The sequence below is a fragment of the Dasypus novemcinctus genome, chromosome 24, assembly GCF_030445035.2.
Source record: "Dasypus novemcinctus isolate mDasNov1 chromosome 24, mDasNov1.1.hap2, whole genome shotgun sequence".
Lineage (NCBI taxonomy): Eukaryota > Metazoa > Chordata > Mammalia > Cingulata > Dasypodidae > Dasypus > Dasypus novemcinctus.
The window spans coordinates 16,542,587-16,603,534 of record NC_080696.1 but is presented as its reverse complement, the minus strand read 5'-3'; the positions used below and the strand labels follow the sequence as shown (position 1 = coordinate 16,603,534).

Below are 60,948 nucleotides of genomic sequence, written 5' to 3'. Positions count from 1 at the left end.
TATGGCCTGGCTGACAACGTCTGTCGGTTTTCTGTGCTGTGAAGTTACCCTTTTGTTTTCCTTTTCCCTGACGTACCTTCTGGAGGAAGTCGCGATTGGCAGCCCGCGCTTAAGGAGTGGGGAGTTATGCTTCGCCTCCTTGACAACAGTGGGGCAGGCAGAATTTTGGCCTCCCAAAGAGGTCCACATCCTAATTCCCAGAGCCTGTGTCTATGTTATGTTACAAGACAAAGGGACATTAAGGTGGCAGATAGAATTAAGTTTTCTAATTGGAGGAACTTAAAATAGAAAGATTACCTTGGATTATCCAGGTGGGCCCACTGAATTCACAAGGGTCCTTAAAGTGGGAAAGGGAGGCAGGAGAAGAGGTCGGTGATGGAGAGCGAGAAGACTTCAACTTGCCCTTGTTGGCTTTGCAGATGGAGGCAGAGGGCCACAAGCCAAGCAATGTGGGCAGAGTCTAGCAGCTGGGAAGAGACAAGTGAATGGATTCTTCCCTGGAGCCTGACGAAATGACACAGCCCTTCCAACGCTTTGATTTTTTTTTTTTTATAGGCGGTATCAGGGATTGAACTCAGGGCTCATACATGGAAAGAAGGCACTCAACCACTGAGCTATAGCCACTCCCCAATGAGAGTTGGTTTTTGTTTGTTTGTTTTTAAAGATATATTTTTATTTATTTCTCTCCTCCCCCTTGTTGTTTTACTCACTATCTCTTCTCCTTCTTTTTTCTCAGGGGGCACCAGGAACCGAACCAGGGCCTTCTGGTATGGTAGGCGGGTGCCCAACTGCTTGAGCCACATCCACTTCTCATGGTGTTTTTTGTTTTGTTTTGTTTTCAGATTTCTCTCCCCTCCCCCCGCCCCCGGTTGTCTGCTCTCTGTGTCCATTCACTGTGTGTTCTTCTGTGTCCATTTCTATTCTTGTCAATGGCACCGGGAATCTGTGTCTCTTTTTGTTGTGTTATCTTGCTCTGTCAGCTCTCTGTGTGTGGTGCCACTCCTGGGTGGGCTGTGCTTTTTTCATATGGGGTGGCTCTCCTCACAGGGCGCACTCCTTGTGCGTGGGGAACCCCTATGCAAGGAACACCCCTGCATGGCACGGCACTCCTTGTGCACAGCAGCACTACGCGTGGGCCAGCTCCACACAGGTCAGGAGGCCCTGGGTTTGAACCCTGGGACTCCCATGTGGTAGGCGGATGCTCTATTGGTTGAGCCAAATCCGCTTCCCCCCACGTTTTTTTGTTTTTGTTTTTAGGAGGTACCTGGGACCTCACACATGGGATTCAGACTCTCAACCACTTGAGCTGCATCTGCTCCCTCAGCACTTTGATTTTAGACCAGTGAGACCCATGACAGACTTCTGACCTCCAGAATTGTAAGATAATAAATTTATGTTGTTTTGAGTCACTAAGTTAGTGGTAATTTGACAAAACAGCAATAAGAATCCAACATAGGTAGAGTATCTACAGAAATTATTTGGAATTCTTCTGCAAGGGAGATCAGTCTCTCTCCGTCCCCCCTACCCCCATTTCTTTTGATTTTTTAAGGAAAGTTAATATTTTTGTTCTAGTGAATAGATAGAACTATATAACATGCTTAGGCTCAATTCTCAATTCCTTTAGACATTAGATTAAATAGTAACTTTTATTTTGACAATGATAAAATCAGCTGCTTTTCTTCCTTTGCTCTACTGCCTAATGTTAGTAGAAAGAACAAATACAAAACTATCTTTCCGAAAAGAGGTGCAAAGTCAAGATGTCGGCAAGTCTTGCTTTCTTCCAGGGTCTGCGGGTCCCGGTGTCTCAGTCCCTCGGGCTCCCTGCTGCCTGGCGCGGGGCGCTCTCCCTCCCCTGGGTCTGCTGACCTCCAGCTTCTGGCTCCTTCCTGAGGCTTTCTTTTGCTTCCAGGTTCCCTTTCTTCTCTTCTTAAGGCCTCCAGAAATAGGCTTAATCCCACCTCTTCACGAAAACTCGCATCTTTGAGCAGTCCCTTCACCCTGGGTCCACACCCCCAGAAGGAGATGAAGGCGAAGACCTTCTCCCAGGCACGGAGCCCAAATCCAGACACACCTTCTCCACCCGGCGACCGTGTCCTCTTCTCTGGGGGACGGAGAAAGAATCACCCGATAACATCTGGGCTCCGTCTCTCCTTGGGCCCATTCCAACGTCCAGAGGGCCGAGAGAGCTGGGGTCCCGCGTCAGGCAGGGCCTCCAGAGCCGCTGGCTCCTCGGCCTCCGTTTCCCTTCCCCAGCAGGGCTTGTGGCCTGCCCCTGCCCCGGCATCCCTCCGAGAAGACAGAAGGACTCACTGACGCAGGGACGCCTGAGCTAAGCCCAGGAGGAGGCCAAAGGAGCAGCAGGAGGAGCACTTGTGCCAGGCCCCGAGGTGCGAAGGAACCCGGGGGGCTGGGGGAGTGGAAGGAGGTGACCTTGAAGGGCTGTGCTGGCCCCTGGGCAGGGAGGAACGAGATGGGCTCGGGGAGGCAAGTAGGAGCCTGTGCTCGCAGGACCTTGGGAGTCGGCGTAAGAAGTCTGGATGTTTTTCTACACGTGATAGAAAGTCATCGAAGGATCTAAGCAAGAGATCGCCTTAAATCCATCCCCATGGGTGAGAACCCATTGAAAGCAGGGTTTGGCTTGTAAGTAGGTCCGCCTTCCTACTATGGAGCAGATAGAGTAGAAGGTGCAAGTCCGGGAATTCAGAGACAGGCTGGGAGGCAAAAAATAATAATGCTGGAGGCTGTGACTAGGGTGATGGCCGCGGACGGGGAGCCGGCGGGCTAGTTCAGGGTGTGCTGGAAGGGGCTGGACGGGTCAGGGTGACGCGGGAAAGCGGGAGTCGAGGTGGCCTTCTACGTTTCTGACGTATGCTGCAGCCTTAGCTTCCTGGGCTGCTCAAGCGAATACCGCGAAGTGGGTTGGCTTACACAAGAGGAATTTATTTGCTCACGGTTTGAGGCTGGGAAAAAGAAAGTCCACCTCAAGGCCTCGTCAAGGCAGTGCTTTCTTCCGGAAGACTGGTGGTCCGGGGCCGGCTGCCAGGGATCCTCGAGCACCTCAGGCCCAGCACGTGGCCGCCTCTCCCGGCCTCCCCCTTCTCCTCTGGGTGTCCTGATCCCAGCCTCTCGCCTCTTGTGGCTTTCTCTTTCTCATGTCTGAGTTCTTTCCACTTATAATGGTCTCCAGTAGTAGGATTAAGACCCTAACTGAAGTCTCCTCATCCAGAGGTCCTTCTTTCAATGGGTTCTCACGCACAGGAATGGATTAAGGCTAAGAACAGGTTTTGCTGTGGTACCTACAGCTTTGAATGACCGCAGCTGCGGAATGATGCCACTTACTGAAATGGGGAAGACTGGACCAGTGGCATGGGAAAGGGGAGATTTTGGGAGGTGGGAATCCAGATTTTTCAGACTTACCAGGGTGTTCATGAGACATTCGATGGAGGTTCCATGAAGAACTGGTTTCAGGGGAATCTGGAACTCCTTTAGAAAGGAGTGGGCCGCGGAGATGAATTTGAAGGTCATGGAATTTAAATCTAAGGGAATGGATGCAATCCCCTTGGGAGATAAAGATAGAGATGCTGAAAGGGGCCAGGGGCCAGCCCTGAGGAAGAGTTGAGAAGGAAAGCCAGGCTGGAGGGGGTTCCATGGGAGCAGGAAGGAATGGAAAATGAAAAAGTGGAACTGTGGTTCTCACACTGCAAACATCATCAGAATCTCCTGGAGGTCTTGTAAACCCAGGTTATTGGGCTTTACCCCTGTATGAGTCAGCCACAGGGGTACTGATGCAAAATACCAGAAATCTTTTATAACGGGTATTTATTTGGGGTAGGAGCTTACAGTCACAAGGCCATAAAGAGTAAGTTACTTCCCTCACCCAAGTCTGTTGCCACGTGTTGGAGCAAGATGGCCGCCAGTCTCTGCAAGAGTTCAGCCTCCCTCTTCCTCCTAAGGCTCCGGGGTCCCAGCTTCTTCCAATCTCAGCTGTAGGCTGGTGTAAGCTTCGTCTTTCTTCCCAGGGCTCTACTTTTTCTGGGCTCAGCGGCTCTGCTCTCTCCACAAGGCCAGCTATAAACTATCAGGCGAACAGCTCAGCTCCCTCCCTTGGGTTCCAGCATCACACACTAAGCTCTCTCTGCTCTCTGTGTGAGTGTCCGCCCACCAAGGGAGCAGGAACACAATGCCCTACTGATGTGCCTAAAGCAAAGCTCTAATCTTAATTTAATCAAGTAAAAGTGAAACTTTTGAATTTAATACCATCAGAGGGTATCACACCCAGAGGAAGAGTCCAGTTGGCAAACATAATCAATACTTCTTTTTGGAATTCATAAATAATGTCAAACTGCTACAACTCCCAAAGTTTTAGACTCAGCAGGTCTGGGGTGGGGCCCAAGAATTTGCGTTTCTAACCAATTTCCAGGTGATGCTGATGCTGCTAGCCTGAGGACCACACTTTGAGAACCACTGTTGGAGTGAAAACTTTCAAGATGCTTGACTATGAATGGGAGGAAATCAGAACTAGAGAAGTGGTCATGGAGGAGGATTTTTAAAGACAAAGACAACAGAGTATGCTGGCTGATGGCACCGAGCCAGGAAAGTGGGAAAGACTGGGGGAGCAGGGGAGAAAATAGTAAGTGAAGGGGCTGATTTGGAGCACCATGGAGGCTTTGGCCTCTGAAAGGGGAATGGACGTTTCCTCCATGGTGGCGACGGGGCATAGGGTGAGAAGATTAGAGATGGGAGATTGAGCAAGTCTGCATCAGGGAACTTCTGTGTTCTCAATAAAGAATGGGAACGTTATCTGGAAGCTGCCACATTCTGTACTCTCAAAGAAGAACCAAGACATTAATGCCTAATGGATACAGAGTTTCAATTTATGGCGATGGAAAAGTTTGGAAATGAATGGTTGTGATGGTAGCACAACGTTGTGAATGCGATTAATACCACTGAATGGCATAGTGAAAGTGGCTAAAATGGGAAATCTGGTATGATATATATATATCTTACCATAATAAATTTTTTTAAAAAAGAAAAGCACGTGAAGAAAATTATGAGGGATGTCTGAAGCAGTTGTCTTGAGGAGTAAGAGGGGAAATGTTGTAGAGCAACCTAACAGAACTTTCCATACTTGTGGAAATATTCTATAATATGCACCGTGAAATTAAATAAAAGTTTGGTTTGGCTCTGTGATCTCACTGGTTGCATCTCAGGTACTCGGGAGAGCATTCTTGGGGAAGCATCGCTGGGCTGTGGAGCTGTGTCCAGGACGTGTTTGCGGTTCCTGCAACCAGGGGACCCTCATTTGTAGTTTTTCTCCAGCAACACTTGCCTGCTCAGTGATGGGTCCAGAGAAGGTGAGTGACACAGACGATTCAGGGTGGGGTTTGCTGGGCAAGTAGGACAAGGGAGGAGAAGCCCAGAGCATTCCAGGTGTGGGGGACGAGGAGGGAACAGTGGCCATGCTGTGGGGCGTAAGCTGGCCCACAGGAGCGGTGGAACCAAGAGGGGTCTCAAGTGTCTCAGGGTGAAGATGACCTTCCCAGAATAAAGCACTGATCTTACCTTTCCTATAAGCCCTATCACAGGGATTAAATATCAATGAGGGAAGTTTCTCTTTCTACAAATATTCCAGCTAATGAAGAAGGAAGGATAAAATTGGAGCATCAACCACCTGTAAAATGATAGATATAGGGAATAGTCATCAGTAGCTGCTAAAGTCACAAAAAGGATGTTTTGTGCCTCTTGACCGAAGAACTCAGTACCACCTGATTTCAAACCTGAGTCTCATCAAGCTTCTAGATCTAACAACCAATTTACAGAAAGTCCAAGGGAGAAAGGAGCATGTTAGCACCAAGGGGATAGAATCAGTAAAATCTAGACTGTGGGAAATTCTACCAGATAAACAATCTGGTTTCTTCAACAGATAAATTGCAAGGGAAAGAAAGAGATGGAGGGAGAACCTAAAAGTTTTATGAGACATATGGACAAAAATGTTGTTGAGGGTACATAGTTTTAGGACCTCATATTTTGGTACTGCATGCTGAAATGTTAACAGATGACATTAAGTATCTGGGACGTATTTCAAAATAACCCAGTGGTGGAGCGTAAATGAAAGAGGAGGGGCCAGTTGATGATCACTGGAGCAGGTCATGGGTAGCTGGGGCTTCACTGTACTATTCTCTCCCCTTTTTGCATATTCAAAATTTCCCATAATAAAACAGTTAAATAAAAATAAGTCTTCCTGATGGGAATGGTAGTACATTTCCAGCCACTGCACAGGCTGCTGCCTGCACTCCTTCCCAGATTGTCTCAGGCTGAGGTCCCCAGGACCACCCCAGATGGGGCCCCTCTTCTGCTCTCACCTTTGATTTTGTTGCCCACACCCTCCTTTCCAAGCTCTCTCCAAACCAGGACAACCGGAGTCAGATGACGTAGGCACGCATGTGGGCTAGCCCTGTCCTGGTTTGATGGCCTTACAGGGGAGCCTCTCTAAGGCTCCCTCTCCCCATCTCAACCTTGATAAATGAGTCTACCTGTTCTGGTTACCTGTTCCTGGGCAACTGTCCAAAGTTTGAAACATTTCGTTAGTTCCTCATGGGGCTCTGGAGGCTGATGGTCCCAGCTAGTGGTTGTCACTTGGGGTCCCACATATGGTTGCAGTTAGATGGTACCTGAGGCTCGGGTCCCCTTCACTTACCTGCCTGGTCCTAGACGGGGGTGGCTCAGCAGCTTGAGTTGGTCACCATCTCTCTCTCCATGTAGCTTTTCCCATAGCTGGCTTGGGCTTCCTCTCAGGGTACTCAGGCATCTGACATGGCAACTGGCTTCCCCCAGAATGAGCATTCCAAGAGACAGAAGTGGACACTTCTCATCTCTTATATCCTAGAACCTAGCACAGCATTGCTTCTGCCACATTCTGTTGATCAAAGCTGTCACAGAGCCTGCCAAGAATCAAAAAAGGGGACATAGAGTCCCATCTCTCACTCATTGAGTAAAGTACGAGGGTGAAAGTCTCAAAGTCATTCAGCTGTGAAATAAACCCTACCCTCTAATTAAAAGTGCCGTCTCATTCATTCTTCTCTCTAACTTCCTCTAGATCAGGGTTTATCAAAATGTAATATGTTAGGTATTCAGAAACAACAACAGAAACAGCAAGTGACTTAAACAATAGAGGTTAATTTTTCTCTCATTATGAGGAGTATGCAAATGGACAGTTACAGTGTTGCTTCTACCACTCCAGGATTCCTTCAAAGACCCAAATACTTTCTCTTTCTGAATCTGCCCATTTTGGTATCTTGGTTTTCATCATCATTCTTAGATCCTCATGTCACAAGATGGCTGCCACACCTCCAGACATTACATTCAAGCAGAGTTTTGCTTATAACTCATTGGATCAAACTGTGTCACATGACCATTACTAGCTGTAAAGAAGGCTGGGAAAGAAGGAATTGAGCTGAGGTTTTGTATTCAAGGAAAAAATAGGGACTGGATATTTAAAAGGCAGAAAACTATTTGTCACATTATGCCAGCCCATATTTGTGTGTGTAGTTCATTGCTCAGTACTTGGTACATAGTAGATATGGAATACATATCTCACAGATGGCAACCATTGCCCACTGGGGGCTCAGGACTCAAAGGTTACCTCCTCTAAGGAAGACAGGTGATAACCTGCAACAGAATTAACAACTCTCTCCTCTGCCCAACAGTTCACAGTACAGACTTTTATCAAAGTACTTGGAAGACTCGAGAGCTCGTTTTAATTTGCATTCTGCCTCCTTCTAGACTGTGACCCTTTGAGGTCAGGGAACAAGTTTCGTTTGCCTTTGGGTTCCCATCAGCTAACACGGGTTGGGAGAGTGAATGTTGTGTTGAGTTTTCAGCTTAGGGAAGAGCTACGTAGGAAAAGTGAGGGAAGTCAGAAACAGAACAGTCCAGAAGACACATTCAGGACAAGTCACAGCGTTCTCTTGAAAAATAGGAATGTGAGGGGTCCTGCTTAGTAAGTAAAGTTATTTTTGCTGATTCAGGAAGGAGGAGAGTGAGGAAAAAATACAGAAGATGATTAAGAGAATGGAAAAGGGAGGGAAGCACAAAAGGAAGGGAGAGAAAGAAGAGAGGGGAAAAGGAAGGGAAAGTGAAGATAGTCATTTCTTGTGGCTGCTGTAACAAATCCCCACAAACCAGGTGGCTTAAAACGACAGAAATTTACTCTCTCACAGATCCGGAGGCCGGAAGTCTGAAATCTGTCTCCCTGGACCAATCCTAGGGTGTTGGCAGGGACTCCCCAGGGGCCCGAGGGGAGCTTCCGGTCCTCGCCTCCTCCGGCTCTGGGGGCTGCCGGCAGTCTTCGGCTTGTGGACCTCACTCCCGGCTCTGCCTCGGGGGCGTCACAGCCCCTCCTCTTCTGACTGTCATCTCCTTCCGGCTCTCCCTTCTAATGATGCTGCTGATGGCGTTGAGGGCTGTGGCAGTCTGAAGATATTTTATGAATCCCCAAAAGGAGAAAGACAGTGTTTTTAAGCGAATCTCTTCCTGTGGGTGTAATACCCTTGGATTGCATTACCTGGCTGAGGGTTCTTGGATTAGGTTACTTGGCAGGATCACTTCCGGGCTTTTGATTGGACCATGCCAGCGAAGGGGCACTCAGGTTGAGTCTCCGCCCCCTTGCTGGGTCTGGTAAAAATGGAGACACGGAAAGACACGCTCAGACACAGGAAGAGGAAGCTGCCCTATGTGATCCTGTCACGGAGGGAGGACGAGAGGACGGCTTCAGCACAGAGCCCCCAAGAGGCCGGGCGGCGGAGCAGCTCCAGGGCGGCCGGCGAGGCTGAGCGGAGGCTGAGGCCTGGGCAGGGCGGCGGCCACCTTGCTTTGCCAGGCGCCGGGCGAGAGCAGCCGGCCCTGGTGAGGCGGCACCCCTTCTGCTGCCTTGGTTTGCACTCTTCACAGCCTCGGGCCTGTGTGCTTGCATCCCGAATAAATCCCCTTTATAAAAGCCAGCCCATTTCTGGTACTTTGCATCGGCAGCCCTTTGGCAAACTAAGACAAGCGCCCGCCCCCTTCTTCCAGGGTGAGCTTCTCATCGCAGAAGCCCTAACTTCATCTGCAAAGACCCCTTTTCCAAATAAGGAGCATTTACAGCATCTAGGCTTTAGGATGGGGTGTCTTTGGGGTGGCACTTTTAACCTGCTGTAATGGGAGAGAGGAAGGAGATAATGGCTCTGCCGGCCTCCCCTACTTGAAATTCACCTCCCTCTATAGCTGCGTCACCCCAGATCCTTAAGACCGGCCTGTGGGACTTCAGCCCTATCTGGGCACCATCCACTTGACCACCTGGCGGCCGGGAGACGGTGCCACTCAGCCTTCAGACGCAGGGAGTGTGTTGGCCGTGGGCCTCGGCCGCTGTGCTGGGTCCACCATGGCCTTGGCCCCGAGGCTGCACGGCCCATCACTGGGGGACCAAGGCAGGCCAGGCGCTGGGAGAAGCGGGACTGGCTGGAAGACCCCCCAAGACCTGGCCCTGCCTTCCTCGGAAGCACCCACAGTCTGCCCAAACTCCAACCCCTCCTTCCCGCCGCCTTCCCTGCGCTCAGGCGCCTGGCTGATTTGACAGCTCCCCCCAGCCACCCCGGGCAGCCACCCCATTTTCTCTCGCAGGCATTTCCCCTGATAAGTTCCTCGCACGTTTAATCCCTTCTTGGCATCTGCTTCTCAGACAACCTAGACTAACACATATCATCTACTTAAGTCAGCCTATTATTAAATGATTGTATTTTAGGAGGAAATTTTATATTGCTACTGGAAATGGAAAGCCAGTATTGCTTGCCATAAACAGAGAACAATCCAAAGAAATACATATGTGTATAAAATCACAAAGCACTGTTATTATATTCTAGCCAGATACAGTTGCTTACCTGCCAGAGGCTCCATGTCTGAGTTGGCTTGCAATAAGGGAGTTTAGCTAGTGTGAGAAAGGTGTTAAAAACCTATTAGCAAAAAAAGTCCGAAAAACAACCTATTAGCAGCTTATTTATTTATTTTTAAAGATTTATTTCTTTCTCTCCCCTCCCCCCCCACCCCAGTTGTCTGTTTTCTGTATCTCTTTGCTGTGTCTTCTTGTCCGCTTCTGTTGTCAGCGGCATGGGAATCTGTGTCTCTTTTTGTTGCCTCATCTTGCTGTGTCAGCTCTCCATGTGGGCGGCGCCATTCCTGGGCAGGCTGCACTTTCTTTCGTGCTGGGCGGCTCTCCTTACGGGTGCACTCCTTGCGCGTGGGGCTCCCCTACGCGGGGGACACCCCTGCGTGGCAGGGCACTCCTTGCGCGCATCAGCACTGCGCATGGCCAGCTCCACACGGGTCAAGGGGGCCCGGGGTTTGAACCGCGGACCTCCCATGTGGTAGACGGACGCCCTGGGCCAAGTCTGCCACCGAGATTTATTGATATGGTTGTTGTCTTGTGTTAACTGAGTAACATGTAGCATAGATATTTTTAAAAATTAAGGTGACTGCTAAGGAGTGCGGAGCTCTTTTTAGTTTTTGGGGGTGTTGAACCCTGGGCTTTGTACCTGTGAAGCAGGTGCTCAACCACTGAGCTATACCTGCTCCCCGATATTTTCCTTTGTGGAGTAATGAAATTGTTCTAAAATTCTTTGTGGTGATGAATGCACAACACTGTGATTATACGAACACCCATTGATTGTATATTTTGGACAGATTGCATGGTATGTGAACGTATCTCAATAAAACTGCTTTTAAAGAAATGGAACAAAAACCCAAAACTATGAACACCAAGCTAAGAGTTTCTCCTGACTCTAATCAGAGGGATCAAAAGATCACTGAAAAGAGAATCCCTTTCTCACGCTGGGCTCCACTGTGAACGTTTCCCACCCACCAGTGAACGGCCCTCCCACGGGACGTCGTCGAGCGCCTGGTGGACAGGCAACAAGGTGAGCGAGATGTCGGGGGAGCCCTGGGGGAGGAAGCCACTGAGATGTTAATGTGTATTTTGCTTTAGTGGGAGTCCTCCTTCCTCAGGGCCAGTGAGCTGGGTGTCCCTTCATGCGTCCTTGTCTTGGGGAGGTCCCTGTTGAGAGAGCAAAGTCTTTGGAAGGCGCCCTCTCCTGCTTACTGTGAAGGAAGCCTAAATCCATGGGTGGGCAAGAGAGGTGCAGCTGTAGGGGCGTGAAAGGAGAAAAGAGAGGTGACGAGCTGGGGAGCGGCCTGAGGCCCGGGGGCCAGTGCCAGGTGGAGCCCCTGCCTCTCTCTGGGGTGGAGGTGGCGGCGTGGAAACCCACCGCCTTGGGAGGGACACTCGGAGTCAGATGAAAAATAAAATAAGATCGTGTGGTGTTATCTTCCCACCCGAGTTTGTGAATTTGGATTCATACTTCTCTATAAGCATCTTAAAAATATTAGGGCACCAGTAATTCTTTAAAAAAAAAAAAAAAAAGAAGTTTCAGATTTAAAGAATAATTACACTGAAAGTATAGGGAATTCTCATATGTAACCACCACTCCCCCCCACACACACATAGTTCCCCTATTGTTATTTTTTAAAGATTTATTTTATTTATTTCTCCCTACTCTCTTGTTTAATTTGCTGGGTCTGTTTGTTGTATGCTGGTCTTCTTTTTAGAAGGCACCAGGAATGAGACCAAAGCCTAATCACTTGAGCCACCTCCACACCCTGCTTTGTTGTGTCTCTCTTATGTTTTCCCTCATGTCTCTTGTTGTGTCATCTTGCCATGCCTGCCCATTGTGTCAGCTTGCTGTCTTCCTTGTCTTCTTTAGGAGGGACCAGTAACTGAACCCGGGACATCCCTCATGGTAGGCGGGAGCTCAGTGGTTTGAGCCACATCCGTTTCCCTCCCCTATTATTATTACTTTTTAAAAGATTTATTTATTTATTTATTTTCGCCCCTTCCTCACCTCCTGCCCTACTGTTTTTGCTGTCTGTGTTGTCTTATCTTCTCATTTTCTCTCCTCTAGGATTTGCCAGGATTCAATCCTGGAGACTCTTAATGGGGAGAGGGGTTCTTGTCAATTGTGCCACCTCAGTTCCTGGTTTCCGCTGCACTTCACCTTGACTCTCCCCTTGTCTCTCTTTTGATGCATCATCATCTTGCTGCATGACTCACTTGTGCGGGGCACTGGCTCACCACCCAGGCACTTGTGTGGGAAGAGGCTTGCCACGCGGGCACGCTTTCTCTTCTTCTTTTTCACCAGGAGGCCCCAGGGATTGAACCCAGGTCCTCCCATATGGTAGGCCACATTTGCCTACCCCCTTCCCTATTGTTAACATCTTACATTATTGTGGTACATTTGTTACGATTGATAAATCAATATTGAAGCACTGCTACTAACCATGGATACAGTTTACATTTTGGTTCACACTTTGTGCTATACAGTTTTATAGGCTTTAACAAATGTAGAATGTCATGATTCCATCATTGCAGTGTCACACAGAACAGTTTCACTGCCCGAGAAATGCCCAGTGTTCCACCTGTTCATCCCTCCCTCTCCCCTCTGAACCCCCGGCAACCACTATCTTTATATCCATGTTGCAAGGCACTCCCTTAACACAAGATATTAACTACAATAACAATAAACCTACATGGGGAGGGGACAGTCATTCTTTTTTCTTTTTAAGATTTATTTTTGCCCTGTTCACATCCCAGCCCTGCTGTTTTTTGCTGTCTGTGTCCATTCGCTGTGTGATCTTCTGTATCTGTTTCTCTTTTTTTGTCTTCTCGTCTCGTCTTTCTCCTCTAGGATTCATCAGGATTCGATCCTGGGAAACTCTGACGTGGAGAGAGGTTCCCTGTCAATTGCGCCACCTCAGTTCCTGGTCTCTGCTGTGCTTCGCTTTGACTCTCCCCTATGTCTCTTTTGTTGCATCATCATCTTGCTGCATGATGCACTTGTGCGGGCACTGGATCACTGTGTGGGCACTTGCCTCACCACGTGGGCACTTGTGCGGGCACTCGGCTCACTGCGTGGGCACTGGCTCACTGCAAGGGCACGCTTTCTCTTCTTCTTTTTCACCAGGAGGCCCCAGGGATGAACCGGGTCCTCCCATATGGTAGCAGAGGCCTGATCACTTGAGCCACATCCGCTTTCCAGGCAGCAGTAATTCTTGTAATGATGGTCAACCCATTCCCAAGCTATCTATCTGTCTAATCATCTATCATCTTTATATTTATATTTATGGTACCCAAAATGTTGAAAATCTATTGTTTCTCGTGTATGCCCTTGATTTGCAGAACCAAGCCCTCTGCCTCATGGGAGTGAGTGAAAACATTACTGTGGTCTGGTGGCCTTTGTAAAACCAGGTTTTAGTTCATTGAAAGGACACACTATCTTTTCCATCGAGACACTGGGAGAACAGGAAAGTGAGCAAGTGCCATTTTAATAGGTATTTCGTTGAAACTCTTGATAGCAAGGGCTAAAGCACAACTCCAACTAGGCTAAGCAAAAAAAGGGAGCAGGGCTCATTCAACCACTCCTGGGGTCGATTTGTTTCAGGCATGGCTGGATCCAGGACAATCATGAGGACTGGTTCTTGCTCTCTCCTCCTCTTGGCCCTGCTTTCCTGTGTTGGTGTCATTCTCAGGCAGCTTCTGGTGCCAGCAGTGGCTGCCTGCCCCAGGCTCGGGGGACATCTGCTCCTGAACCTCAGGACAAAGGGGAGTCTCAGCTGCAGCTCCTCCAAGGAGCTGGTTCTGTGTGGGTCTCTTGTCTGTCCTTGAATGAAGCACGGTGGCTGAGATGCTAGCTCTGATAAGCCAGGCCTGAGTTCCTGGCCACCTCGGCTGGAAGAGAGCAGAGTCAGCCCGTCCCAAATTACACGAGCGAGCGAGCGGGAGAGGAGCAGTTTCCCAAGGAAAACGAGTGTTCAGTTGCTGGAAGATAGAGGAGTGGCTGCCGGAGGGCAGGTGGAAGCAGGTGTCCTCTCCTCGGTGGTGGACGCCCCGCCCTCCCCTCCCGCCAAGCGGGGCCTGGGAGAGAGCCGAGCTGGCCGGTATTGGAGGAGACAATGGAATCTTGTTCTTGGAAAATTCTGAGCCTGTTTTCAGACTGAGTAAAGCCCAGACGGAGGGGATCCTCCACTTGGCACTTCGCAGGCAGCTCGGTGTCCCTGAGAAATAAACACTAAACATGCTCCAGAGGTGCTTTCGTCGAGGGTTTAAGAGCAGGGCGTCTGCCCCTTTCCAAGCCTCTGTTTCCTCGCTGGTGAGGAGGATCTAGAAAGAGCTTTTATCTTCCCAGCAAGGGCTGCTGAGTGAGAGGCTGTGTCCAGCCACTGCGAAGAGCCCTCCGAAGGCTCTCAGCCTCGGGCCCTGTCGTCTGCACGTGAAGACGAGGCTTTCTACAAACACATTCACAAATAGGACCCATTTAATTCTCGGGGTCACCCTGTAAGGGACGGGAGGCACGTTATTGTCCCATTCAAGGGATGGAGAAACGGAGGCTCAGAGTTGCAATTATTTCTCTTTGATCACTAGAGCTTGCCAGTGACAGGTTTTGAAGCCAAGTCACTGGCCTCTCACTGCCATGGCTCTGCCACCCCCAGAACATGGGGCTGACTGGGGAGAATCTGAGAATGCCTGAGGGCAGCCTTCCGGAACAACGCGGAATCTTCAAGCCTGGCATCAGCAGTCTAGAACAACACAGTGCAGTAGAACTACAACACAAACCGCATATGTAAGGTTAAACGTTGAAGTAGCCACATTAAAAAAGTAAAACAAGAAAACAAATGAAAGTGATTCTTTTAAATTGTGGGGAAAAATACATAAGATTTGCCATTTTAACTGCACAATTCAGTGGTGTTAATTGTATTCACAGTATCTTGCTATTTCTAAACTTTCCTTTCACCCCAACAAGAAACTCTCTACCATTTAAAGAGTATCTCCCCATTCTCCTCCTCGCCCCCATGCCTGGTAAACTCTAACCTACTTTCTGTCCTATGAAGTTGTCTACTCTAGGTATTTCATGTAAACGCAATCATACAGTATTTGTCCTTTTGTGTCTGTTTCACTCAGCATAACGTTTCCACAATTCATCCATGTTGCAGCATGTATCAGAACTTCATTTCTTTAAAGGGTGAATAACACTCCATTGTGAGTATATACCACATTTTCTTTATTGATTCATCTGTTAATGGACACTTGGGTTGTATTCATTGTGAGTAATGCTGTGAACATTGTTGTACAAATATCTGTTTAAATCCATGCTTTTAATTCTTTTGGGTTTATACACCTTGGAGTGGAATTGCAGGTTTAAGTGGCAATCCTATGTTTAACTTTTTGAAGAACTGCCAAACTGTTTTCCGCAGTGGCTAAAACCAGTTTTCTCACCAGCAGTGTATGAGAGTTCCACATTGTCTCCAACACTTGCTATTTTTCTTTTTAAAATTATTATTGGGAAACGGGTGTCACTCAAGTGATAGGGCCTCTGCCTACCGTATGGGAGGACCCGGGTTTGATCTCTGGGGCCTCCTGGTGAAAAAGAAGAAGAGAAAGCATGCCTGTGCGGTGAGCCAAGTGCCCGCATGGCAAGTCGAGTCCCATGTAGTGAGCTGAGTGCCTACATGAGTGCCCATGTGGCAAGCCAAGTGCCTGTGTGGTGAGCTGAGTGTCTGCATGGCAAGCTGAGCCCCCGTGCAACGAGCTGAGGGCCCGCGTGGTGAGCCAGTGTCCGCGTGGCGAGCCAGTGCCCGTGCGGTGAGCCGAGGGCTCGCACAACAAGCCAAATGCCTGCGTGGTGAGCCAGTGCCAGCTCAAGCGAGTCACGCAGCAATACGATGATGCAACAAAAGAGAGACGAAGGGGAGAGTCAAGGTGAAGCGCAGCACAGACCAGGAACTGAGGTGACACAGCTAATAGGGAACCTCTTTCCACATCAGAGGTCCCCAAGATTGAATCCTGGTGAATCCTAGAGGAGAAAGAGAAGAGGAGACAAAAAGAAAAATAGATACAGAAGATCACATAGCGAATGGACATAGACAGCAAAAACAGCAGGGCCAGGGGTAAGGAGGGGGGAGAAGGGAGGGAAGAAAAAAATAAATAAATGAAGGGTGTTAGGGAGCTCATAGAATCTCCAGAAGACCAGAGAACCCAGTCTCAGCAGGACACAGCCCAAACCGATGCGCCAATGCCAGTGCCAGGCCGCTCAGTGGGGCCTCCAGGGTTACCCTCTGTAGCAGTTTGACATAGTTATAAATTCTAAAAGTAGAGTTTGGATTATGTTTGTAAAGTGGTCTGAACCTGGGCGTGATTAAATTCCTATTAGGGCTTTGATTGGGCCACGTAATGAGGGCATTGAGTCCCTGCCCCTTGGTGGGTGGGGACTCACAGATAAAAGGCATGGCAAAGGACAGAGTTGCAGGTTCTTAAAGTTGGAGTTTTGATGTTGGAGTTTGATGCTGAAGTCTTACGTTGGCGCTCTGAGAAGTAAGTTCACAGAGAAGCCAGCCCTGGAAAGGAAGGAACCTTGAACCCAGAGAGAAGCAAGACCCTGGACGGGAGCAACCTGGGAAACCTGAACTCTTATAGACGTTGGCAGCCATCTTGCTCCAACACGTGAAAATAGACTTTGGCGAGGGAAGGAACTTATGCTTTATGGCCTGGTATCTGTAAGCTCCTACCCTAAATAAAGACCCTTTATAGAAACCAACCGATTTCTGGTATTTTGCATCAGCACCCCTTTGGGTGACTAATACAGCATCTCTGGGCCAGGGCCATCACCTCGGACCACTCTGGCCGAGCCTGGGGGGGGGGGGGGGGAAGCGGGGTGACCAGCAGCATCCTGGGGACCTTGGGTGTCTCTGCATCACCCTAACCAAAGTCACCCCGAGGGGCTCTGCCTGCTTCGTGTCATTCTTTGATTTTTTAAAATAACAAATCAATGTTTTTTACCCATATTAATAAAGCATACAATTCATCCAAAGTTGTTCATTTTGGAATGGAAGTCTGGGGGAATATCCCAGGAGTAGAACCTGGGTGGGGAGGATTGGCTCCAGCTGCAAGGAAGGGACAGGATTTTCTAGCTAGTTTTGAAGAAGTGAGACTGCTAAGTGGGAAACAGCTTTACATATGAGTGTGCAAAAGATAGTGGGTTTCCTCAAGCACGACACGTGGCCACTGCACACTGGTACGGTTTCTGTTTGGGGTGATGGAAAAGTTTTGTTAATGATGTGGTGGTGGTAGTATAACATTGTGGACATACATAACATTACTGAGTTGTACATTTGAATATGGTTAAAGGGGGTAACTTCAGGTCATATGTATGTTACCAGAATTAAAATATAAAAGAACACCACATACTACTGTATAACACAGTAAACCCTAAAGTAGACTAGAGACTATACTAAGGAATATAGTATTATTTTATTCATATTATTTCATCAACTGGTAACAATTTCATCAACTGGTATCACACTAATACAATGTGTTAATAAAGGAAACTGGGGGTGGTAAATGTGAATTCTACTTTTTGCATGATTTTTCTGTATTCCTACAACTTCTCTAATAGAAAAAAAAATACTGTGAAACATATTCTACAGACAAGAGTGTATATCATATGTGTATATGGTTAAATAATAACAAATTGTTCCTAATCTCCAGGTTAAGAAATACAGCATTATCAGTATGTTGACTCCCCTGCCCCAGTTGTCCCTGCCTAATTTTATACCCTTCCTTCCCACCAATAACCTAACTTTTGTATTGTTTGTTTCCTTGTTTTGCGTAATGGTTTTAAGACATGTGTTTGCATTCCTAAACAGTATATTGCTTATTTCTATGTGTTTTTTAAAATAGAATTTTAATCTAATGGTACAACTCTTCTGCGGCTTTCTAGCAATAAAGCAGCCATGGACAATACATATACAGAAGGCACCTTGCTTTTGTTGATCCAACAACAGGTTTTTGAGATTTGCTCTTGCTGATGTGGATGGCTGAGGCCATTCATTTTCATTGCGTAGATTTAATCACAATTCATTCACCCAACTGATTAATGATATGGGCATTTGGGTTGTGTCCACTTTTCATTGTTTTCAGTATGATAAAAGATGCTACAGTGAATATTCTTGTCCATGACTCTGAGCAAAACCTTTAACTTTTTCTAAATTATAAAACTCGGAATGGAATTTCTGGCTCATTTAATATGCATATGCTGAATTTTACTAAATAAAGTCAAACTCTTTCCCCAAATGTTTTAATCAGTCTGCACCCCACTAACAATGTGAGTGGTCTCGTTGTTCCATATCCTCGCCAACACTTAGTATTGTCAAACTTTTGATTTTCTCAGTTTGCCAAGCACGAAATAGGATTTCACCATTGCTAATTTGTATTTTCCTGTTCAGTAATGAGATTGAGTATCTTTTATTATGTGGATGGGCCTGTTTGTATCTTTTACCCATCATGTTGTCTTTTTCCAGTTGACTCATAAGCATTCTTTATATCCTCTGGAATGCAATCATTTGCTAGATAAATGTGAGCCAAAAGTTCTCTCACTTCGTTTCATCATTCTCCTTATTCTGTCTTTTGATAGTCATTCTTAATTTGCCTACAGTCAAATTTATCAAATCTTTTCCTTTATGGTTTATGTTTTTTATGTCATGTTTAAGAAATTCCTTCCTATCCTGTGGTCATAAAGATATTATTCTGTATTTTATAGAGATTGATAGATTTAGAAATATGCACACACAAACATATTATATATGCACATATAGGTACATAATATGCATACGTATATGTGCATATACATGCATACGTAAGTTCACATCTAAATATCTAATCCATCAGAAATTGATATGTGTGTACATTATTCATTTTCCTCCCCCCCTCCCCAAATGCCAGTTTTTCTAGTGTCACATATTGAACAGTGCACTTTCCCCCACTGCTCTGCGGTGTTCTCTCTCGTATACCAAGTGTCTATGTGTGAGGGGCTGTTTCTGGTCTCTGGTCTGTCTCGGTCGACCTGCACCAGTGTCACACTGTTTTAATTTCTATTGACAGTAACAAACCTTGCTCTTAAAGAGTAGCTAGACCATACGTCCATATAAAGGTTAATACAAGTTGTCAGGGTCCACAAATAGGGACTTCTTTGTCAAGAACTTCTAAGAATTGTATTAAACCTATGGTTGAATTCGGGAATTTTTGATATATTTTGGATTCTGAGTCTTCCAATCCATCATGATGGATTTCTTTCTACTCAGTAATGTCTTCCTTAACGTCTTCCCATAAAAAGGTTTCTGATTTTATCCATCTAGAGCTTGTTCCACAGTTGTTTCAAAAATTTATTTCAAGACACTTTATTGTTTTGATGCTATCTTGAGGTCTTTTTTTTAAAATTAGACCTTTTATTTTTCTGACTTGCTGGTGTGTAGAATGCAATTGATAAACACACATGGATTTTCTATCCAGCAACCTTGCTATACTGTTATTAATTCTAATAATTTTTCTGTAGGTTGTTTTGTGTTTTACACATGGACACTCATACTGGCTACAAATAATAATTGGTTTTTTTTTTCCCTCTATATCTTTCTGTCTTTTTTTCTTTTTGCAAGGAAGCCAACCTAATATTGAACCAAGTGGTAATAGCAGCCATCCTTGTCTTGTTCTGGAGAGCTAGTTCACACAGTTGTGAAATTTTATGAAGTTGTGCACTTATAATTTATACAGTTTTCTAATACTATGTTATTTCAATAAAAGGTGAAAAAAAAAGTTTAGGAATATTTCCCCCAATGTCCTAACCTCTCCTTATACTAACTGCATGCTCTGAGGAGGCCACTGAGCAGGTTGGTACCTGTCTATTTCCAACCTGACTACCCATTACTAAAGAAATCTTAAGTGAGGCCCCAAGGCTGCTTTCATAAACATGAAGAACTGCCCTGGGGTAGGGGTACAGCAGGCAATCTCAGCAGCCCCCCAGGGCAGAATGGGGCGGGGTGGGTGGGTGGGTGGGTGGAAAAGCAGGGAAGCAGATTTCCCCAGAGCAGAAGGAAAAGTTTTTCTAACAATCATTGTCTAACCAAAGAATAGGTTGCTTTTTGAGATAGTGAGTTCCCTGGCCGTGGAAGTATTCAAGCAGGGCTGGACCCCGAGCCCCAATATTGGGTGAGTTTGGAACATATCATGTCTCTTGTCCCTTCCAACTCTTAAGCTTTGAGATTTTTTTAAAAGAGTTGAGTTCATTTTTTATGCACATTTTAGGGAATGTTCTATAAACTCCATTATAATACTTAGAAAAATACCTTATAAAAGAGAAAAACCAACAAAGTTGATTCTCTGAAAGGTTAATATTATTGGTAAGCTCCTAACAAGAAAGATAAAGAAAAAAATAGAAAACACAAAGTTTAGAATTCCTTTAGCTCCCAAAGAAACACCTAGCAAATACAGCAGGTGTGAGTCAACAATCACAGAATAAAACTGTACTTACCAGTTTATTCTTTGCCCTCAATCCCCTAAAAGTTGTGCTGCTTTTTGAGGTTTCTTGCATTGTATCCTACTGTTCCATAATCTTAGAATTGTAGAGGAAAATGTGGCTCAGGCACTTCAGACCTCATTGAAATGGAGAGTAAGTTCTTTTTTTTTAATTTAAGGTTTTATTAATGGGATTGACTGCCTCTTTTGTAAAAGAAGGAATTTTGAATGAAATCCTCTTTTGAAGATTTTTAGAGATGGTGGATAATGATTTCCTATTTTTGCATATGACAAATTTTTTCGTTTTCAATGTGTTAATATTTAATATTTTTTAGTGATTTTATGTTTTTACTTCATTTTACTCTTTCATTCAACCAAGCTACCTCCTTCTCTCCAGTTTGTTGGCAGATCAAAATACATCTGTAATCTCCCAGAAGCTGCAGCCTTGCCTTGTACAAAAGAAAGAAGCCACGTTTTCTTGTGCCACTGCAGAAATGTCTTCTTCCTCCTCCGGCTTCCTGGGATCAAAGTCTTTTTTCATTCTTAGTCGGTGTTTCTCAACGACAATCTGGGATCCAGAGCGGGTCGAACCCTGGGTCCGTGAGTCCTCCCGGGCTGACCGCGAGGCCCGGCGCGCCCGGCCCCTCGGCAGCGGCGGGAGAGCGGCGCCCCCTCCCCGCGCGCCGGGAGAGCCAGCCAGGCCCGCGGAGAAATCCGTTACCAGGCGGCTGTGTCCCCAAGGGCCATTCCAGGGCGGAAGAGGACGGGGAAAACCGCTGTGTTGACTCCAGGGCCCTGGGGCTGGGCGCGCGGCGGGTCGGGTTACAGACAGGTGAGGCCGGAGGATCCGCGAGCGGCGGGCGCCGGGGCAGCCCCGGCCAGCCGCGCCCCCGCAGTCGCTGGCAGCCGGCACACGCCTGAGCACCCCCTGGAGTGGGGGCGCCCGCGGTGGCCGGGGAGGCTGCGCTGGGCGTTTCTGGGTGCACCAGAGCAGGGGCGGAGGCCGGGGGTTCTGCAAAGAGCTTTGCGCTCCCCAACGTGGGCAGAGCTACTCCCAGAAACGTGGCGCCTCCTTCTACCAACTGCCCCGTCTTCTCGCACACACCCTCCAGGCACCAGGGTCGAACAGAAAAAACAAAGACAAAAATTAAATCCTGAGCTGTCCGGCCACTTCCCTGGTGGGAGCGGTGAGGGGAAGCAGTGAACCTCCTTTTGAGCGGTTTCCTGGGAAGGTCATTTCTCAGTCTCAGAATTTGGGGAGCGGGCAGTTAGGGGAAACAATAATTGGAGTGAGGACAGGGGACTCGTTTCGAAGCTGCGTTTGCATAGCACGCAGGTGGCTTTTGTTTCATTGTGCATCTATCTGGGCTGAGGGGACTCTTGGGGTGCCAGGTCTTAGGGTGGGAGTTGCTTTGGCGGAACAAGCCAACTTCTGAGACTGTGTCACTCATCAGTAAAGTAACCACAGGTCCTGAAGATGCTGAATTTCTACATTTACTTACTACTGTGTTTATTTGGGGAGCTGTTGCAAATAATGGGGGACCTAAGCCCTTGGGTCACCCTCCACCAGATCACAATCCAGGGGGAGTCGCCCCCCCCACACACACCTCCCCCTTCCGCCCGCCGAGATTTCAGCAAGCCCGGGAAACTATCCTCCCCGTCCAGAGGCATAGAGCCATTTTCTGGCGAACTGGTCGGAGATAAATCCACTCGGGGGGCCCCGACTCTTGAGAGAAGGGGTTAGGGGTGAGCTGCTGGGTTTCCTGGAAGCGGATCTGGGGTTTGCCTCAAGGAGGTGGCCCTACAGGGTGGCTGATGGGCCATGGGGCGGGGGCTTGATGGAAAAAAAAAAAAAAAGCCCTCCCTGTTTGAAAGAGGGGAGGGGGGAAGAAGCAGACGTTGAATTCTTTTGCAAACATTCATGCCTAAGGAAGGGCTGGAACCGGCAGCCCCGGCCGCCGGAACCGGTCGGACAGGTAGCGAGCTTGTTGACACCGTTATGTTGCAGGGCGCATGCTCGCTCCCAAGTTTCCTGGTGCCTTTTCCATTCCACCTTATGAAACTTTTTCCCCGCCGTGGTCGCACTCGCGCTTTCACGCGTCTGGGTCGCGGAGCCGGGAGGCTCGCGGTGGCCGCGCGCGGCGGGCAGAGGCGGGGGCCGCGCCGCGGCACGGCGTGCGGGGAGAGGGCGGGCGAGGCGGGAAGGGGGGCTCTGGCCGCCGGGAGCCGGGAGCCGAGCCGCCGCCGCCCCTAGCGGGGAGCCGCGGGGAGCAGGGGGCCGCGGGCGGGGAACGGGGCCCCACCATGCCCAAAGTCTTCCTGGTGAAGCGGAGGAGCCCGGGGGTCTCGATCCGCAGCTGGGATGAGCTCCCGGATGAGGAAAGGGCAGACACCTACATCCCAGGTGAGCGCCGCGCGGGGGCCGGGCCTGGGCGCGGGACTCTCGGGTGGGGGAAGGGGCGGCCCGTTCATTCAGCTCATCGGTGGGGGCTGGGCTCCCCCCTCCACCTCCTCCTCTAGAGGGGCAGCGGGGGTCTTCGGGCGGGGGAGGACGCAGACCGATTTCGGGGCGGGCAGCGGGAGGCTAGGAAATCCCGGACGCCCGGCGTTGCCTACCCCCTAGTGGGCGCCTCTAATTGCCCCGCGGCGGGACCGTTGGCTGCAGCGTGGGCCCAGGTGGCTCGGGAGGGGGGGGGGGAAATGGAGCCCAGGAGGGGCCACCCCCAACTCCACTTCCTTATGGGGATGCCCATGACCCTCAATTCCCTCTGGCCTCGGAGAGGAGAGGTCAGCCCCCCTCTGCCGGGGAAAGGAAACTTGGCGAGCGGGGCGAGCGGGTCCGGCCGCGTATGGACCCAATTCTTTGTGGGCTCGGGGGATGGGGCCGAGGAGCAGCCCCCCAGGATGCGGAGCTCGCGCGGAAGGCCCAGCGGGGACTCGCTCGCTACCCTCCCCCCGCCCCCCCGGCGGCGTTGCCCACTTGGCGAGGTGCCCGGGGCAGGGGCAGGGGCCGGGCAGCGGCGGCACCGCCCGCGGGTCGAACTGCCGCCGGCGCCCCGGCCTGACGCCGGGTGTGTGTGTCTTGGGGCGCGGCCCCTCTCTGCAGTGAGCCTGGGCCGCCTGCTCCAGGAGCCCCCCGAGGACTGTCGCAGCGACGGCGGGAGCAGCTGCGGCGGTAGCAGCAGCATTGCCGGCGAGCCGGGAGGCGCCGAGGGCAGCTCGTCCCCGCGCGCGCCCGAGCGCCAAGCCCCCGAGCTCGGCGACGCTGAGGGCCCTGGCGGACACCTGGCGGCGAAACAGCGCCCGGCGGCCAGGTCGAAAATCAAGGTACGGTGTAGACTCAGCCCCCCCGCCCCCGCCACTTGCACCACGCCCTGGCGTCGGGCTCGCTGGGCCCGCGCCCCTCCCTGCCGCGCCCGCCCGCGCACGCGGGCCCCCGCGCACCCGCGCCCCAAGCGCGCCCGCCGTGCGGCTCCTGCACCTGCCCCTGGGTGGCAGCCAGGGCGCCTGGCGCGTAGTCCCGCCGGCTGGGGAGGAGCCCGCGCTGCTGCGCCCGGCCGCTGACTCTCCAAGGTGGTCCCTCCTGTCGCCGAGCGTGGCCTCTGGAGCCGCCTAAAGGCTCTGGATCCTCTCCGCGGGCGGTCATCCTTAGGCGCAAGGCCTAAAGAATAACCAGATGACCCCGGTTCCCCGCGTCAGAGGACGGACCCAGGCTTCTCAGGAATTCCACTCTCCGGGACGCAGTTCCTAGCGCCATGTGGATTCTGAGGATTTCACCCCCTCCTTTGTCCCCTTTGCTGCGTCCCGGAGAGTGGCGGCAGCTTGGCATACCGTGGGCCTCTTTTTACACTACCAGCTATTTCCAGGGTCAGTTCTGGAGTGCCCGTTAGACGGGAGACCTGTTCTGCGCGCTGCAGATCGAGTTGTCGTTTCCTCCAATCTTTTGAATGAAATCGAATTGTAGGCAGCAACTTCTCGGGACGCCCGTCTGCGTTTTGCCGGGTAGAACTGCCCTGGCCGCCTGCGGAGAGGCATCCGCTTCCCACCCCCCCACCCCCAAGATTAAGGAACACCCCCCTCCGTCTGTCTACAGGCAACCGGAGCCAGCGGACAGTGTGTTATAAGTCACAGAACCCCAGGTCCCAGCCTGGCGGGCCGCGGCACGGCCTGTGCGCACTCAAGGCCCCTCCGCGCGCGGGATGATTCTTGCGCGCTCCCGGGCGGTTCTGCAGCCGGACTCGGGCGTCGGTGGGGGATTGGGAAAGCCGTGGATACTGTTCCTGGCAGAGGCCATACTTTCCTTTGCATATTCGGGTATTCCTGGTTCCCGGGGCCTGGCGGGGGTGGGGAGGGGTTGGGAGAGCGGTGGGTGGGCTGGGGCGCATTTGGTTGTAAATTGCGACTCCGGGCTTGAACTGGAATCTTGAGGAAAGGCCTCTTTTAGAGGGTACTGCGGGCTCGCTGCCGACGGGCTGCTGGGCGTGAAGTGCGTTGCTGAGGTTCAAAGTCAGCGGGCCTGAGGCTTTTCTGAGCCAGGTAGGGTTAAGTAGGAGACAGTTTGCCTGAGGCTGGCAGCTCTGCCCTCCAGGAAATACTACAAAGCGTTCTACTTGCAAGTCTGTCGCCAAGCTGGAAAGACAATTACAACGTTGTTTTGGTCAGTGTACCCCCTCTTCCCCCCAATTTCCCAGATTTCTCTGGAGAGAAAGTGACAGAGGAGAAAGACTCTTGCCCCTGTAAACCAAGATTTTGGGGAGATCTCCTTCCCCAGGCAAATAGAGCCTTTGGAGCCCTGGATTAAGGGGATAAGTAAATCAGCTTTATATCCCTGGTCACTTGCCTGTTTGCAGCCTTGCGGAGGTGGGGGGTGGGTCGGGGGTGGGGGGTGGGTCGGGAGTTTGCTCCCCTGCAGTTGGCAAGCGCCTTCTCTGCTTTCCCACGGCATGTTTGTTTAGTGCGGGTGTCCAGGTTCCTACAACATCCCTGTCTCCTCCCACAAACACAAGACACCTTGACATTGAGATGCCCAAGCCTGTGGCCGTCTGAGGCTGTTCCCCCTCCGCTGCCCTCCCGCTAGCGGCAGTTGCCAAATTGCTCGTGGCTTTGCCCATTGCGTAACCCTGGAGGTCGTAGGGCGGCGTGCCGAGCTCCCGGGCCTTTCTCTAAGAATTAGTTTCTTAACCAGAAGAGGAGGAAAACCACTCAAGGATGAGACCCATACATGGTTAATTGTTTTGATGACTTAATTTTGAATAACTCGAAGACACTCTGTGGGTACGTGGCTCCTTGCACCAAAGGAAGGGCAGGTTGGGGCTAGTGCCCTGCGGAGAGAGAAGACCTAGCATTATGCAGCCCGCTGGGTGCGAGGCTTGGCGGGGAGGCAGCAGGGAAAGAAACTGGCCCCGCCCTGGCCTTCCAGAAAGAACCCTCTGGCAGTAACGGTTAGGCTTCTAGGCTCCCGCTTTATCACTTCTAAGCTGTTTGACCTTGGGCAAGTTGCTGAGCCCTTGAGCCTTGGTTCCGTTGTCTTTGAAATGGGGATAATGCGGACACCTGCGGCGGTGCTGTCAAGATGAGTTAAAGGTGGGAGGCGTGCGGTAGCTGTAGCTGTTAGTATTTGGGTTGGTGGGGAGAGGTACATAGGAATGACTGAGAGGAAAATGAATGCTAGAACAGACACAAAACCAAAGGTGTAAGTGGGGGGTGGGGCGGGCGCTGTTCTTAATTCTGTGGATTTGAAGGCGGTGGGGAAGGGGGAGGGGGAAGCCTTAGGGTTTTGTGGACTGAGCCCACAGCTTGAAAGAGGAGAGGGCTGGGAACTCTGGGGGCTGAAGGATGGGACGTAGATCAGGGAGGGAGCTGAGGCTAGGAGCTAGAAATGCCCCTAGAAATGCCGGCAGGACCCGGTGAGATGGTAGAGACAAATTGAGAAGTGTGCTTGCCCAGGTGTGAGTAGAGGAAGGGCTCCAAATGGTTTTTGAAAAGATCAACCTCAGTTGGGTCAATTTTAACCAACCTCAGTCATGGGGACAGTGTCTACTCTGAGCCTCAATTCCCTGATCTGTAAAATGGGGGTAATAATTGAATTGGCCTGTGCTGTGCAGATTAAATGAGATAGTGAATGCGAAAGCTTCACCAGTTTGTTGTTGTTGTTTTTGTTTTTTCATGTACAAACTGCCCAATAGAAAAGATTTTGTTAATGATCAACCCTTTGTTGCCTGCAATAGAGGCAAGGAATTCTCCACCCTCATTGCATTGATAAACAGATACGGGGAAGAGTCAGAGGTGCAGATTAGGAAATGTGGCTTTCCCAGGTTATCTGCTTTATGATTGTACCTGGAGGCAGGTTGTGAATTCCTAGCTGCTCAGGATTCTATAATTTACAAAACAGATCAGGATGAGGGGATTGTGTACACCCCAGAAAATGTTCCTGTCAGTTCATTTTAAGTCACTTGAAATTAATGAATCCTGGACCCATTTGCAGGTCTCCAGCTGTGGAATAGATAAACCCAAGAAACACTGTTGGGTCCCAATCTTTGGAAGGTTTATCAGAAACAAAAGTATGCTGTTGCTGGCTGAAGTTAAATCAGTTAATTGACTGATAGTGAGTCATTCCTAGCTCAGAATGGCTGGGGGGACGGGGATGTTAAGGATGGGCTAGGAGGATAACCTGTGCTCTCACCCATCCTGTTCCAGAAGGAACTGAGTCTAGAACAATTCAAAGACATTCTTGGCCTTTTCCCTGGCTCTCTAGCGTGAGGTATCCAGTGGAACCGATGTGCAATGCTTGCTTATGTCCACGTAACATCCGCACATTGTAATTGGTTGATGTTGCTTTCAGGTCTTATTTATTTATTTTAGGAGGTACCGGGGATTGAACCTGGGATCTCATGCATGGGAAGCAGGCGCTCAACCACTGAACTACACCTACTCCCCATTTCAAGTTTCTTGATTTATATATTTTCCTGCCATGTCTTTTTTATGTCCTTACAATTTATTTTTTGGGGGGAAAAATAGGTAAATTTGTCTTGTAGCGTTTTCAAGAGTCTGGATTTTGCTTCTTGTGTCATTGTGGTATTTAATGTGTTTAGTGTTCCTCAGTGTCCCCTTGCCCCCTCCTCCCCTTCCCCCACCCATGTTTTCTCTAAAACTACTAGCTACTAGTCACATGTGGCTATTTAAATTTAAATTAATTGCAAGGAAGCCACATGTTGAGTACTCAGTAGCACTTAATTGAATGCCGACTGGTGGCTTCTGTGTTGGACAGAACAGAATAGGACATTTCTAGCATTGCGGCAAGTTATATTGGATACTGCCACTCTAGATGATTAATGAGATTTATTTTATTTTTGGCTGGGCTCTATCACAGGTGGAGGTATCTTGTTTCCATCAAGAGATACATAATGTTTGATTCCCTCTCAGATCTCTCTTTTTATGTTAGCTCTTCGTGGTCAGTGCCTAATTATTTTGGGTTAGTAGAGGTTCCAAAACAGTGATATTCTAATTCTGTCCTGCATTGATTAGCTGACATCTATAGAGAGACATTTACCCTCATCTACTATTTGGTTTCTCATCGGAACAGGACATTTAGGAAAGTCAGAATAATGCTTGATTCATTCCTTTTATTTGTCCAGTTTTCAGGATAATCAGGTCACCAGAATTCTCCAGTGATAACCATTTGAGTGTCACTGTGAATCATGGATTTGTCACTTTTAAAAACCCATCTATTTAGTACTTAGAAGAGAAGATAAGCTCCAGCCCTAATTCCTTGTCTCTTGTCCTCTCTCCCAAGAAGGAATCGGCTCCCTCTCCCCTACCTGCATCAGTAACTTGCTGGCCATCTCCCTGGCCATCTCCCAGCTCGTCTTGCTGGCTAGAGTCCTTCTCTACTCTAGACCCACCAAAGCCAGGGGGAACATTTCCGAATGGACTTATATTCCCAGTGCCCAGCTCAGTAGTGCCTGACTCTTGGGAGGGCATACATAGCGTAGAACGAAAATACAGGCAGGGAGGGAGCCAATAGTCCTGAGGCATAAGTGACAGCATTTGGAGGAAAACACAGGCAAGAAGGAAATGGAGAGCTGGGAAAATGCTGGGAATGGATGCTCCATAAAGATTAAAGTAATTACGGGGTGTGGGGAGAAGGGATAGGAGAACAAGATAATAGCACCTGTTTTAATTTGAATATAGGTGAAGTGGGTTTTTATTGTTGGGAGAGACTGCATCAGCTAGGGCTTAGTTGCAAACAACAGAATCCACTGTAGGTAATTTAAAAAGAGAAAGTATTGAATGCTTCTGCCATAATGCGTATGGTAAAACAATTGCCTCACGCCCACCCACCTTTGTCCAGGTAAGTCAGGCCTAAATTCACATCTCCTGAGAGTGCATACGATTGGTGGACCCTACGTCACATCTGAAACCCTAGCTGCAAGGGAGTCTGGGAAATGTAGTTTCTCGCTTTCTAGCCTCTGCAGTGCAGGAAGGCCTGTCAGAAGGAATAGGAATAGATGCCTAGAGCGTCTGTCTGTAAGATTCACTACAGGGACCATTAAAGCTTTTGTGGCCCTCTCCTCTCCAAAGTGAGAAGGTAAGCCCAGGAAGGTTTCCTTGAGTTGCTCACCTTTATTAGTGGTAAAGCCCAACCCATTGGCCCTTTTTCTTCTGTCATGGTTGTATTGCATTTGGGAGGTGTCTTGGACCTTAGCCCCTCAGTGTTGACAGTGTGACATAAGGAGCCTAAAGCTCTAGGTGTGAGACAAACAACAGCCTTTCTCCCCCACATATACTCAGACCCTCTTGTCCCCTATGGGAAGTGTAGGCACAAATTTTGCAGCCAGTAGACCACATTTAAAATCTCAGTGTGGTGACTGGTGAGTCATGTGGCCCCAGGCAGCTTACATCACTCTGAGCCTCAGTTTACTCTGGGCTCTAAGGGTATATTCCATTCATCAGCTCTGCATTTCAGAAGGCTCTCCACTGTTATCCAGTGGCTTTATGGAGCCTGAGAAAATGGTTCATGACACTGGGAGGGGGGATCTGAATTCCAAAGGAATTAGGGAAATACGCTTAGCCTGTTTTGAGCTTCAGACAAAGTGAATGTCTCAGAGGAAATCTGGTCTAAGGAGCTACCAGAATGTAGCTTTGGACTCTACTATCCTCCCACAGGATATGGGACCATCGATTTAATGAACTTGTCTGGTGGACGAGTCAACAGAAAATGAAAGGGTCTCTGTTTTTGTTTTTATTTTTGTTTTTTTTTCCTTGAGAAGCTTGACAGGTAAGTGACCTTGCCAGCTTTGAAGTTGGCCGGCTGGCCACCCGAGGTCCCTGCCTCCCCGATTGCACCTGAACTTTCCAGCCACCCTGACACAATGCTCAGTTTGTTCTTGCTGCAGAAGCCTGCTTTTAAGAAGAAGAGCTGGAGGGGAGCTTTGCATGTTTTTTAAAATGAAAGCTGAGATCTTGCAGAAAACAGGACAGTGAGTGGGAAAAGCATCAAGCCCTGGAGAATTGCTCACTCTCTCTTCCTCTTTCCTGCCCAGAATCAACCTTCAGGCCGGTGTCATCTTCCATCCTCCATGAGAGTTTTCCTACTAAACTGTTAATTTTTTTCAGAAGGTAGCGTGGTGTAAGTACCATTCCCAGGAGGTCTGCAGAGGTAGCATGTAATCAAGCGCTTTGATAATTTCTGTATCAAAATAGGTGACCATGTGTACTAAGTGGGAGCTCAGGTCAGCTCAGGTCAGGTTTTCCCACCAAATGAGAAAGGAGAAAATTTTGGTTTACAGAGAGGTTTTTGGATTTCAGAGTCGCAGATAAAGGAGGTGGTGCATGCCGAGAGTTAGTTCCTTTGTCTTCCATCAGAGAGTTAAAAAATTCAAAAGCCAAATTGAGAAACCAGGGCTTTTGACTATTGATTGATTGATTGATTGATTATCACTGAGCTTTTGGAGCATGCCTAAATGTAACAGTTAGGATTTATTGAGAAGATTTTGAGGTAGCTTTGCTTATTTAATTTCTTAACAACCCTACGAGGCAAATATCATTTTAATCCATGTTTTACAGATGAGGAAATGGAGGATTGGAGTGGGTATGTAACTTGCCTGTGTCACATGGCCTGTAAGTGGTAGAGAGGTCCCTGCTCTTAGCTTCTTATATTGCTGAAGAGCTTGTCAAATACCATTTTATTATTTTACACGTGAGGAAATTGTGGTCCAGGGATGTTACACGACATCCCATGTCAGATGATTAGCCATGTCTAGGTTTTTTATTTGATCCTTCACCATTTCTTTTTTGTCTCTCTATGCCACTATCATTTTTCAAATAGACTGATTTAAAAAATTTATTGTGGTAATGGATATACATAATGTAACGAACGTTAAGCCCATTTTAGCCATGTTTAAGTGCCAGATTTGGTGACATTTTTGACGTTTATGATGCCATGCTACCATCTCTAAGATGGCTGATTGTGACTCAGATTGATTTGCCACTTGTACGGTAGACTAACTAGGTAAGATTGGTTAACCCTCTAGTGAACCTTTAGGAGGTGGGCTGTTAGGTATCAGCCTGTGTAAACATAATAAAAATGTCCCTGGGAGCAGACATGTGACCCGAGGTGGGGGAACCTATTTTTTGGCCCCTGTGATGTCATCTCAGGAATTAGAGACTTGTTTTCTATGTCGTGCAGCCCATCCTGGAAGAGAACATTCAGAAATGTGGAAGACCTGGTGCTCTGGAGAGAATGCAGATGAGATATGTCTATTATTGTTCTGGTTATCTATTGCGGTTTTATGTACCCTTCCCGATTCAGTAGTTTAAAGCAATTTACTGTCATCTCTTTCAGCTCTGTGAGTGGACTGGGCTCAGCTGGGTGGTTCTTGCATTGGGTTTCTCATGTGGCAGCTAGGCTAGAACCTTTTAGGGGCCTAAGTCAGCAAGATGTCCAAAGTGGTTCATTCCTGTGGTTGGCAATTGATGCAGTGAATCCCTATGGGTGGATGTATAGGTTCCCAGCTTGCTTTATTTATTTATTTTTAAAGATTTATTTATTTCTCTTCCCCCTTCCCCCAGTTGTCTGCTCTCTGTGTCCATTCGCTGTGTGTTCTTCTGTGACTGCTTCTATCCTTATCAGTGGTACTGGGAATCTGTGTTTCTTTTTATTGCGTCATCTTGTTGTGTCAGCTCTCCATGTGTGTGGCATCATTCCTGGGCAGGCTGCACTTTCTTTTGCGCCGGGCAGCTCTCCTTATGGGGCACACTCCTTGCGCGCATCAGCACTGGACATGGGCCAGCTCCACACAGATCAAGGAGGCCAGGGTTTTGAACCACAGACCTCCCATGTGGTAGGCGGATGCCCTATCCATTGGGCCAAGTCCATTTCCCCCAACTTGCTTTAACAGGCCAGATTTCAAAGAACACATTCCCTCTGTGGAGTAAATTTGTTATTTAAGGAGTTATGCCATGGATATCCCTTCCTTACTGAGAAGCTAGTGTCGTCAGCCCTGACCTCTTGCCACTTAATGAACTTCACATCTTCTTTTGACCATTGGGCAGACATCAAATATGATTTGTTACTGTCTGGTGGCTGGATTGGTCATAGAGGGGATGGACAGTGCTTCATGGATATGAGGATGCACCATGGAGTGAATCTCCCAAATGAGCTACTTTTTGGTAGCTCAGTTTTCCATTCTATGAAATGGGAATATATGTGAACATGGAAAAATGGAAAAATGGTCTCTTCTGAGGGATACTTGGAGAATTTCTACTTTTTCTCTAAGAAGACTGAGGAAAGGTTACCCTGGGAACAGGGTGCCTTCAATCTCTAAGCCCTCCTCCCCCACTTTGCTTCTTTTCACCCCAACTTTAAAACACTTTCTGTATCTTGGTCAGATGATCTCTTGGCCCTTCACTGCCTCCAGCTGTCACTCATCTCCCACTGCCCTTCAAGATTTCACTCTTTTCAAACAAAATAATGCCAGTGGTTTGAGCTTTTCATTCTGGATTATAATAGAAGGTATCCAGATGACAGGCAGAACATTTTTAAAAACAGGCAGTTACTAAAAAGATAAAAGTGAGTAAGAGGTCGGGTTTGAACTGTGGTTCCTTTGACACATTCTGCAGGACTTTCAAAAGGTGGTTTTAGCGTTCTGCCCACGTTGAATTGGCCCACTCCTTTCCTGGAATTGCCAGGGTCGGGTGTCTGTTTTATTTCATTAGCCCCTCACTACCCCTCAAATGACCTCTCACATCTCTTCAGGGGAGACCATGACCGTTCCTGGTAATGGGAAGAGCCTATGGTCCAGCTGAGTGTCCCTTAGATGAGGCCCAGGCCCTACCCTTTTTGTTTGGGGAGATAGCTGGGAAGAGGTGGGGCAGCAGCGGTTCTAGGGTCTGAGACAGCTGGGGGCTCAGGGTATCTATCCAACAGGTCATCAAACTCAACAGGTCTTCATTTATCTTCCAGTGCTTACCCCAAGTTTGCCCTCTGAGTAGAGTCAGGGCTCCCAAGGTAGACCCCTTTTCCGCTACCACAGCTTTCTTAATCACTGCTTCCCCAGGTCTAGGCTAGACATGCTGAACCACATACAATTCTCCTCTTTCTCAATGCCCTCTTCTGGAATGTTCTTTGCCATCCCTCCTCTCTTCCTCCTTCTGTTTGCCTACCTGAGGAATTTGCTTGCTCTGGAAACCCCTTCCCCCCCTTGCAGGCACCCTTCTGAGGCACCATCCGCATTGCACCCTGAGCTTCTCGGATGTTGATGCCCTATGGGCTTGTCTCTCTGCTCCACCACTAGATGATGTCAGCTTCTTGGGGAGAAGCCTCCAGCTCTCGCACAGGGACTGTCACAGGTCAGGCTGTCATCCATGTTAACTGGGACAAAGTAAACTCTGAGCAAATGAGAATGACCTGGTGGAGGAGGTTGACCAGATAACCCAGTTTGGGGTCTCAAGTCTCTTTGTATTTTGTCATCTACAATCACCAACCATCAAACAAAGACACATACTGACCATGCATTGGCCCTGGGCCAGGCTTGGGGTACGTGGGGGTAAGGAGATAGGAATGTAAATTGTTTGGGAGACCAGGTGATCCCTCAGGAAGCATTTGTATGTAATGGAACCTTCTGGAATGAGATGTAATAATGTCCTGAACTCTGTGAGGGTGAGTGCTCTCAAGCATCACGTCTCAAGGTGTGGTCCAGGCAGAGAAGGCATCACCCGGAAGCTTGCTAGAAATGCAGATGCTCAGACTCCATCCCAGACCTGAATCTGAATGCTTTCAGCAGGCTTCACAGATTATTTGTGTTCATCCTGGAGTTTGACAGGCAGTGGTCTAAGAGGTGCAGAGATCAGCTTGGGCCTGTGCCGCAGTCTCTGGAGAAGGCTGCTTCAGGGAAGGAGCAACTGAACTGGTCTCTGAGGAGGGCAGAACCCAAGTGAATGGAAGGAGGAGTGGGCATTGGAGGCTGGGAGAGTGTTGAGCCAGGAAAGGGCCAGCTTTTCTTGGGATGATGTTTGTACAAAAATACTTTTTTAGGTCTCTTGACGAAGAGAATTTTGGCAAAGCAATTGGATCAGTTTTCTAAAGGATCTGACTTGGTAACTAGGAAACCTTGGACTATATCAGCTCTGGTAATTTTTCATCACATAGTTAAAGTTTCTATTTTCTTCCTTAGTGGCAGAAGCCATGGTTGACAGAGCAGTGGGCTGGACAGTCCAGAGGTTGGGATTTGTTTGTGGTTTTGCTGATAATGAAGCTATGCAATCCTGGCCAGCCAAGTCACTTTCCAAAATGATAACTACTTTATTTGTTCAGGATTTTGTGGGTCAGGAACTGGGGTGTGTCTTGATGAGGCAGTTCTGCTCCGGCTGGCATTGGCTTAGCTACTTAGCTGGTGGCAGCACTGGGCTGGGCTAGAAGGTCCCACAAGGCTTCTCTCCCATATCTGCGCCCCAGTAACCCTGCATGTGGCATGTAGCTTGGGCTTCCTCACAGCATGGTGGTCTTGGGGTAGCTGGACTTTTGCTTGGCAGCTGGCTTCCAGGAGGAGGGAGGAAGTGGAAGCTGCAAGGGCTCTTAAAGCCTAGTCCTGCATCGGACACATGACAGCTGCATGCTCTTGGTCCAGGTAGTCCCCTCGAGCATGCTGGTATATGGAAGGAGGAACTTATGGCGGCTCTCTTTATCAGGCTCCATGAAGTCATCAGGGACCGAGACTCTTCCAGCTCTTCCCTCCTGGTTCAGGCTGGCTGTTGGAGCTCCAGCCAACAGGAAGGAGAGAAGGAGAAAAAAGGGTGCCAACCCTCCCCCTGCAGGAGAGTTGTAGTTCAATGGCTAGGTGGAGTCATGTGGCGGTCACTGGGGGCAGCGTGCCCAGCTGAAGATCTGTGATAGGAAGGGGAGCATGACATTGAGGAACTGCCAGGCATTGTTTCAGCTTCCCCAAAGCCAACACCTGCTTGGAATTTGGCGGGTAGGCATGGCAGGGAGGTGCTCCCAACTCCAGCCTGTGCTGGAGCCTCACAGCCTCTCCCTCTGTTCCAGTTCACCACAGGCACGTGCAGTGACTCGGTGGTTCACAGTTGCGACCTCTGCGGCAAGGGCTTCCGCCTGCAGCGCATGCTCAACCGCCATCTCAAATGCCACAGCCAAGTAAAGAGGCACCTGTGCACCTTCTGCGGCAAGGGCTTCAACGACACCTTTGACCTGAAGAGGCACGTCCGCACTCACACAGGTGAGGAGGGCTGGTATGCTTTGCTTTGCCTTATGTTTTTCTGACCAGGAGTTCCTGTTCCCTTCCTGCCAAAGAACCCTGTCTGAAACGTGGAGCAGTTCAGTGTTTCTGGAAAGATCCAGGGCAGGGCATTTGGGACCAGCTCCCATCTCTGCCACCTACCTGACGGCTGTGTCACCTTGGGTCAGGCAAGGTGCCTCTCTTAGCCTCAGTTTTTACTCTGTAAAATGGGGATAATAATACAAGTCCTAGTGAGGCTCGAGAGAAATGAGTAGCTGGGGTATTCTGAAAATTGTGCAGCATGAGACAAATGACGAGAGGTGTCATAATTCAGCCCGCTTGGTCCTGGCTGGCTGGCAGAAGGAGCTTCACTTGTTTCCAACTGGTGGTATTTTATGCTCCTTTCTTGAGAAGTATGCCTGGCTCAGAATAGTATCTTGTTCCTACTGAGTGATCGAAGGGAGTAGAGAAAAGACTCAGCCCACTTTTAGCAGACCCCAGACCCCCACTTGAACCTGATGGGCAAACCTTGCCTTCTTCTCAGACCTTCCCATTTTCCTACTTATAAAGTTTGGGTTTGGGTCCTCACTGGTTCCGTTTCACAGAGAGTCCTGGGAGTGCCTTCGACCTCTCTCCTGGCCCTTCTGATTAGTCACAAGCCTCATTAGTTTTATCTCAGAAACATTTGGCCTTGCAGGATTCCTCTCTTCAAGTCTACTTTCTGCACCTTTGCTAGAGTCATCCTTTGAGGAGAAATCTAAGACCGCCACTTCCCTGCTCAAAAATCTCCTCCTACTCTGGCCAGGATGAATTCCAAAATTCTCACCTTGATGGGCTTCATGTAAAGCCCCTGGGTCCCATTTTCAAATCCCCATTCCATCCCATCTCATCATATCCCAACTCATCCCATCCCAACCCCACCCATCCCATTCCAACTCATTCCAACCCATCTCAATCCAACCCATCCCAAACAGGCCACCTCTATAGACTCATAAAATTGACTATTGTCTCCCTCATTCCTTAAGCCCTCTCAGAGTTTAGGGTTCCCCTGGTGTTTAGATGGGGATGGGAAACTGTATATTCCTCCTTCCCAATAGGATCCCAACTCCTAACACTCCCCACCCCCTGTGTCCCCTCCTTCCATTACAGAGCCCTTCCTAATCCCCATATTCAAACTTCCTTTATAACCTTTATCATGCTTTATTGTTCTTAATCTGAGTACTGGCCATGAGCTACCTCCCTCCCAGGGGAACCACTCTGGGGACTTCCACCAGCAGAAATGGCTGTTGCCTGTCTTTGAACGTAGTAGAAATGGCATCCTAGGGTGCATCTCCTTTGGCTGGGTTGGAAGCCTTCCTTTTTAGTCTCCAGCACCAGTGGATCAGGAAGTTTGCCCTGTGCATGGCTGGGCTGCTACTTAAGTTGTGTGTGGGATGCTTGGAAAGTGGAGGGTGGTATACGGTCCCAGGGCTATGGACCCCTCAGGTGGCTGTGAAGCTGGGCTCGTAGACAACCGGCCCAAGGGTCTGGGGGGATAGTGGGGACCGCTCATTCAGTGGCTTGTCATTTTTTGGCCCTGGAGAGCTTCCCAGCTTTTCATCTCTACCCAAGGATGTCCTTGAGGACATGGACTGTCCCTTCAACTTGTGCCAGGCAGGACTCCTGGTCACTTCCCCCATCCTGACCTCCAGAGCAAAGGGATGGGGGCTCGGGAGTTTTGCTGACTGTGGGGTACCTTCATTTGGAGCAAACAATGAGCTGAGGCAATTGTCTCAGCTGTGACTGAGAATGGAGAATTCGCCAGGAAATATTCTGGACTGACTTCTGAGTTAGGGGACCATGTGACCTTGGCTAAATTATCCTTTCACCTTAGTTTTTCCGTCTCTGAAACGGGCATGCTGATTTTAGTACCTGTCACCTAAAGTGGTGCTTGTGAGGTTTCAAGGCCAAAAAGTTTGTAAAATCCTTCACACATTGTAAGTCCTTAGTATGAACTATTACTAATAGTAAAAGTTGCGATAATTGGCGACTTTTTCTGGCGCCTGGTTGATTTTCTGGTGGCGAGGTGTCTCCATGGGAAAACATGCCAGAAAGAGGAGCCAAGGGTTTACCAATAAATTAGCTGGTAGCAAACAGAAAGGGCGCCCACTGGTGGGGTGCTCAGTGTCTGAGGTGGGGAGTGGGCCTGGCCTCCTGGCTGGATAAGCTCGCCTGCCAAGGGACAGCAGGAAGAGCAAGCGTTTGGGGGTTCTCACATATCTGTTTGGTTCATTTGAGCCATTCTCACTAGCTCCAAAAGATCTCACCAAGAACTTGATGGGCAGGCCAATGTGGTCTTGATCGAGATGTGAGCATTGGATTTTAGTTACTGACTCTCACATGTGAATGTTGTCTTTGGATCAGAAACAAAGATATCTTGCATCCCTGATACGTAGACCCCAGTATCACAAATACAGTCGACAGTTGCATGAAGAGTTAAGTCTGGTAATGAGACTAAGCTACGACCAACCTAAAAACTTATCTGGGACCCAGGACCCTTCGTTTGAGAACTGTAGCTGGAGTAATGAGGCAAAGGCAGGGGGCTAGGGAGTCGGGGACACCCTCTGTCTCCCTCCACCCCTGCCGCTGTCAGGAGACTGGGCATCTAAGGAGAGGCTCACAACAGGGAAAGCATCTTGGAAAAGGCCCAGGGAAACTACGGCCTGAAAATATCCTCCATTAATATCAAAGCAGGTGAAAGAAGGGACCAGGGCTTCTTTTTTGGGATATGACTTCACCAAAGAAAAGAGTAAAACAGCGGAGTGTGGTTTAGTCAAACGATGTCTGATTAAAGATGAGAAGAGAGAAAACACGATTATACTTTTGGAAAATGAGAGGCTCTTTTCCATCTGACCTGTCGTAAACTGGGCACCCTAGAGCAGATCCTGAGGTGGGGATCCGCATAAAGTGAATTATTGAGGGTGAGCTCACAGGGGAAACCGGTAAGGGAGGGAGGGAAGCAGGATGGGGTAGAGGCCGGAGCTAAGCAGGGGCCTCTCCTGGAGTCCAGTGGGAGCCTGATCCCACCGGGAGCTCCGGAGCATGCGTGGTACCGCAGAATTGTCCTGTATCCAGGCAAGTGGGGTGGGGGGTACCTATAAGCCCATTGGGTCCGACATTGGACTTCTAGGCCTCTAGAAGGTCAATTGCCCAGAGCAACTCCTTGGAGAAGGGGTCAGCCGAGAGCTGCCAATACGCATTCCAGCTGCTGAGCCATGGATTTCCTCACCCAGGAAGGGGGATCCCGATGGGGAGCAGACAGGTGACAGGATCACTGGGGCCAACTTGAGAAATCATGACGGTTGATCCATCGCGGAGGGTGGAGGTGGGGATGGTATGAGCTTCAGAAAAAATGAGCCCAGATCCCATTCATAGCCCAGGAATAATATTATGGACCTGTTTCTATTCTTTTGGATGGATTTAAATGATTAGGTTGAGCTTTAGGGACACTTCCTAAGAATGGCTGTCGATGTAAATTTTTCTTTGCTTCTTTTTGGGGCAGGGGGGACAGAGGGGGGCATTGTTTAAAGTAAAAACAATAATAATGAAGTGTTTTATACTCTGACCCCTTGGAACACGGTCCATGGACCAGCAGCATTGGCTGGGAGCTTGTTGGAACGCAGAATCACTGCAGAATATCGGGTCCGCCCTGTGTATTATTTTCAGGTGTAAAAGATGTGCCAGGCTCATCGTTCCAGTACAGCATTTACTGAAAATATTTTATCTTTCTCACTTGGACAATGACAACTTACTCTGTTAAAGACTCCTGCCAATATGAAAAGCTATAGAGGGAGTGGATGTGGCTCGAGCGGTTGAACGCCTGCCTCCCTCATGGGAGGTGCCTCCCGTGCCTCTTGGAAAAACAAAACAACAAGCAAAACAAATGAAAAAAACCAACTCAGGGGAGCTGATGTGGTGGAGCACCGACTTCCCACATACGAGGTCCCGGGTTCAATCCCTGGCCCCCCGGTACCTGAAAAAAAGAAAGCCGTAGAGAAGAAAGTGTAAAGCCACCCAAAGGTACGCCTGTCAACGGTTGGAAAGGACACACGTCTGTGGGGTTCCTGGCTCAGGCTTGGGGGCGGGGGGCACGCAGCCCAGGGAGGTGGTGGACCCGTGCTTGGTTGTAACTTGACAACCTCAGTCTGGAGTAGAAGACGCAGTGGAAGCTTCTGAGTTCCAAGAGAGAAGCTAAGGGATTTAGATCTGGTGAGGTCAGGGTAGCAGGTGGGCGGCCTGCGCCAAAGCTGCTGTTTGCCCCCTCCCAGGAAACCCTCCTGCCTTATCTGCCATCAGGCTGGGGGCGACAATGAGAGGGATAAGAAGGCAAACAAATCCCATCTTGATTGGAGAAGAGGAAACAATGATATCTTTGTTTGGAGGCTAGAGAGAAGGATTGATTGGATTGGGGGAAAATGCAGATTGGGGGGGTTTGGGAGGCAACCCCCACCCCACGGGACTGAAGGCTCGTGGAATGCCACTGCCTGTGACTTTTCAGTTATCAAACGGTGTCTGCTCACTATTTATTGTTATTTTATTTAAATTTATTTTTTAACTGTAGAGGTGATAGTGTGGAAAAAAGAAAAGAAAAACAAATTAAATTCTACTCCTGACAGCAAAACACCATTTAGTGTTTTTTCCAGAAGTTTTAAAATTCGCATTGCGCTTTTTTTGTGTGTATCATATAGCTTGGAGATTGTTTCATATCTGCACAGGTAGACATACCTCACTCTTCCATTGTTGTCAGTCTTTCCTAATATGAGATCAAAATGTAATTTCAAATATGCAGACACCATCATTTTCCCCTTCCCCAACTGATGATACTTGTTTCCATTTGGGGACATTTTTTATCTTAGTCTCTTTTTTCTTTTTCACATTGTGTTTACATTCTTGTATATCCTTTGCAAGTTTTCCCTGAAGTGGAATTCCTGCGTCAAAGGATAGACACATTACAGATTTTCATGGGTGTTGCCAAATTACCCTCCAGGGAGGTAGCCCTAAATGTCCACGTACCAGTAGGCCTGTAAAAATCCAGATTCTTGTTGGAGTTCAAGTGTGGCTAAAATTCAATAAAGGAGGGCTTCAGCTATGGCAAGGAAAACAAGTGGGAAGCTCCAATAATGAAAATGTTCTTTGGGCACGTGAGCTGTGAAGCTTGATTTGGTGTTAGGAAGAGAAAAATTTGAAAAGAAGGAACTCTTTGATAACCCAATAAGCAAGATTTTTTTGGACCAGTTAGTCTAGATTTATGATACAAAATCCAAAAGGGATTCTGCCTTTTTCCAATTGGCCACCTACTGATCACATATTTAAAAACCTAAAGACCTTTTTTTAAAATTGTGAAATAAATAACACATACAGAAGTGCACGTATGTACAACTGAAAGACAAGTACCAAAATGTGCACGTGCCACCGGCCCGTTTATGACGAGAACATAGTTGCCTTCTCTTTGGCTGGGTTGTAAACTCTTGAGGCTGTATCCCATTGATTCTTACTCTTCTCTGAGCCCTCAACAATCCTGTAAGGTGGGTTACAACTATCATGCCCATGTCAGAGGTGAGGAAACTGAGGTTTAGAGAAGTTACGCGTTTTGGCCCTGTTCTGGGTTAACGAGGCAGATGTGTGGTGCCTGGTCTGGAAATGGCTCTAGTTCCTCGCTCGTCAGTGGATTACTGATGTCTGGCGAAGGGCCCTGGGGCACGTTCGGTTCCCATGGCGGACAAGGTTGGTCCTTGCTTGGGAGTAGCCAGGGGAGGCCGTGGTGTTGGGAAGTCCTGGGCATCTGTCAGCCCCCTGGCTCCAGGCTGCGTTCTGGCCACTTCATCCCTACTGGGTGCAGGGGAGGGGGCGCAGGCCACGGGGACTGGTTTCCCGGAGAAAGGGGGTGGTTCCACGCCTGGGCTGCAGGAAGGGGTCACCCGGCAGCTGCAGGTGACAATGGTCTGCCCAGCACCAGGCAGCGAGGGACCCGTGGTGGGGCAGGCTTGCACGGGGGTGGGTGTAGACATGCAGATGTCAGGATTGCTGTAACGGGGCTTTCGGGGCCAGTCACTCTCCATGCATCTCTGTTTCTGGCAGTCACCCATCCTTCCAAGTTGGACTCAAATCCCACCTCCTCCCTGAAAACAACAAACAAAACAAAGAAAACCTGCAGCAGTCATTCCCATTCTCCCAGTTGTCCATACTCTGCACGGGTCCAAAATCTCTTAACACTCGCTATCCAGGCCAGGCTGGGGGCTGTGTCCTTAGAAGATGCTCAGAGGGTCTGTTGCATGAAGAGAGGAAGGAGATGGATGCCGGGCCCACTAGCCTTAGTCCGGGGGAGGCTAGACACATGCCCCCACTGCAGGTGTTTGCAGACCACGCGGGGGGTGGAAGCTCCATAAGTAGCATGGGGAACGTCTATTTCTGGGAATCCAGGGGTTTGTTGCATCCAGGTTAAAGCCTGATTCAAGTGTGCTGGTTTCCTCCTATTTTTAGTTCGGATGTTTTAAAGCAGCAGCGAGTTAGTTCCAATAACTGTTGAAAGAAGCAACAGATCTCTGGGTGAATTTCCGTAGGTTTGAAATCAGGTTTGCTGCCTGCTCTAACAGGGGTGGTAAGAGCCAGCATCGAGCAGAGAGCAGGGCTTTCCTTCCTGGTAAATGCAAGACACAAGCTACAAAGCCGGCTACAGTGCAAACAGGAGACCTAGCATGGGCATCTCCCTAGGAGAGAAGTCATATGGCCCTTGAATTCATAGAAACGAGTCCCAGAAGATGTGACCAGGGCCAATAGCATTTAGTCATTCGTTCATTTAAAAATTATTTACGGAGCACCTATGTATTATGGGCCAAGTACTGAGGAATAGTTTCTTAATATATTGGGCAGTTTTCCTAGAATGTGTGGAATATATTATGTGTCTACATCGTGCTTGATGCAGTTGGGTAGCATCTCACTGTGACACTGATGCAGCACAGCTTTTTTCAGGCAAGCATTTTAGGAAATGAGGGTATGCTTCTGGGTGTGGACTGGAAGAGATAAAAGCGATTTGATTTGTTGAAGTAGGGGGATGGGGAAATTTTTTCCCCCCATTTTGACTTCCTTTATCATCTGTGTGCTTGAAAAAAAATCATGAACAGAAGTCCACTTGGCCCTCTTCCACAAGCCGCTTTGAAGGAACTGGGGCCATTGAGCCTTCAGGACGAGAAGTGGAGCACAGCTGCCTTCCGATTCTGGAGTGCCGAGCTTAGCTTCTTTTTGCTTGCTTTTTACCTGTGATTCTCTAGAGTGTAACCCCAGGGCCAGCAGCTCCAGCAGCACCTGGGGGATTCAGAGAGATACAAATTCTTAGTTCTACCCCAGAATCAGAAACTGCAGGGGTGGGGCCCAGGAGTCTGTGTTTTGACAAGCTCTCTGTTGATTCTGATGCTTGCTCGACTTTGAGAACCACAGCCTTGAGTTCCAGTTCTGATCCAGTAGGGCTGGGGTGGGCCTGAGCGCTGCATTTCCAACAAGCCCCAGGTGACATGGACGCCATTGGTCCATGGACCACGCAGTAACGAGGCTGTAGAAGGCGGTAGGGGGTGTTGTGAGGGTGTGGGCTGCCGCAAATATGGGATTTGGGTACAATCCCATATGAGATGGCCCTCTTGTCTGTTTGCTTGTTGTTTGTGCTCATTGTTTTTTTTTCTTTAGGAAGGACCAGGACCTCCTGTGTGGGAGGCGGGCACTCAACTGCTTGAGCCACAGCCACTCACTGCTTGTTTTTGCTCCTCGTTTGTCTTCTCTAGGAGGCACTGGGAACCAAGCCCAGGACCTCCCGTGTGGTAGGCGGGAGCTCAATGGCTTGAACCACATCTGCTCCCCCATGGTGCTTTTTTTTAGATTTATTTATTTATCCATCTGCCCCTTGTTGTTTCACACTCGCTCTCTGTGTCCATTCACTGTGTGTGTTCTTCTGTGTCTTCTTGTCTTCCTTTTAGGTGGCACCGGGAACCAATCCTGGGACCTTATGGAGTGGGAGAGAGGTGATCATTCTCTTGTGCCACCTCAGCTCCCTGGTCTGCTGTGTCTCTTATTGTCTCTCCTCTGTGTCTCTTTTTGTTGCATCATCTTGCTGCACCAGTACTCCATGTGGGCCAGCATGCCACGTGGGCCAGCATACCACGCGGGCCAGCTTGCTTTCATGAGGAGGCCCTGGAAATTGAACCCTGGACCTCCTATATGGTAGGCGAAAGACCAATAACTTGAGCCACATCCACTTTTCTCCCAATGGTGCTTTTAAAAAGTAATAAAATCAGGTAGTAAACACCATCATGAAAAAATCTCCAGGAACATTGTTAAGTAAAAAAGTCAATTTTGTAAACATCTTTTGTTACGTTCTTTTCCATTAGAGCCAGAAGAGTAAAACTAATACATTTTTTTTGGAATAAATAAAATATTTAAACATTTTAAAATGTGGCTTTTAGGACACCTGCTTTTCAAATTTTCGTTATTTTTTCCACTACTTGCATATTCTGGGATAAAAGTAACCATTTACTATTGACAGGGAACCTCTCTCCCTGTCAGAGGTTTACAGGATTGAACCCCAGTGAATCTTAGAGGAGAGAAAATGAGAAGAGAAGACAACACAGACAGCAAAAACAGCAGGGTGGGAGGAGTGGAAGGGGGGAAGAAAAAAAAGAAGAACAAGATGCAAGAAAACTCATGTATCACTTTAAAACAGTTCAAATTAAAATATAATGTTTGAAATTTCAGAGCTGGTGGTAAAACTATAAGGAAGAACAAAGAAATTGCTGTGGAAAAAGTTATGATATATTTACTCCTAGTTGGAGAAAGGGGGACGCATTTAGGAAAGGGGATTAAGGGCTTGGAAATTTATTGACATTGTTCTATTTCCTAAACATGATGTTCCTTTCATTGTTATTTTAATAGACAAAATATGTCTCTATAGTCTCTACTCTCTTGTACAAATAAGATATTTTGCAATAAAAATATTGCACAGTAAATTTAAAAAGTAACCATTTAAAAAATACATAAATCATCAAACATAGGGGTGCATGTTTTTCCTTTTGCCTCAAGCTCCAATATGGCACTGTTGGATCTTGTCTTCATCAAATGTTTTGATATTTTATTCATCTTTTTTTTTTTTTTGGCATTCATTCTGATTTGTAAAATATTATTTATCTTGACTGCGGAGGTTTTTGGTGCCCCCTTAAATTTTGTGCCCCAGGCAATTGCCTCACTTACCTCACCCTAATCCTAGTCCTAGAAAAATATAATGAGAAGGGGGTGTTGGATAATTCCTGCCCCCAGATAGCCACTATTATATTAAAATTATTTTTGTTAATAGTGATACCAGCATGTGATCTGAGATACAGCAAATTGTACAAAAAGACGTGCAAATGGAAAGCATAAGCCTCCCCCCCCCGCCATTCCATACCTGTTCAAACTCATCTAAATAGTCATTTCCACCCCCCACTCCATCCTGGTCTGCACTTGAATTTCCTTGTCAGACATTCTTGACCCCACACGGTCCCGTGAGTCCAGGCAGGCCTTGGAGATACGGTGGGTTCATTTCCACTGCAATAAAGCGAATATTACAGTAAAGTGAGTTGCATGAATTTTTTTGGTTTCTCAGTGCATATAAAAGTTATGTTTACACTATTCTGTAGTCTATTAGGTATGCAACAGCACTATGTCTGAAAAAACAAGGTACCTTAATTAAATTGTGACAGAGACATGAAATAAGCACATGGTGTTGGAGAGATGGCACTGATAGGCTCGCTCAACACAGGGTAGCCACCAACCTTCCATTTGTCAAGCAAGCAATATCTGCGAAGCACAATGGAACGAGGTATGCCTGTACCGATGCTGGAAGTCGGGGCGCCTGCGCCGAGGAGGCTGAGCTCCCTGGGGTGTACTGGACCTGTGCACCAGCCATCTGGAAAGCAAGGCCCGCTTGCATTAGCCAGGCTCTGCAGCCAGCACAAGGTCAAGTTTGGGAATGTTTTTCGTAACTTGATGGTGAGGGCCCTGCCCGTGCCCACAGCCCTTACCGTTTCAGGGCACAGCTGCAACTCTGCCTGAGGCTTTTCTTGTTGGCACCGAAGAAATCCCGATGGGATTGAACTCTGGTTGCCCACGGTGGCAAGTGGCTTAACAACATCCCTTTCCCTGTCTCCATTTCCTGATGCTTTCTGGGGTCTCTTCTCACAGACACTGTTTGCACTGGCATCCTTGTCCCAGGGCCTGTTTCTGGAAAAAAACCCAGACTAAAGTAGAAAAGAAAAGTCTACTTTGCCTATTATAAAATTAAAACATTGAGGCACATAAGAAGGAAGAAGAAAAGTCCTCCCAGAACCAGGCAGTGTTTTTCTGTTGTTTTAAGGTTTTATTTTTATTTATTTCTCACCCTCCTCCTTCGTTGTCTGCTCTCTGTGTCCATTTGTTGTGTGCTCATCTGGCTTGTCTTTTTTTTTTCTTTTTAGGAGGCACCAGGAACCAAACCCAGGACCTCCCATGTGAGAAGGAGGTGCCCAAACACTTGAGCCACCCCCGCTTGTTGTGTCTCTCGCGTTACCTGTTGTGTCTCTTCGTTGTGTCATCTTGTTGCATCATCTCACTGCACCAGCCCATCTCATCAGCTCGTTGTCTTCTTTAGGAGGCACCAGAAACCGAACCCGGGACCTCCCATGTGGTAGGCGGGCGCCCAACCTGCTTGAGCCACATCCACTTCCCTTGTTCTGTTTTTTCCTATGCTCGCATCCCTACTTGTTAATGCTCATTCGTGCCGATGTTACAGTCCTTTGTAGACAATTCTGCCTCCCGCTGTAATCGTTTTCCCCAAATCCTTGGCCGTGATGGTGTGCGATGGCCTCGTCCACGATCGGCTGTGACAAATCAGTGACGTGTCTGTCCCCCTCGCCCCTGCAGGCATCCGCCCCTACAAATGTGACGTCTGCAACAAGGCCTTCACGCAGCGCTGCTCCCTGGAGTCCCACCTGAAGAAGATCCACGGGGTGCAGCAGCAGTACGCGTACAAGCAGCGCCGGGACAAGCTGTACGTCTGCGAGGACTGCGGCTACACCGGCCCCACCCAGGAGGACCTGTACCTGCACGTGAACAGTGCCCACCCGGGCAGTGCCTTTCTCAAAAAGACCTCCAAAAAACTGGCGGCCCTTTTACAGAGCAAGCTGGCGTGCGCCCACCTGATGGAGGAGGACGGGAAGTGAGAGGACCGGCCGGGAGGGCGCGGGTAGGCGGGCGGCCAGCGGGCAGGTGAGAGGCCAGCGGGCAGGCGGGAGGCCAGCGCGGCTAGCTTCCGCGGGTCCCCTCCGCCCCCCGCCTCTGAATTAGAAGTGCTCCTGCCATTCATCTCTCTGACTCTGGGGACCTTACCAGGGGTTCTAAAGTCAGTTATAATCGTGACGTTGGGCCCTGTCCCACGTGTCCTGTGGAACAGTCTCATTGATGACGGCGTGTTCCCCACACTCCCAGTGGCCTTTGGGATAAAACCTTGTGGGCTGGTTGTTTTGGGGTTTTTTTTTTTGTTTGTTTGTTTTTGTTTTTTTAATTTTAGGATTTTCGTATGGTTCTTGGAGAGACCATCATTTTATGGTGCCTTGAAATAAAAGTGCTTCCACTTGAAATGCTATCAAGGAAGGAAAATGAGTTTTGCTATTCCAAATGTGTTTACAGAAATTATTTTACTAATGAAATGCTCTTGTGAAGCTTTTCTTACCTGCCCCAGCAGGAGAGCGTTACTGAGGGGTCCCTGCTTAGGGCTGATGGCCTGACATTTGACTTGGGGTGATTTGTGGGGATGATTATTTTGTCTTGGGAGGGCTGGCTTTGAAGAAGCACGTCTTGAGCGCTGGATGGAAGAACAAATGGCTGGAGGGAAACGGCAGCCCTGCAGGCCTGCCCTTTGCAGGCCAGTGGGCACCGACGCCCGGCTCGGTGCGGCCAGACTCTAAATAAAGGCAGGTGCGTCGCAAGCTCCTGGTGTCTTTTTGTGGCTCTGCAGTTACGGCTGAGCCGCCTCTGGCTTTCCGGGGCTGGGACTTGGCGGTCGGAGGCGCCTTCCTTATGTCCGTCCCTGGGGTGTGGGGTTTGTAAGGCAAACCCCAGAGCGTGAGAAACTCATGCTTGTGCACACATGGCGCTGCAGTTACCGCAGGGCAGGTGGCGGCGAGTGCGGCGACCTTTAGCCACCTTGGAGGCCTGTCCACAGAGGCGTGGGAAGTAAACAATGAAGCTGAGAAATAGACTTGAGATCCAGAAGGGCCAAAGGGAGGCAGCTGGCCGTGAGGGAAGGGGTGAGGTGGGTCCTTTTACGGGATGGTGCGAAGGGCCCAGCTTCCTGAGCCCACGGGTGGGGTGGTCAACGGGGAGATGGAGTCCCCCAGGCCCACTAGCTGCTGCCTGAGCTGGGCAGGAAGTGCTGAGAACCTGCCTGCCCTTTGTCCCCTGGGCTGAGCGCCCCAGGTTCATTTCCACCCCGGGAGATCCAGAAAATCTTGCTTTGAGGCCGGGCCACTCCTTGGTCAGGGGAGACGTCTGGAATATGAGGCTATTTTCTATTTCATTCTTTTCCCCGTCCCCTTTTGCTCCCCCCTCCCACCTTTTTTAAAAATTTATGTATTTTAAAGAAACTAGATTACAAATGTTACATGAAAAATATAGTGGAATGCCCCTCCCCCTCCCACACTTTCCCACATTAACAGCCTCCTTCATGAGTGTGGTGCGTTTGTTACAATTGATGAGCATGTGTTGAAGCACTGCCATTGACCGTGGATCATCGCTTACACTATGATGTAGATTATGACGAAATATTTAATGACCTGTATCTGGCATTGCAGTGTCACGCAGGACAATCCCAGTGTCCAGAAAATGCCCCCATATTACATATTTTCCCCTCTCCCTCCTTTCAGAGCCTCCAGTGGCTACTGCCTCCATATCAGTGATGAAAGTTCTTCCACTGCTAGAATCTTCCACTGTTAGAATCACAATAAGTCTATAGTAGAATAATAGTGCGTCTGCTTTAGTCCACGGTTCATTCCCCAATCCTGAGGAGTCTGGGATGGCTCTGCCTCTACGTAGAGTGAGAGGGGGCTTAGATGCCGTGGAACAGGTGGGTGAGGCTGTCTTGCCTGCAGTTGCAGACTCTGTTCCTTGGGATGGGCGTTGTCCATCAAGTGTATGGTCCAAAATGTAAATCATAATGTAAACCATTGACCATGGTCAGTAGTGATGCGCCATCACTTGTACATCAACTGTAACAAATGTACCATCTGTCTGTAAAACGTTATTAATGGGGGAGAGGAAAAGGGAGAGGATGTTGGGCATATGGGAGGCCTCTGTGTTCCCCCTTTCTTATCCCACCCTCCTCTCTCCTCTTCCTTTCCCCTTCCTCCTTCCCTTCCACATTCTCTCCTCAGTTCCTCTCCTCTCTCCTCTCTTACACCCTGGCCAGGGATGGTGCCAAATCTGGACACGGTAAGTGGCACAGCCTGCAACCCGAGTTAGCATTTCTCTTTTCTGAATCAGCGCTTTCCTTTTGGTTGGAGAGAAACGTTTTGATTGAGCACCTTGACACGTGCCAGGGTGCTGAGGAGGGCACCTGCCAGCTCCAAAGCAGGGGAGGCAGCCGGGGTCGGCGAAGGGGCCAAGAACCCCAACGTCTGCTCCTCACCCTCCTCTTCCAAGAGGAAAGCAGGCCTTCAGCTTTGATAGGACAGCACAAGACCCATGGGTGTCAGTGCCAAGCGCAGCGACTCGGGGCAGCCTGGGGGACCCACAGGGCTCCTCCCAGGCCGGCTCCAGCCCCACCGCAGCTCCGCGGGCAGGCGCTGGGGCTGCGGCGCCGTGTGCTTCCCTGTCTGCCTTCAGGCATCGGCGGCGGGGGCAGGATGTGGGGCTCGCGGCGGCAAGGTGGGGCAATCTGCAGCTCCAGGGGTGCAGCCTGCCAGGACAGAGCCAGCCCCGAGGGCTCACCCCTGCCTCCAACGGGCAAATTGCTGACATCTCCTGTCTCCTAGCCTGTGATACAGAGGAGACAGGCTAGAAGGCAGTTGTTTTGCTTTCTCCTCTGCTACATGGGTAATTTAGACAACAGAAATGATCATCATTGTAGGAATATCTGATCGACTGGCTGGGGCAACTGGCCTGTGGCCTGCCTGGCACATGCAATTGTGAAACAGCTGGCATTCTCTTTAGGGCCAGCCTTTTTTTTTTTTTTTAACTTTTTAAACTTTTTTTTTAACTTGTAGTTTATCATTCATACATGAACATCCATAAACAAGTGTATAGTAAATGCATATCATCATACAAGGCTCCCATATATCACCCCACCACCAGCACCTTGCATTGTTGTGAAACATTTGTTACAAACTATGAAAGAGCATGTGAAAATATTACTACTAACTCTAGCCCATATCTTACATTTGGTGTCTTTTCCCCACATCCACCCAGTTTTTAGTATTCATATTATGTACTTGTTAAGATTCAGGAGAGAATGTTGTTAGCCACAGTCCATCTTCCACTGCAGAATTCATTGTGTTAAACAGTCCCATGCTTTGTATAATCCATTCAAAGTGTCCACTCACTTCAGTGGCTCTCATTTTCATCACAGAGTTGTGCTGTCGGCACCTCAGTCAATTTTAGAATGATTTCATTACTCCAAATGGAAAAAAATCCCATTCCCCTATTACCCCCTATTGTCCCTTAGAATTGATATAATATCTTCTTTGTAGGGCCAGCCTTTTAAACAGAACTCTTTGACCGCCAGTGACAGAAACCCAGTTAAAATGACTTTAGCAGAAAAGGGAATGTGTTAGCTGAAAAGTCTAGGCTTTGTTCAGGTGTGGCCAGATATAGCTTAAATGATGTCACCAACACCTCTAGTTGTTCTTTCTGTCTCAAAGTTCAGTTTTCCCCCAAGTGCTTTCTTTCTCAGGCGGCTCAAGTAGAGGCAAGATGACCTTCCAGCTCACAGTGACATCCAGCAGGAGAAGGATCTTTCAGCCAAACGTCTGGAGCTGATTGCCTGCTTGGCCGGACGTGGGTCTCAAGATGGGGTGCTCGTGCCCAGGTCTGAGCCGTGCTCCTGCCACCCTGAATCGGGTGGAGGGGGCGGGTCAGCCACACCCCTGAGCTGGTAGTGGCCAAAGCTGGCTCCCCCCAAAATTCAGGGTGCCATGACCAGAAGAGGGAATGGATGCTGGGCCAGGTATGTTCCCTCAGATAAAGGCGCCCGGTAATGTAGATTCCCAGCAGAGGGAAAGTGATGTCGTTCCCACGTGGGAGTTCGGGTTAGTGGGTGGCTCCTGTCCACGCCATCCTCCGGGACGTAGATTCCTAGCCAGCGTGCTCTGCTCCGTCCTAGCGCATCTGTCTACGCGGTTTTGTGGGTCTCCGCTCTTAGGCTTGGGGTCCTCCAGAAGCAGGTCCTGAGGCAGGGATTTCAGCTGAAGCATTACCAGGTGGCTGAGGAGGTGCGCCCTGGCGGCGGGTGGGGACGAGAACCCCACCAAGGGAGCTCCCACTCGGGCACCCGCAGCTGAATCCCGCCGGGCACCTCTGGGGGCCAGGGCACATCATGCCCCCGAGTTAGCCGCCGTGAGGGCATAGGAAACTGTCCAGGAACTCCCCCGCCGTCAGCGGTTGAGGCTGTGGCCGTGGGGACATCAGTTTCTGGGTCTTCTTCCCACCTCGCCCTTTGCCTCGGCCAAGCACCCTGGCGTGCCGGGAGAAAGGCCCCGGCAGAGCTGCAGGGTGAGTGCTCGGCGGCCTTCTACTTCACAGCGGCCACGTGAGGACGCCCGGGCAGGGCAGCCCCCGGCCTGCGCGTGTGGGGCCCAGGCCCACTCGCAGCCCCTCCACTAACGTGACGGGTGAGGAGCTGCAGCCCCGTCGCCGGGGGCTGCTCCTCAGTGCCAGTGAGGGGCGAGCAGGCTACGGTGGGCGACTGCCCAAGCCTGCCATGGCCCCCGGAGCCCACTGCGGCTCCTGCCAGGCCCTCCGACCCCGGCCTCCTCCCAGCCCCGTCGGCCGTCCCGTTCTCGGCTGAGTGTGAGGGAGCCCGCGCCAGTGTGCTGGGCCACAGTTCAGGCCCCTGGTCCTCAGGCTGGGGCCCTGGAACCGCCCATCTTAAGAGACAGGGATGGAGACCCCGAGCTATTGTCCTTACTTTAGCTCCCTTCTTGGACACCGCTCACACACCTGCGCTCGGGCCACCCACATACCTGTGCTAGGGCCATCCATGCACCTGCGCTCAGGCCACCCACATACCTGTGCTAGGGCCATCCATGCACCTGCGCTCCGGCCACCCACATACCTGTGCTAGGGCCATCCATGCACCTGCGCTCGGGCCATCCACGCGGTGCTGGGACAAACAGCGTGGAGGAAACCCTGGTGGAAGGGGACGTGCTCAGCGTGGCTCGTTTTGTGGATCTCTTGGCTTGGATTCCTAGAAACAGAGCCTGAGGCGGGGACCCGGGAGTCAGTGGGTTACAGGGAGGGTGCTCCGGTAGGGCCAGTAAGGACAAGAAGGAAGCGGCCTGGGAGAGGGGAGGCAGCTAGGAAAAGTTACCAAGACGGGGCTCAGCTGGAGTCTAGCCCCGGCCCGATCCCCCGGGGAGTCCCCGCCCTCGGGGAGTCCCCACCTGTGAGCGACTCCTCTGAGCTGTCTCCCCTTGAGCCAGGGGCTGCCCCTGGGGTGCAGGGTGGGAAGACAACCTTCTGGACGTTTTTAGCAACAGCAGCTGTGAGCTGTTTAGCAGCCGCTGCTCTTGGCACCTGGGAGCTGGGTCACTTGCCGCCAACAGAATTTTAATACATTGGACAACAGTTTTATCAAATCTGAGGTCTCGAGGTGGGGCTCTGGCTACTTCTCTTTGGAATATTTGCATTTTAATAAAGGACCTGCCTTTGGAGCCACAGGAGTGATTCACTTCTGGGAAATTATGTGGTGTTTTGGGAAGAAATTTTTAAAAATAAATAAATGAATCCAGAGAACTCTCCCCTCCAAACCAGTCCCTCTTCTGCCAAGACTCCTTGAGCATCAGAGTTAACTGTGATTACTGGTTTCTTGTGTAACTGTCCGGAGTTTCTGACACATGTCTAAGCAAATAGGAATGTGTACATTCTACTCCACTTTTTAAAATTAGCAGGTAGGACACTGTGCAAACTGTTTGGCATCTTGCATTTTCTTTTAATAAAACACCTTAGAACTCCTTTCACAATAGTACATAAAACGTGTTCTCATTCTTCTTTACAGCTATCTAGTATTCCGTTATATGAATGTATCTGTATTAGTCAGCCAAAGGGGTGCTGATGCCAAATACCAGGAATCTGCTTGGCGTTATAACGGGTCTTTATTTGGGGTAGGAGCTTACAGTTACCAGGCCATAAAGCATGAGTTACTTCCCTCACCGAAGTCTATTTCCACATGTTGGAGCAAGATGGCTGCTGACATCTGTGAGGGTTCAGGCTTCCTGGGTTCCTCTGGGCTCAGCTCCTCTGTTTTCTCCACAAGGTCAGCTGTAGACTATCAGGTGGATGGCTCTGTCTCTCTCCCTGGGGTTTCTGCCCATGTCTAAGTAACCTTTTCTATTCCTCTGTGTTCTTCTCCTGGCTCAGGTCTGCTTTTCCCAGGGCTGGCTTCTCTTTCCTCTGCGTGCTGACTTCCTGGGGCTCCAGCTGCAGCTTCAAACTCCAACATCAAAACTCCAACATCAGAAACCCGCAACTCTGTCCTGTGCCATCACCAAGGGTTGGGGACTCAACGCCCTAATTATGTGACCCAATCAAAGCCCTAATCATAACTTAATCATGCCCACGTACAGATCAGATTACAATCATAATCCAATATCTATTTTTGGAATTCATAACCATATCAAACTGTTACAATATCTTAATTTAGGTTATCAGTTTTGATGGGTTTATGTTGTTTCCATTTTTTTGTTATTCAGCATCATGCTACAATGAGTAACTTTGTACAGATGTCATTTCACATATGTGCAAACACATCTGGGATAAATTCCCAGGAAAGCAATTGTGAGGTCTAAGGCGTATCTAATCATAATGTCGATAGCTATGGTCCAAACACCCTCCACGCAGGGACTGTACAGGTTTGCAATTCCCACTGGCCAAGTGTGAGAGTGCCTGGCTCCTCACCGCCATGCCAAATTGTGTTGGTGTTAGATTTGGCTAATCTGATAGGGGAAAATAGTTTTTCAGTAGTTTCATTTTTCATTTCTCTGATTATGGGTGGGTGAAAGAGGTTGAATGTATTTTCATATGATTAAGAGCCATTCATAGGGACGCCGACGTGGCTCAACTGATAAAGCATCCATCTACCATATGGGAGGTCTAGGGTTCAAACCCAGAGCCTCCTGACCTGTGTGATGAGCTGGCCCATGTGCCATGATGTTGTGTGCAAGGGATGCCGTGCCACACAGGGGTGTCCCGTGTAGGGGAGCCCCACATGTGAGGAGTGTGCCCTGCAAGGAGAGCCGCCCCATGTGAAAAAAGCTCATCCCACCCAGGAGTGGTGCCACACACACACAAAGATGACACAACAAAAAAAAGAAATGCAATTTCCCGGTATTGCCTGACAAAGCAAGCAGATGCAGATGAGCACATGGCAAATGGACACAGAAAGCAGATAACGGGGGAAGGGGAGAGAAATAAAAAAGTGAAAAAAGAGCCATGCGCAGTTCCTTTTCTGTGAACTGTCTCTATGCCCATCTTTTTCTTGGCCCAACTTCTAGGGGTTATTATTTTAACATATCAAGACGTTTAGGGAGCGGGTGTAGCTCAAGTGTTTGAGTGCCTGCTTCTTGTGTTTGAGGTCCCGGGTTCAATCCCCGGTCTCTACTAAACAAACAAAAAATAAACAAAAAACCCAACTCTCATTAGGGAGCAGATGTAGCTCAGTGGTTGACACCTGCTTCCCATGTACGAGGTCCTCGATTTAAGCCCCAGTACCTCCTAAAAAAAAAGTGCTTTGTGACATGTGTCGCTGATTCTCTCCCAAGTTTCATTTATCATTTAATTTTGCTCGTGCTGGTTTTTTTGCCAAGCAGAAGTTTTTGATTTTTATGTAGTGTGAATTAATCAATCTTTTTTCTTCTTCTTATGGCTGCTGGGGATTGAGCTGTAGTCAGAAAGGCCTTCCCACTCCAAGGTTATATCGGCGTTCTGCCACGCTTTTCGCTAGGATTTAGATGGCTTCGTTTTATCACGTAGATTATCTTTGATCCATTTGGACTATTTCCTGGTGCATGGTGGGAGGTATGGATCCAACTTTATCATTTTCCAGATGGCTGGCAAGAGATATTTTTTAACAGAGAGCTGATCCAAAATACACCAGAGAACACTTTCTTCAGGAGAAGGTCACGTGCATCGGGAGCAGGTGCCAGGAGCTATAGTACGGGGCCGTTTGCTGTAACTAGCAAAGGCCCATTTGCTCAAGAGGTGATAATTTATCAAGTGCCCGCTCTGTGCCAGGTGCCTTTCCAGATACAGGGGATAGAAGAAACAGACAAAGTCCTTGCCCTCTAGGAGCTCACCTTCTCTTCAGAGGAAGACAGGCAACAGATAAACAGTCAAGTGTTTATGTTCGACACTGGAGAGAAAAATAAGGAGTCCCAGCTGCTAGGACTCAGGGACGAATCGTGCCGACACCTGAGACTTCCGTGGGCCGGGACCTTGGACGGGACACGTGCAGGGGCCCCGGGCGCGTGCTCTGGAGCCTCGTTCTGTCACGGAGCTGGCGGTGGATGCCGGGCACCTGGGTGCCTCTCCACACAAGCCTCGGTGTCCCTCAGGGTGTCTGTGTGGGCGCAGGGGCGCCTCCTCGGCCGTGGAGGGCTCCGGGGACACCTGTGAGGAGCGCCCTCCTGCCATCTCGTGTGTGGGCAGCAAGTTCACCGAGGCTGGTCGGTGTTCAAGGGGAGGGAGAATATCCCTGTGGAGGGAAGGGTGGTTTGGAAGAGTGCGTGGAACCATTGCGATTGCCATGGTGTCTTTCGGGGACTAGAATCCACTGCCTAAGGCAAGGAGGGCTGGGGTGAGGTGGTGGGTGGTGGGGCCGTGGCTGTCGGTCCATCTGGGGAGCTGGAGCAGCCGGGCTGGGCCCTGTGGTGATCCAGGGGAGGGTTCCGGGCCGAGGGGACGGCGGAGGCCAAGGCCAGGAGGGGCTTGGCTGACTTAGGAACGGAGGACACGGAAGCCCAAGTGGTGCGAGAGCGTGGACGAGGCCAGAGGGGTTGGGGCTCTTATCAAGACTCAGGCTTTTCTTCTGGAAGAAATGGAAACAGCTGAGAGTTAGAAGCAGAGGAGGAACATGGTCTCCTGCTTTAAAAAGAAAAAGTTAACATTTTTTGAGATTTTTATATACCGGCTTTAAAGATTATTATTATTCGAGCAGTTAGGTGCAGGTTTCCAGAAAAATCATGCAGAAGGACTACCAGTGTTCCCTACTGTTAACCTGTCGCATTAGTGGGGCGCCTCGTTACAGCTGAGGAAGCAGTACGATTAGAATTATGTTATTAGCTTTAGCCCGCTGTCTTAGGGTTTGCTCTTTGTGTTGGACTGTCCCATGGTTTGATTTGGTTTTTAAACATGTACGACCTCAACTTTCCCTTGTTATCTCTTTCTCTTATGCTGGCTGCTGTGAGAATAAATTTGGGGGTAGGAGGCACGGGTGGACACGGGCACTGTTAGGTGGCCCTTGCGCTAATGCAGGCAGACGTGAAGGCACTTGGGCCAGGGTGATAGTGGAGGAGGTGGTGAGAAAGGGTTGGGTCCTGGATATGTTCTCTAAAATGGCTAACTGGATTGGGCATAGTTTATCGATGGACGCTACGTCCTTATTTGTCTGGGACAGTTCGGGATTCTATAATACACGATAACTATGTGAAAATTATACAATTATAAGGAAGTGCATGATCACCTTGCTGGAGAAGAAAAGGGTCAAGAATGACTCCAAATGTTTGGTCTGAGCGACTGGAAGTTCCGAGGTGCCATTGGCAGGACCGGGAGAGGGACGGCTGGGGCGGGGTGGAGGTCAGGAGCTGGGATTTGCATCTTCTCAGGTAGGCAGGTGGAGCTCAAGGGCGAGGTCTGCGTTGGGGAAGGGAATCTGAGCGTTGCTGGAACGCTGAAAACTTTCGGAGCCCTGAGCCCGGGTGCCACCCACCCTCCTGCAGCGACAGGACGAGCCCTGGGCACTGCGCGGAGCAGTTGGCGGGTTCAGGAGGACTCAGCAATGGGGAATAGGGAGGACCTGCCGTAGGAGAGGAGGTCGTGGGGGGAGCCGCGCACTTTGGGGTGTGTTTGCCATAAAAGCGCCTGCACGCTGTGCTGTAATCTCAGTATTCTGAGAGAAGATCCTTCTTGAATAGGTGTGCTTTCTCATCTTCAACACGGGGACAGCAAACACAATTTGGCCTTTTGAAATCGATTTAGGGAAGTGGACTTGGCCCAATGGTTAGGGCGTCCGTCTACCACATGGGAGGTCGCAGTTCAAACCCCGGGCCTCCTTGACCCGTGTGGAGCTGGCCCATGCGCAGCGCTGGTGTGCGCAAGGAGCGCCCTGCCACGCAGGGGTGTCCCGGCGTAGGGGAGCCCCATGCACAAGGAGTGTGCCCCGTAAGGAGAGCCGCCCAGTGCGAAAGAAAGTGCAGCCTGCCCAGGAATGGCGCCGCACACACGGAGAGCTGACACAACAAGATGATGCAACAAAAAGAAACACAGATTCCTGGTGCCGCTGATAAGGATAGAAGCGGTCACAGAAGAACACACAGCGAATGGACACAGAGAGCAGACAACTGGGGAGGGGAGGGGAAAGAAATAAAAAACAACAATAATAAATAAAAATCTAAAAAAACAACAACAAAACTTTCATTAAAAAAAAAAGAAATTGATTTAGTCATCATGATATTGCCATACAACTAATATGCAGGGGTGTCGTTGCAGCCGCTGAGGTCCCCAGGCCTGCCTGCCCCTGAACTGTGTAGCCTGGTGGCTCTGAGCCCCTCTGTTTGCAAACTGAGCTTTCTGCCCTGCCTTTGCTAACACTGACATGTTCCTTATTGTCCTTGTGCCTTCTTTTCTCAGCCCCACCCCCCCCAATCCCCAGCTTCCCAGTCTCCAATCGATCGATAACTGGCCTATTGAGCCCATGGAATGATGGGTGACGTGAGGGGTTGCCCTCCGACTTTCAGTTAACAAACATGGACGCGACTCTTTTGGCTGCTTTGGAGGCTTTTTTCTTTCTTCGTTTTCCCTAGATAATTGCTTACTGGAAGGTAACTTCTGGATAAATGGAGCAGTGCTGGAGAAGTTATGTTTAGCCGGATTTATTCAGTCGTTGGTATTTACTAGCCTGTAACAAACATTCTGTTAGACCCAGTTGGGGCTACAGAGATTGACTGATGCGTTCATTCACGCAACAGATATTAGTCGTGAGCCTACAGGCAAAGCGAACAGAAGCCCCTGCCTGGTTTGAGCTTACATTAGGTAAGCTAAATTGGGAAAATCCTGAGTATGCAGGTGTTTTTTGTTTGTTTTTTAGAGTACTGGGACCAGGGATTGAACCCAGGTCCTCGTGAGTGGGAAGCCAGCGTTCAGCCACTAAGCCACATCGGCTGCCCTGAGTTGGGTCCCTCGTTTGTTTACTTGTTGTTTGTTTTTAGGAGGCAGCAGGAACCAAACCCAGGACATCCCATGTAGGAAGCAGGTGCTCAACCATGTGAGCCACATCCGCTCCCCGTGCAGGTGGTCTTAAGTGCAGGGAGAAATCACCCAGCAGAGAAGTAGGAGGGGTGTGGGGAGAGCAGGTTGCACTTGAAGCAGGTGACCCTGGGAGGCCTTCAGGCGATGAGAATCTCCCTCTGCAGGCTCAGGACCCAGCAGCCTTGAGATCAGGTGATGATTATGGATCATGGCTGGCCCAGTGCTTCCCGTAACCCTAGGAAGAGCTCCCAAATCCCTCCCCTGGCTGCCCTTTGACCTCATTGCTCACCTCCACCTTTGTTCCTTCTGCTCCAGCTGCTCCAGCCACAGAGACCTCTCTTCTTCCTCACACAGCCTGAGCACGCGCCTGCCTCGGGGCCTTTGCACGCCCGCTTAGTGCTGCATGGCATGCTTCTTTGCTTTATTCTGGTCTCTGCTCGAAAGTCAGGCAATGATGGCAGCCTTCTGGGCAGCTGGTCGCCCATGAACCTGCCTCCCCCAGTTCATGCCCAGGGGTGGTACTTTCCCATACATAGCCCAAGCCCTGGGATGCATCATATCAACACTGAGCTATGACAGAAATAATGCTGTGCCAGCTCTGGGCCGCGGCCTTCGGATGGCCTGGCAGCTTCCCCTTTTGCATTTTGGGGGCCCTGAGCTGCCACGTGAGCAGCTCAGCTACCCTGTTGGAAAGGCCATGTGCAGAGGGAAAGACCCTGAGCCCACATGAGGGTGGTGAGCGGCGGCTGGTTTGTTTTATTCACTGCTTTGTTCCCCAAGCTTAGCTCAAGCTTAGGTCAATGACTGTTTGTTGACTGGATGAAGCTGTAGGACCCAGTCTTCTAAGGTCAAAATAGGCTTGGCTTTAGAATGACCCTTTTCCTCTGAGAGAAATAATCCAATGCCGGCTCATGAGGTACATCCTGGGACTGACCTTGGGCGTGAAAGTCCCAAGTTGCTCTCTTGCGCCATAGGAAACATGATTGGAAAACTAACAGGTGAACACTTAAAAGTCAAGAGTCTCCTTAGCCACAGAACTAACAAATGTCGTTCTGCACTTGGGGGACCCTCTCTGTTCCCTCCGAGGAGGTGTTTTAGGTTCCTCGGCTGCTTAAAGCAGATGCCATGAAATGGGTTGACTTAAACAATGGGAATTCATTAGCTCACAGTTGGAGGCCGGAAGACATCCAATTCAAGGTCTCATCAGGGTGATGATTTCTCCCCAAAGCACAGCTGCTCACGATCCCGGGTTCCTCTGCCACATGGCGAGGCTCCTGGCAGCATCTGCTCTTCTTCCTTCCTTTCCACATCTGTGGCTTTCAGCTCCTTGCTTCCTTGGCTTTCTTCCTCTCTATTCATCCCGTTTATAAAGGACTGAGTGGGTGGGTCACACCTTAACGGAAGGAGACTCATCAAAAGTCCTCCTTACGATGGGTCCACACTCACTGGAATGGATTGGCTCTAAGAACATGCTTTTTGGGGTACATCAGTTTCAGGCCACCAGAGAAGGCAGGGACCAGCATCTGATGCAGAGCCGCTTGGAGGAAGAGGAGAAGTCCCCAAGCAGCAGCTCCCTCCTGACCCCCAGGGCTAGCCCTGCGCCGCCGGCCCGCACCACCACTGGACTGTTCCCCAGCAGACGTCCCCCGGGGGGGCAGAGTCCTGCCATCCAGCCCAGGGGCAGCTTCGTGCAGCTGCCACAGCCGCACAGTTGCTATTTCTGCTTTCTCCTCTCCACCAGCGGCCTGACATTTCCTCCACCGATTCCAAGCCCCGCGGACCATTTTAGCTGACGTGGGTGAGTGTTTCGTGGGGACAGCAGATGGATGGGATGACAAATAGCAGGATGGCGGGGATGGCTTGAGAAGTGCTCCTTCCTGTGCTGGAGGAGTGGGCTGCGCACGTGCCCCGGCACAGTCTAGACGCCCCGCGGAAGCAGCGGCGGGGGCCCGGGTGGCCCACAAGCTGCACTGCGGTCCTTCCTTTCAGCTGAGCCCACTCATCCATCCAGGCTCTCAACCGACTCACCGGCTCCCTGAGCCTGGGTCCCGACGGAAACAGACCTTCAGACAAGCAGTTTTATAATACAGCCTGTGCATAAATTCAAAATTATCTAATTCTATATCCAAGTGTGCCTAGTCTCTAAAAATCCAAATAAATAATATAGGCCCTATGGGCTTTAAATGTTTAAAAAAATAAACAAAATATGTATGCAAGGTTACATCCAAACAAAGCATAAACAAAATGTTAATTCAAGCTCACCTGAAATGTAGGAGGTACGTTCATTCAAAACCTATCTGGTACTCAAACGCTTAACTAACAACAAAAAAAAGTCGTTTTCTTTCATAAAAGCACCATTTAACTCCCCACCCTTATGTCATCTGTATTTTAAAAACCCAAAATTCTATTCAGAGCTCGGTTTTTATTAAAACAGGAGTCCACTGAGTCTGGCCGATCAAAATAAATCAACTTCCTTCTCAAAGTTCTCGAGTCCTAGCTTTCAATACCGCGTACACCCAACTTCTCTACAATGGTTTGAGAGATGACCCCAGGGAGAACAGTAAGATAGTGGAGAAGTGGAACTGGGGAGAGAAGGAAGGCGTTACGGGGCAGGGTGCTGAGGACTGGGGCACAGTCCTGCTGGGACCTGGGAACAACGGTGCAGAAGCTGCCTCACCCCAGGGGTGCCAAAGCCGGGAGACTTAGCCCCCAGCTCCTGCTTCTCTGGGCTAGCGGTTGCTCCCTGGAGCAGGGACTTTGGCTGCCCTGCAGGCAGAGGAAACCTTCCGGCACGAAGTCTAGTGCTGGGTGAAAAGCACCCTTGGGGACAGGGAGGCTGAGGGTGGAAGTGGCCAGGGCAGGCTGGGTGTGCCACAGCAACCAGCATTGCCGGGCGTCTGCCACTGGGGGCAGAGGGACTGTGAACTTGCCCCTGGCTCCTAGCCTGGGTGGGGAAGATGGGTATGCAAATAGCTTGGTGAATGCAGTCATCAGAGGCCCTGGAGGCAGGACAGCCAGGGGGGTGGG

At 49.5% G+C, this 60,948-nt stretch overlaps 1 protein-coding gene and 2 long non-coding RNA genes across 3 annotated transcripts; 2 read left to right on the top strand and 1 right to left on the bottom strand.

Annotated features, from left to right (window-relative positions):
• The first annotated feature begins 323 nt into the window (after positions 1-323).
• Positions 324-5,178, top strand: LOC131275901 (uncharacterized). Its single transcript, XR_009183375.2, has 4 exons — positions 324-636; positions 737-1,377; positions 2,254-2,387; positions 4,421-5,178. It is a non-coding gene; the product is annotated as an uncharacterized lncRNA (long non-coding RNA).
• LOC131275900 (uncharacterized) lies at positions 2,507-6,938 on the bottom strand. Its single transcript, XR_009183374.1, has 3 exons — positions 6,698-6,938; positions 5,563-5,671; positions 2,507-4,075 (listed from the first exon to the last, which is right to left on the bottom strand). It is a non-coding gene; the product is annotated as an uncharacterized lncRNA (long non-coding RNA).
• Positions 6,939-22,273: 15,335 nt separating this feature from the next.
• Positions 22,274-46,831, top strand: OVOL2 (ovo like zinc finger 2). Its single transcript, XM_058287606.2, has 4 exons — positions 22,274-22,826; positions 23,529-23,749; positions 34,965-35,154; positions 46,111-46,831. Exons 1-4 carry the CDS (start codon positions 22,436-22,438, stop codon positions 46,407-46,409), a joined length of 1,101 nt encoding a protein of 366 aa, XP_058143589.1. The 5' UTR covers positions 22,274-22,435; the 3' UTR covers positions 46,410-46,831.
• Positions 46,832-60,948: the final 14,117 nt, after the last annotated feature.

Excerpts from the sequence above, each read along its gene's own strand:
- OVOL2 (XM_058287606.2), top strand. The coding sequence starts at position 22,436 with ATGCTCGCTCCCAAGTTTCCTGGTGCCTTTTCCATTCCACCTTATGAA. Across the intron at positions 22,827-23,528 it reads GGCAGACACCTACATCCCAG|TGAGCCTGGGCCGCCTGCTC; the intron begins GTGAGCGCCGCG and ends CCCTCTCTGCAG. Across the intron at positions 35,155-46,110 it reads GCACGTCCGCACTCACACAG|GCATCCGCCCCTACAAATGT; the intron begins GTGAGGAGGGCT and ends TCGCCCCTGCAG.